The sequence below is a fragment of the Mustela erminea genome, chromosome 17, assembly GCF_009829155.1.
Source record: "Mustela erminea isolate mMusErm1 chromosome 17, mMusErm1.Pri, whole genome shotgun sequence".
NCBI classification, from domain to species: Eukaryota; Metazoa; Chordata; class Mammalia; order Carnivora; family Mustelidae; genus Mustela; species Mustela erminea.
Genome location: NC_045630.1, coordinates 52,043,291 through 52,115,379, shown reverse-complemented (window position 1 = coordinate 52,115,379; position 72,089 = coordinate 52,043,291). Strand labels below are relative to the sequence as shown.

Below are 72,089 nucleotides of genomic sequence, written 5' to 3'. Positions count from 1 at the left end.
GCTCAGGTCATGATCCCAGGGTCCTGGGATTGAGACCCACATTGGGCTCCCTGCTCAGCAGTGAGCCTGCTTCCTCCTCTCACTCTCTGCCTACTTGTGATCTCTGTTTGTCAAATAAATAAATACAATCTTAAAAAAAAAAAAAAAAACAGAATAGAGTGGCCATAGGATTTTGTGAAATGCTGGTATAGAAGAATGAATAGCAACCCAATCAGGCTTAAAATTGGTAATTGCAGTTCAGTGATATTTTACAAATCCCTTATCCTCTTAAAGCCTAATACTTTTATTACCTAAAAGTGAAAGCAATAAAAATATATCTCAAAAATTAAAATAAATAATAATTTTAGAATATACAGTATATAAGAGGTGCTAAATAAAAATTAGTTCAGTTACTTTTTTTTCACTTTACATAACACAACTTCTTTTATTATATCTTTTATTTCTCAAAACAAGAAACTAAGCGGTTCTGAAAAAGAAAGGTATTTGGTCCATATGGCTAAAAAAGCAAAAAAAGAAAAGGTGTTTGACCTATATGAAAAAAAAATACTGGTTTGGATTGCTCTGTGATAATTGGTTCATTACTCATTTCAAAAATATTGCTAATATTTGCACTATGATAAAAAAAATCATGCTATATATATTTCTAATAGAGCATTTCAAAGAAAAGTTGCTAAATTTAACCCTAAACTTCACACCCTACTTTTATATGCTTTTCTTCCTCAAAGATCCCCATCTGTTATTTTTAGCACAAATTGTTATCTCTTATGTATGAGTGATTGTATTACCAAAATTTTAATAGTTAAATTCATCTTTCACTCAGAGCAAACATAAGGAAAGCCATAAAGTAAAATGGCACACTTAAAAAGAAATTTTGAAATTTAAAGATAATCAGTTCCCCATACATCTGTTAAACAGATTGAACCCAAGTGTAGGCTGACTAGCTTTAGCCTTTTCTTTATGTAGCAAGATTCAGTATCATGCCCCTTGGAGAACACCTTCATCTTTATCATTTGGAGTATAAGGATTTCTGGGTCTGCTCCAAAGTGAATTTCTCTTATGTACTGGCCTTCAGAGTATTATTCATGGGTACAACTTGTACATCATCTTACCTTCTTGAAAGTCCAAAATAGCTGGCCTTATAGAATATGTGGAAAAGATTATTTCTCACTGACCTTAATCCTCAGAGTGGACAGGGTAATAAACATTTCTCTTAACCACCCCATCCCAAACTCATCAGTGCCCATTTCTTATTACCTTCAAATCCCCACTAACATAAAGCTATTATATGTGAAATTTTGTTTTAAATCTTTGAGCGAGATAGAGGAAGGTTACAATATATTTTATTGTAGGACCAAAATACTTACATTTGAATATTTTTACTGCTAGTTTTCTTGGCCATCTATGCCAAGAGATCCATTCTCATTAAATATTTCTGGAATTGCTTTTCTCTGTCAAGGTCCTTCTCTAAGTTTCAAGATCAGCTATACTTTCTTTCCCTAGATTTATACTAGGAAAATTTCTCATGGAGTGTTATGCTGAAGACACAAGCAATATCCTCTTGTTTGACTTCTTTGACTTATTGAACCAGTTCAGAGGGATTTAATCTTTATGATCAAAAGCTTATGAAGATGTTTTCCTAAGTGGCAGAAGATCAAATTCAATGTTACATGTGATAAAAGGCAAGTTATTTAAAATTTCAAAACCACAATTTCTCAGCTACATAATGGAAATAATTACTCATCTCAAGAGTGGTGCTGAGAATTAAGTGAACTGAAGCATGTAAAGCCCTTAGAATAGTCCATGTTGTACAATAAGTCTTTCATCTTAGTTATTGTTCTGTTATTGGTGCTCACTCTGCTATCCACTCATTTGACAAATATTTATTGAGTGCCAACTGTGTGCCAGGTTCTATTAGGGAAGTTGGAGAATAAGTGAGAAAAGATAGTGCCTGTTCTCCAAGAACAAGGTGGAAAGAAAGAAAACAAACAAACAAAAACATCATTTTATATAGTGATATGACTTTGAAAGAAGATGAAGCAGAAGCAGGGTCATTTTCATAGTCTGGGAGGGTACCTCAAAGAGGTCCCTTGGGTAGAGATCTGAATTATGAGACAAGATAAGACCGATGTAAAGATCAGTGTGAAAAATATTCCAGGCAAAAGGGACTGGAAGGGCAAACATTTGTAGCTAAAATGAGCTTGGTGTGGCTTAGGAACAAAAAAAGTGTTCAATTGCCTAGAACAGAATGAGCAGTAGATGATCATCACAAATGAGGTCATAGAGCAGCTGTCTGCTCGTCTAGGATCTTGAGTGCAATAGTAATAAATATGCAGTTTTTCACAGTCATGAGAATGACTAGAGGGCTTTGACTACAAAGTTATTGAACTCTTAGATTTTTGGAATACATCTGGTGGTCTGGGTGTAATAAAATTTAACACATACTAGCATCAAAGCAGCTGTGTAGATTAGGTCAATTCTACTTTCTAAAGAAAAAAAGATACTAGGTTGCCAGCTCAAAAGGAAAAGAAATATCTAAAGATTTAAGTAAAAAATAGAAGTTGTGAAATAATTACCTTAAAGATAACTGACAAGGGAAATATAGAAGTATTCTGGACATTTCTAAGTGCCTGATCAGCAGAGTTATGATGTTTTCTCTCAACTTAGGTTTAGGAACAAATTAGAAGCGGTAGAAGGTAAGGTTAAACCAGATTTGATGTTTTTCCAGTGAGAGAAGAAGACACAAATAAGGTAAGGCTAAATTCAACCTAGAAATATAATGTTAGGCTTTAGTAAGGAGAGAAGAGACCTCAGGAGAAAAAGAGTAATAATTTGATGAGGTCAGTGGATTAAAAAGTGTTGATAGAGTGAAAGAATTGTTGGAGAGGCATTACTAGATTATGTCTGTTTATGAAAAGTTTAGAGGTGGTGATCAATAGATAAAGTCCTGAAGTTGTGATTTTTTTTTAATATGACACAATGATTGGAAATAACTAGAATAAGGGAAGAAAAAATTAATGAAGGCTAACAGCGGAGTATTATTTGCCTAACTGCAGAACTTATTACTAACGTAACTGTTTTTGAATTTCGTCATTTGAAATTACATCTCCTGGGGTGCCTAGACAGCTCAGTCAGTTAAGTGTCTGCCTTTGACTCAGGTCATGATCCCAGGGCCTGGGATCGAGCCCCACATCAGGCTCCGAGCCTGCTTTTCCTTTTCCCTTTGGGCCCTGCCGTGCTCACTCTATCTCACTCTCTTTTTCACATAAATAAATAAAATCTTTAAATAAATAAATAAAATTATATCTCCTTTTTCTGTCTACCATTCTTTCAGATATATGGTTTATCTATAGACATTTAGAAAATAGATTTCTAGAGTGAAATGAGTCAGTAGATATCTCTATAGTGAGCCTTTCGTTATCACAGAGGGAATGAATTTAGAACCATACATTTGTTTGGGGTAACAATACCCACTGGAGAAAATAGATTTCCAACTGCCCTATTAATAAGTAGGAGAGCAGTGTGAGAGATTTCTAGCTTCTAAGATACAAGCAGAAATAGGTAAAGGGGAAATCTGTTGAAGACTATAGACCCACTAGGCATATGTCCTCTGGACTTTTTCATTTATTATTTTCTGGAATTCAAAATAAACATGTGATTTTGCAATGAAGAGGACTATATCCATATACTAAGGACATGAGAGCACTAAGATGGAAAGTGTCCAAATCCTGATGGGCTTTGTGGAGCAGCCCCATTAATGCTATCTCCAGACCTATTATTATGGTTGAAAAGTCCTGTAGCGCACATGTTAAATAACTCTTTCAGTATATCTTTCTCATCTTTTTTCTTACAGACTGGTCAGCTCTGTTGTCCATTAATCCATATTTTATAAGAGTCCATTAAAAAGAAAACTCACAAGCAATAATCAGCATACTACTTTCCAAGTTTTTTCCCCGTTTGCTCTGAGCCAGTGAGCAGCGATGCAACCCAAATGTTTGCTACAGCATAAAATTGTGTTCCATCTTTTCAACCTATAGTATCTGGGTGTCCTCTGCCCAAACCTCTTTCTTTATATAGTTCATTTATATTTTAGACTGTTAATTATAGCACACTACTAACCTCTAGTAAATTCATTACAAGGTCACAAAAGCTGCTTTCTGCAAAATCACTTAAATTGCTAAAACAAATAGATTAGTTTTCCACACATATCAAGAAAGCCTTGAGAGAAATTAGGTAAAAATAAAACTGATAGAGTTTACTCATTTATAATGAATAATAAGAATAATTACATGAGGAAATTACTCATGTCTGTTCGCAAAATAATAGTCTGATTCTTCAAAGCCAACAGAATAGCCTGTTCTGCCCTAGTCATTGTATATAACATAATGTAAGCTAAGAGTGACAACCCCATCACCTTTGCCAGATAACATAACTGAAACAAGGAGATGCCATTCCATCATCTTTATTCTTTTGGTCAGAAGCATGTTATTGGTTCTTCTGGCACTCAAGGATAAAGTATTATACAAAAGAATGACTCATTGCAGATTAGTTTATGGTGTGTCAGCCACACCATATACACTATTTTTAAAAATAGAGAAAGATGTTTGATTTCAATCATTGTCAGTAAGGCATGATCAAAAAACTATAGGATATGCATTTATTGCTTATATTTATAGATATTTAATTCTAAAGCAATTAAACTGATTTCTTTGCTAAAGTATGTGTAATTTATTACCTTTAGATATATTTACAAAACTTTAATTTTGTATTAGCTTACTTTTCTTAAAATATTTACATTCTAGTCATAAGAATAGAGCATATTAAAAAAATAGAGCATATTATATTTTTAATATTAGAAACATGAATTTTATGGGTTGACAGTGAAAGCAAAACATTTAGTACATGAGTCTACCTTGTTTTTCATAACAAATTACATGAAATGGCAGAAATAAGTTTTCAGAAAAAAACTTGTGATGATATCGGCTAAGCATTAAATGAGTCCCTCAAGATTGAAGAGCAGATTAATTTTCATTTACAGAGGACGAGAACAAATAAAACCAGTAGTTCCCTTAACCAAATCCACTCCTATTACTTACTAATCCACAGGATGACTCTACTAGGAATTTCAAAGGCCAACTTTTGAGAGGAAAAAATCAGAGCCTGAAGTAACAATAGGTCTCAACAAAAACAGCAGAGAAAACATAAATACATGTGCAAAGGAAAAGGAAACATTTTTGTATTTGAATACTAAGAATACAGGAGCTGGTTTAGGACACAAGAAACACTAGAAACTTCTCTGGGGGAAAAGAACTGATAACTTCCTTCCACAGCACAATTCATGGGACTGTACTTCCAGATTCTTGTATTCAGAATTTTCATTGTCTGTCAGACAAATGGACAATTATTATTTGGGTGGCTCATTTTACCCTTAGGGACTAGCACAACATCTGACTCATAAAAGTCTCAAAAATTGTTTTTAAAGATTTTATTAAGTAATCTCTACATCCAACATGGGCTTGAATTTACAACCCCAAGATCAAGAGTTGCACACTCTACCAACTGAAGCAGCCAGGTGTCCATGTCTCAAAAATATTTATCAAAATGCCAGTATTTGAGAAAAACTAGTACCGTATTTTTTAAATGCAAGGCCAGAATAATTTACCACTAATGAAACAATTAATAAAGAGTCAGAAGAATACTATTTTTAAAAATATAGCACATCTTTCATAAAAAATGATTTTATTTGAAGAATTGATATTTCAGATAGTAAGTCTTTAAGAAAAAAATTTAAAACTCGAAACCAAAATTTTTAGAGAATGCAGAGACATCTAAAATAGAATAAGTCTGAAAATATAAGCCAAAAATATATAACATGAAATCAATAACAAAAAAGAATAAAAGCTGGTAATAATAACAATAAAAATATAACATGAAAAACTAAATGAGTCCAAGATGTATATTATATTACAGTTAATACCAAGAATATAACAACTGTCCATAATGTATTCAAAACAGCTATGAAAATATTTAAGCCCAAACTTTCAGAAATATATGAATGAATTTTCACAAATTAACAGAATATTTAAAATATAAATAGGACTACAGAGAATTAGGACAACACATTATCATACCTAGGCTAATGGTTATATATAGATATAAATATTGACCAAAGGCAAGCTTAATATAATTCTTTTTCTAATTCTGGGAGCAATTTTATTTTTAATAATGACCAACTACTGAACTCAAATAAAAGTGTCTGGAATATAAGAGAATATTGATTCTCCTAACAATCTATCAAGTAGAATGTCATGACTTGGCTCCTTATATTACAGTATTTTTTTTTTAATTTTCATTACTATAAACATATGTCGCTTCATTATTTGTTAATTGATATTTACATTAAAATTTAGAAAATGAAACTCTTGGGAGTGTATGTGGAGGTAAAGCCTTCCCAGGAGGTTATTACTTTTGTCAACTAGATTGATTTCCATCGAGGCATAACAAGTATCATCTGGCTTTTATTAGGAGAATATTATTTAGATATACCTATTTAGCTCTGTTATGTTGGTAACAAGATATTTTTGAACTTCTCTTTAACAGAATTTGGTGCTAGTTAAATAGTTAATTACAAAAAAAACCTAATTGCTAAATTTCAACAATAATTTTACAATTGAGTTCATGATCTCTGAAGCAATATCATGATATAACATTAAGAACATTCCGAAAACTTTGGCTCCCATGTACAATGTTTGGTGCAGATCTATATTTGAACACAAAACTGTTTATCAGATCTTTTGGTAACTCCATGATTATCAATTTGGTTTAAAGAAACTCCTTTTAAATGTAGATTAAAAAGGACTCCAAATAAAAAAATGAACATAAATAGAAGCAGTTTCAGTAAACATCTAGATTTGCCTTGCAAAATCATTGGGCTCTGAGCATAGCAAAATAGTATTTCTTAGACATTGCTAGGTCGGAATTTTTTGGTTTGTTTCTTCTTTTCTTTTAAAAAAAATTATGAAATATTTAGTTTTTCAGAATGTTAAGTATATAAACACAATCAACCTCCTTCCATGAGAAAAATTTGAGCCTGTGGAATTGTGTAGACTCATCCTTTAAAGAAAAAGAGAATTCTAAACTCTCAGTGAAATAAAAATGCACCCACAAAGTTGGTAAAATGTTATGCTTAAAAAAAATTAACATTTGGAAAAGATCAGGAGTTGTTCTTATGTGATGTAAATATTAATTAAAAATAACTTTGTATCATCTTGTATGCTATATAAACTCTAGAAAGAATGATGTCCTAGAAATTAAAATAAAACTCCGAAAACATAGAATAAGCAAAAGATGTCTTTTCTTTATAAATGCCTTTTCTTTAAAAATAGGATGAAGTTTATGCTTAAATAAGAGTTTTATCATATTTCAGCTCAATAAAAAAATTGGAATGTAAATGAATTATAATAAAAGTTAATTAAGCAACTTTGTATGTTATTACTCTACCTTGTTTTGGGTATAACTCTTATAATAGCAATATTCTATCACTATAATTTATTTATAATTCTATCACCATAATATCATCATATTTACTTACACTTGTTTTTCAGTTTGTCTCCCTCATTCTATTGTGTACTCCTCAAAAGCCAGGCATATACTGAGTTCTGAAATCCTCAATTAAATGCATTTATTAATCACTAACAAACAATAACATATAATTTGTGGAGTACATTTTATCTGTTAAGTGCTGGAATATAGGATTTCTGTTAAGCTTCAAAAATACTCAAAAGTGGGGGCGCCTGGGTGGCTCAGTGGGTTAAGCTGCTGCCTTCGGCTCAGGTCATGATCTCAGAGTCCTGGGATCGAGTCCCACATCGGGCTCTCTGCTCAGCAGGGAGCCTGCTTCCCTCCTCTCTCTCTACCTGCCTCTCTACCTACCACATTATTATAAAATATGCTTTGTGTTAGATGATTTTGCCCAACTATAGGCTCATGTAAGGATTCTGAGCATGTTTAAGGTAGATTAGGCCAAGCTATGATGTTCAGCAGATGTATTAAAACATTTTTTACTTACTATATTGTCAAGTTACGGTGGATTTATTGGGATGTTACCTCATAAATTGAAGGACATCTCTATACATTCTAGCCAATTTGCTTTAGAGTCCATGTTTTAATTAATATTTAATTAACTTTACTGTTAATTCTATTTCTTCTATTACTATTAAACTTTCTACATAGGTCCAAAAATGTTTACTAGTATAAGGCAGGCCCAGTTAAAATATTTTCTGATTCAAGGCCTGCTTACTTGGCTACTATGAAAATGTTCTCTGTCATTTAACAAGAATATTTCTTCTCTTCTAGGTAGCAGTGTTAGCTGGTAGAACAGGTGAGACAATGTGATATGCAGACACTTGAGTTATATCCTAACAAATATAACATGGATTATAAGACACATCAGTTTCAAACATGTTTTTTATTTTTATTTATTTTTTAGTTTTTATAAACATATATTTTTATCCCCAGGGGTACAGGTCTGTGAATCGCCAGGTTTACACACTTCACAGCACTCACCAAAGCACATACCCTCCCCAAAGTCCATACCCACCCCCCTTCTCCCAACCCCCTTCCCCCCAGCAACCCTCAGTTTGTTTTGTGAGATTGAGTCACTTCTGGTTTGTCTCCCTCCCAATTCCATCTTGTTTCATTTATTATTGAAACATTTTTTTTAAAGTAGGGAAATGTATATCTAGAATTATTTAAATACAGTGTTATCTATATTCGCCTTCACTAAATTAAGTGAAAAGGTCTTTATGTTTCATATCAAGCACACTTGTGGGGAAGACCTTTTAAATTTTTTATATTCTTTCTCTCATAAAATTTTATTTATCTGGTGTACAAACCCTCATCCTTTTTCTCAGTAAAAAGATTCTGGTTAGGACACTATTACTTTGGGAACTTCGAAAGGACAGTAACTTAGAATATGATGATGGTGAAGACACAAAGAATGGAAATAGTTTGAAGTCCATTTACCAAGTGAGATTGATAGAAATGGGTTATGGATAAGATGTAGTTTTAATTATAATTAAAATTATAATTAATAATTTAATGATATCTTTAATTTAATTATTGATATTTTTAAATTATTGATATTTATCAATGATTATTGATAGACAAAAGAGATTATGCCTTTCTATGTTATCCTGACTGAGAGAAAAGCAGTAGCTAACTGTTTCCATGTATTTTATACAGAACCACACAAATGCTATTGATTTTCATTTGATAATTTATTCACCTCTGATGCCCAAATTAGGTTATAAACCTTAACTTTTGGAAGATCATTTATACTCATATTTTTCTTTGTCTTGCTTCATGTAAGTGTGTCAAATCGTGAAATGTATGCTGTAACTTCATCCATACTACCACCCTTCTTCTCCTTGGAGCTTAGTGAGATCTCTCCATTCCTAAACCAAATTGCAATTGTTAGTTCTTCTTGTTTTGCTTTTGTTTAATTAGTAAGAACCCCTGATAAATATGCATTTGATGTTTTCCATTCAGTTCTTTACAGTATATATTTATTATATTACTATATTATTATATAATGTATATATAATATAATATAATATTATATATATTTATTATATTACTGAAAAAATATATTTTTTCAGTAGTAGATTACCTACATTTTTAGAGGCTCAAAAAAAAGAAATACAGAAGAAATTTGAAACTATATTGTATAAAACAGTGTTATCATTTGTTAAAAAAATATATATACAGTAGTAAACAAAAGCCCCATCTAATGTGTAATTATAGGAAACTCAACAAATGATGTACTAAATATATAAAGAGAAAAACTAAAAGTAATAATATATGAGATTTTATTGTGTTCAACTTATCACTTTTTCTGCCTGTGTTAATCATTGCATTTCACTTACTATAGTTTGTTTTAAAGACTTATTTGTATCACATTTCTTGTTTTACATTTTAGAGAAAAAGCAGTGAATAACAACAAGATAAATAAAAGTTTTTTCAATGAACAATTCTTACATTAATATCTCAAAAATTTCAATTTTTAATATTTCTCATATATTTATTACTTAAACTGAATTGTATGTTTATATGTTAGTCTCCTCGAGACAGTATCTTCTTTGAAAAAAAACATATCCCAAGGCTATGAACCACATTTCCATAATTATACTAATGAAGTTGAGTTTCCTAATGCATTCAATCATAAAATCAGTTCCTGACTACTAGTTGCCTTCAAATGAGAAACTGCTTTTCATAGCTACAAGGCAATTCAGACAAAAATTTAAAAAAAATATTATAAGAACTGGCCAAAATTTAAATTGACTGTGAAACTTCCCAATTTATATATTTCCCACTGGTCTCTTGGAAGTCCCTTTTCACATACAATAATGAAAAAGCATAAAAGGAGAAGTTGGGGATTCTGTCCACTAGAACACGTTAGAAAAGGGGACTACTTTTTTCTTTTCCTATGTAGTTTGACAAATGTTAATTTTGCATTTCTATTCAGCATAGCTCTTTGACATGCTATTTTTTTTTCAACTATGCATGTTAAATCTAGGTCACATTGCAGGGGTAAGAAGCACAATATTAAAAAAGAAAAGAGAGAGAGAGAGATCAAGAAGAACAGGTATCGGGGACACCTGGGTGGCTCAGTGGGTTAAGCCGCTGCCTTCGGCTCAGGTCATGATCTCAGGGTCCTGGGATCGAGTCCCACATTGGGCTCTCTGCTCAGCAGGGAGCCTGCTTCCCTCTCTCTCTCTCTCTGCCTGCCTCTCTGCCTACTTGTGATCTCTCTCTGTCAAATAAATAAATAAAATTAAAAAAAAAAAAGAAGAAGAACAGGTATCAAATGTAACCAGGGCCTCATACTTAACATGCAGGCAGGAGAGTTCACAAGACAGTTCATCAATAATAAGCAGAAACAAGACTTCAACATGTATTCTTCTTTCAATGTTTATTGAGCACCTCACTCAAGCCTAGCACTGGCTCTATCAAGTGAATATAAATCAATTAACATGTTATCTCTGTCTCAAGGCTTTTCTGATCTACCAATAATTTGTTAATCCCCCAGATCTAGGAAAGCAAGAAGGCTCCAGGATTTTGAAAATAAGTAATGTAGCAAAGCAGCAGTAATGAAAAACAATTGTGACCTCTTACCTCAAGGCAAAAGTATTTTTGTCTCTGCATGTTTTCCTATCTGGCTTTAAGGCCTTCCTAGGAATCACAGAAGGTCCCTGAAACAAAGGAGATCAGAAGTCTGTAGTGAATTCTGAAGGTGACTGAAAATTCTGAGGCTGAAAAAGGAGCAAATATATTGGAGGTATCTCTGAAGTATAGGTATTGATCTATTAAAAAATTTGAGTGTCTCTATGAAATTAAGAAAAAAAGAAAAATATGTAATAATTTTAACAAACTTGAATGCCATCACATAATAACAGCATTCTATAGTATTTCATATTAGTGATACACACAAATTAATGGCTGTTATGAGAAGAATAAGGAGAAAGTATTCCAACACAGTGGAAATGTCGTTCATTCCCGCCCACCCTTTTTTTGCACAAGCTGAAACTTTATCTTGTAGGGTAGGAAACTGGATGTAATGGAGGAAGATGGATTTGAAATCAGAAGATTAAAGAGTTAAAATCTGGGACTGACCTTTGCTAAATGCTGGAATTTTTGCAAGAACTCTTGAACTTTAATTTCTTCATCATAGTATGTAAATAGTGATACATGACTCATTGGAATTGTTGTAAAAGTTTAGTGAGATAATGGGTGACAGTGATATCTTAACCATAGCCCTAATGTCTATAATTGCTAATAGAAGCTCCAGACCTAAAGAAATAGGATGGGAATTATGAAGCAAAACACAGTATTTCCAACAAGTCCTGGGTCTGTTTATACCACCTATACCACCTTTATAAGAAAAGTATTCCATTGTTGTAACAGTTACCAAAAACTTAGTAGGTGAAACAATACAAATCAATTATCTTATATTTTTTGAGGTCAGAAATTTAAAAATGAGTCACTAGACTAAAATGGATATGTGTTCTTTTCCAGGGACTCTAGGGAGGAACTGTTCTCCTTTTCATCCTCAGCTTCTAGAGATTGCCCACATTCTTGGCTCATAGCCACATTCCTCCATCTTCAAACCTAGCAGAATTGGGCTGAGTCGTCCTCACACTTCCGTCTCTCTAACTGTCCCTCTTCCACCTTCTCTTCCACTTGTAAGGACTCTTGTAATTTCATTGTGCCCACCCAGGTAATACAGAACAGTCTTCCTATCAGCAATCCTAACTCCACCTGCACACTTAATTCTCCCTTGCCATGTAATAAGACATATTTATAGGTTCCAGATTGTAGGATATGGACATTATTTGGAGGCCATTAATTTGCCTATCACACCACCAACTGGCTCAGTGATCAGACCTATGACATTCCTGGTAATAGAGCTGAAAAGAGTCTGAAGTTTCTTCTGAATTTGGACTGACAGACAGGTAGTTCAAAGTAGAAAGTCACAAGATGATAGACAATGAAGGATAGAGACCTGAAAATTCATTTGGATATGAGTCATATCTAAACAAATACAGTATGTGGTAGTTATAGAGACCAGAAGCTTCCAATTTCACTTAGTATAGTTTTTTTAGGGGATGTCCCCTTTTAACTTTGGTTCTTTCCTCATTCTCTTCCTAAAATGGAGTCTGTTTCCAAGAGGTCTTTCACTTTAAATCTCTATATTATTCTGGGGCTCTTTTGGTGTGATGGTAAGATGTTAAGAAGGGAAAGAATCCTATAACCCTATGATTAAATATCAATCTTTATGGGCCTGTTTCTTGGGGTTGTGTTTCTTTCCTTCCTCCAGGTACACAGGTTTATCTTTTATCCTTGCCACCTGGCTATAGTTTCCAACTCTATTACCTTGATTGAAGTCCTGTTCCATGAGGACCATGTTCTCCCTCTGAAGTTGGAAAAGAAAAATGAAGGTGACTGGAGTTGGAAGTAGTTTCATTTCTCCAAATGGAATTAGGTTTCAGAAGTGCACTCAGGCAGAGTCATTTTCCCTCAAGAGAAGGACTTTGTTATGAAAAGGCACTAGGGATATTTCACAATAGAGCAAGAGAAGACATGTTTGGAATCTAACTGTGAGAACCTCTGAAGCTCTTTGTATAAAACCCCAGTAGGTGTCTAGGCCCCTAAAACTGATGCCTTCAAGAATTTTGTATTCTCATGCTAGTCTACACTCAGTCTCCAGCAATTTGTCAAAATCGTTATTTAATAATTCCTACCAGATTATGGCTCTTGGTAAGAGATTTTGAGTCTAACTTTCCCCATAGTTTGGAATGAAGCATACCCTACTCCTCTATTGTAGCTCTCTAATGGATCCAAGAAAAGTCACTGATTTTCAATTTGTCAGAAATTTCCTTGGGGAAGATGGAAGTCATGATATTCAAGCTCTTTTTATGTTAGAGTTGAAAACAAAAATACCTTCATTTTTCTTTTTATCTTCATCAAGCACATGGCAGAGCTGATTTTAACATCCTAGAAATGTCTATCTAAAATGTTGTATTAGTGTATCAGAGACTGATATTGAAGACAAATTATACTTATGATTTGAAAGAGAAACCTAACTTCTTCAGAAAATTAAACATGAAATCTATATTACTGGAAGTTAAATTAAAAAATAAAAGAATTAAGGATATTTCAGTGTAAGTCACTTTCTTAAATGTTTATTTCAAAGATGGTCATTTATTATCTGCCTGGAAATACACACTTCTACCCTGAAAGAAATGGATATGTTGACATATGAGAGAACTATTATCTCTTGAAAGGCTATAGATATTATGATAATCTATCCTCCGTGGTAGTTGTCATATTGCTTTAGTACTATGTAGATGTTAAAGAAATTTTATTATTTCTATACATAAATTTAGATGTCAATTAAAGTTCTGCAAACTTAAGCTTTCATATAACTTAAATATAATTTCATATAACTTTTAAATATAATTTTCTCAAGTAAACTTTTCTCAAAGATACTACAGTTGTAGCAACTGTTTCCTAATACAAAGATCATTGATTCTCACTTAACTATTTCTTGATAACTGTAATTATTCTCAATATCAATCTGTCTATAATATTTTGGTTTTTCAGGGTATATTAACATATATCACTATTTGTCCAAGCATTGATACTTTCAGATTGTTGATTTTTGGTATTTCCTCTGATTTTACTTTCTACTTCACCATTATTTGTCAAGAAGTGCTTATTAGATACTTGCCTACACTTAATATATTTCAAGTGATTTATATTGGGTACTGGAAAGAAAAATGTAAATTAAATGTGTCTTCTGTTTTTATATAGCTTTATCTGTCTATTATCTATTTTATTATCTATCAATCATCTCTCTATCATATATATTGAGCCTGAGCTCTACTTTCCTAATTAAAATATTGTGAATATTTAGGGCATGAGTATTAGGGCAATAGTTTTTGTTATCTATTATTTATTATATTCAATCAGAGGCAGTTTTTCTTCACCTTATGCTCTTGATTCCTCCCTACTCTAGTTAGTAGAACAAAATTTTGATTTAAATAGTGAAATGCTACTATATAACAGAAAGTGAGTGAATCTGTGCAAGTTACTGGGTGGCACATTGATAAGATACAATGTTATTTGAGGCAATATAATAATTGCCATGTTTTTAGTAACACAAATATTTAATTAAATTACAATTTATTTTAAAATAGAAAATATGAGAAATGTCATCAGATAATCATGTTATAAGTCAATGCACAGAAATCAGTTGCTTTCTTACACACTAACAATGAAAATATAGAAAAGGAAATTAGAGAATCAATTCCATTTATTATAGCACCAAGAACCATAAGATACCTGGGAATAAACCTACTAAAGAAGTAAAGGATCTGTACTCAAGGAACTACAGAACACTCATGAAAGAAACTGAAGAAGACACAAAAAGAGGGAAAAACATTCCACGCTCATGGATTAGAAGAATAAACATTGTTAAAATGTCTATACTGCCTAGAGCAATCTATACTTTAAATCCCATATTGATTGAAATTTCACCAGCATTTTTCAAAGAGCTGGAACAGACAATCCTAAAATTTGTATGGAACCAAAGAGACCCCAAATTGCTAAGAAAATTTTGAAAAAGAAAAATAAAACTAAGGGCATCACGTTGCCTAATTTCAAGCTTTATTACAAAGCTGTGATCACCAAGACAGCATGGTACTGGCACAAAAACAGACACATAGACCAGTGGAACAGAGTAGAGAGCCCAGATATGGACCCTCAACTCTATGGTCAAATAATCTTCGGCAAAGCACACACACACACACACACACACACACACACACACACACACAATACTACAGTGGAAAAAAGACAGTCTCTTCAATAAATGGTGCTGGGAAACTTGGACAGCTATGTGTAGAAGAATGAAACTTACCTTTCTCTTATACCATACACAAAGATAAACTCAAAATGGATAAAAGGCCTCAACGTGAGGCAGGAAGCTATCAAAATCCTAGAGAGGAACATAGGCAGTAACCTCTTAGACATCAGCCACAGCAACTTCTTTCAAGACATGTCTCCAAAGACAAAGGAAACCAAAGCAAAAATGAACTTTTGGGACTTCATCAAGATCAAAAGCTTCTGCACAGCAAAGGAAACAGTCAACAAAACAAAGAGGCAATCCACGGAATGGGAGAAGATATTCTCAAACAACACCACAGACAAAGGGCTGGTATCCAAGATCTATAACAAAGTCCTCAAACTCAACACCCAAAAACAAATAATCACATCAAAAAATGGGCAGAAGACATGAACAGATATTTCCCCAAAGGAGACATACAAATGGCTAACAGACACATGAAAAAATGTTCATCATTAGCCATCAGGGAAATTAAAATCAAAACCACATCGAGATACCACCTTACACCAGTTAGAATGGCCAAAATTAACACGACAGTAAACAACAACTGTTGGAGAGGATGTGGAGAAAGGGGAACCTTCTTACACTGTTGGTGGGAATGCAAGTTGGTGCAGCCACTTTGGAAAACAGTGTGGAGACTCCTTAAGAAATTAAAAATAGATCTATCTTATGACCCTGCAACTGCACTACTGTGCATTTATCCCAAAGATACAAATGTAGTGCAAAGAAGTGCCATCTGTACACCAATGTTCATAGCAGCAATGGCCACAGTTGCCAAACTGTGGAAAGAACCAAGATGTCCTTCAACAGATGAATGGAGAAAAAAGATATGGTCCATATATATATACAACGGAGTATGATGCCTCCATCAGAAAGGATGAATACCCAACTTTTGTATCAACATGGATGGGACTGGAAGAGATTATGCTGAGTGAAATAAGTCAAGCAGAGGGAGTCAATTATCATAGGTTTCACTTACTTGTGGAGCATAAGGAATAACATGGAAGACATTGGGAGATGGAGAGGAGAAGTGAGTTGGGGGAAATCAGAGGGGGAGACAAACCGTGAGAGACTGTGGACTCTGAGAAACAAACTGAGGGTTTTGGAGGGGAAGGGGGTAGGGGGTTGGGTGAGCCTGGTGGTGGGTATTATGGAGGGCACATATTGCATGGAGCACTGGGTGTTGTGCATAAACAATGAATGCTTGAACACTGAAAAAAAAATGACATAAAAAAAGAATCAAGTCTACAGGTACTTGATAATAAAATAAACATGTATGTATGAAACAGCTCACCATGTACCTTCAGATTGCACTAAGATTTTCTGTGCTCCCAACAGAGGGAATACAGTCAATGATATTGTAATAGTGTTGTGTGGTGACAGATAATAGCTACACTGTGGTGAGCATAGGATAATGTATAAGAATGTTGAATAACTATATTGTATACTTAAAACTAATATAACATTGTGTGTTAGCTATACTTGTAAAAAAATAAAAAAACAAAAAACAAAATTTAAAAATATATTTAAAAAATAAAGCAAAAAAAAAAAAAATACCAAACCAAAACAAAACCCAAACCCAAAAAAAAAAAAAAAAGTTTCCATAACTTATCTCATTGTATTATTAATAATCCCGTGATTTGGGGACTTTCATTAACTACATTTTATAGATAAGGAATGATGTAAGGCTTAATGATATAATTAACTTGCCCAAAGTCATAAAGCAAATAAATGGTTGAGCCATGATTCATACTCAAGAACTACAATTCAAGAATCTACATTTTAACCATTGCTTGCTATTGCCTCCCAATACCTCTCTTACAATGTCCCCTCAGAAACATATATAAGAGTGACTTACAGCATGATATTGTGCTGGTCAGTTTTAAGCCAAAATTTGTGCTATGTTTTAGTTCTGTGACACTCTCAGGAGCTATTAAGTCTTCTAAGACCATTTGCCACAATATTTAATGGCCTCCATCCTCTTTAGAATATGATGCTAATCCCTGGTCTGTATTTTTCTGAACATTGGCTTATAACAATGCTAGTCTTCTAAAGCCCACACAGCTCTGGGTGCATAAAGCTTCTGAAAAAAGTGTTAGTTTTTGCTAACAAATTGACAAAATAATGAAACATATAGGATTTGGTATACTCTCCTGTTCATTCCTTTTTTTTTTTCAAGAGAGAGAGAAAGATGAGTGGGGCTTGGAGCGGAGGAGGAGAGGTAGAGAGAGAGAGAGAGAGAGAATCTTAAGTAGGCTCCATGCCCAGCACAGAGTCCATGATCTCAGGACCCACCCCATGATCATGACTTGAGAGGAAGTCAAGAGTTAGGCATTTAACCAAGTGAGCTCCCTAGGTAACCCTTCCCTGCCCATTTTTGAACTCAAGTTAGAATATCAAAATAAGTTTGGCATATGAATCCCCCAAAATATCTTGTCACCAACTGCATTGGAAATATTTCTTATTGCTATATCTCATGTATTTATATCAGACTACTCTAGATAGAAAAAATAAGCACATTTATATGATATAGTAGCTTGAACTGAATTCCCTAGGGTACTTGCAACAGTGATGGTCCAAATCAAGGCAATGTCTTGTGATGATTGAGATTCAATTAACTTTAATTTAAATAGAAAAAAGTTTGTTAAAACAGTATTTAGAGTCAAAACACTTTTTCTATGAAAACCGTGAGTATATCTAGGTAAGGTAGAAATATTTCTAGGTTAACAAAACCAGACCTGACTTTGGACTTTATTCTTTAAGTAATAAAGAAGGGAGGGGGAAAAATAAGTTATTTATAGAAACTGTCTATGTATGTACTCAGAGGTATGAATTGGTGACAGAAAAGACTTAAGAACCTGTTAGCATCTCAAAAGCAGTTCTCAGAAAGCTTAATTTTATTTTCTTGGATTTTAAGAATGCCTAAGATCCTTCATCCTCCATTTTGGGAGCCAAGTAGTGCCTTAAATGTCTCATATCAGCAATTTTCTACTACAAGGGGTACATCTGCAGACACACTGTTACTGGCAGGAGAGAGGAGATTAGCTTTAGTAAATTTCAGGTAACTCAGAGCAGAAGTTAGTGGAACTGGCTCATTCATCTCAATGGCAACTGGTTTCTCCTTTTTACCTACATTACTTGTTCACGACAACTTAATATTTCTATTTTCTAGTTCTCCATTGGTGTAAAATTTCCCTCTGTCTTCCTGCACAGGAAAATAAACAGCATCTCCAGTATGACTGAGATGTCAGCATATACCTGCAAATTCATTGGAAGGCATCTTTACTACACAGCTATACTCTTGTTCTGAAATTCCAGGTTGTTCAACATCTAAATCCACAACCTTAATTTCATAGTCTGAAAACTTCTCTTGATTTGTTGCTTCAAATACTACAGCCATGATGTCCGCATTATCTTTGGCCCTTAGTATAATGATGTCTTCACTGACTGCACTGTATTTTGGACATGATGATGAGATTCCAACCCACAAGGGCGCCTGAGTGGCTCAGTTGTTAAGCGTCTGCCTTCAGCTCTGGTCATGATCCGAGGGTGCTGGAATCAAGCTCTGCACGAAGCTCCCTGCTCAGCTGGAAGCCTGCTTCTCCCTCTCCCACTCCCCCTGCTTGTGTTTCCTCTCTCACTGTGTCTGTCTGTGTCAAATAAATAAATAAAATCTCTAGGCCGCCTGGGTGGCTCAGTGGGTTAAGCCTCTGCCTTCAGCTCAGGTCATGGTCTCAGGGTCCTGGGATAGAGGCCCAAATCAGGCTCTCTGCTCAGCAGGGAGCCTGCTTCCCTTCCTCTCTCTCTGCCTGCTTCTCTGCCTACTTGTGATCTCTCTCTCTCTCTCTCTCTGTCAAATAAATAAATAAAATCTTTAAAAAAAAATTAAGTAAATAAAATCTATTAAAAAAAAAAATTCCAACCCACAGCCAGGTTGTGGTACTAGCGGTTCATGTAGAACGAAACCCTCAGAGCTCAGGGTGAGCTGCAATAGGGTACAGTGGGAGGGGTCCATGCTCTACAGGTTTATGCTGCTGGAGCTTATGTCCCACCAGCAATCCTCATTGTTGAGATCCTTAAGGGCTTCTAGCAGCTTTTTCAGGATGGAACCCTGGACCAGATGTGCCTGGAGCACAGTGGCAGAGTCTCAAGGATGAGGCTACAGGTGGAGGTAAGGAGAAAGTAGGTAGAGGTAAGGACGAAATCATAGCCATCTTGGTGTCTTAGGATAAGAGTGAGCCAGATAACACAGGATTGAAATTCTGAGAACTAGGAAGATCACCAAAAATGGTAATTTCTTCATTTGTTTGATTAATGCCTCTAGTGGCTAGCATTTTAAAAACTATTCATTGGTGGCATTATGTCAACTTAAGTGTCTTATTTTCATGTTGTTGTGATTCAGCTAACTCAGCATGAACACTAAGGCTCCTTCACCCAAAGTTAGATACTTCTCGTTTTTCCCAATCAGAAACTAATAAAGAAAAAAACAAAGTGTTAGGCTGGAAGCATAACTTTAATTCAAAACATAGTTTAGACATAAAAATAGAGTTTTCTATGCAAATATAGTTACATGCATTTTTTAGAAGTTTTAGAGCTTAGTAAAAATGTTTTAATTTTCTGGGCACCTGGGTGGCTGAGTAGGTTAAGCATCTGCTTTCAGCTCAGGTCATGGTCCCAGAGTCCTGAGCTCCTGGACTCTGCTCAGCAGGGAGCCTGCTTTTCCCTCTCTAAATGTTTTAATTTTCTACATGGAAGTTATTTTTTCCATGAAAAAGATTATTTTAAGGTTTAGTGCTCTGAACACTAACATCTTTAATTCTATTAATAATCTGTGCTAAATCCAGAGTTTAAATTTACAGATTTCTCAGAAAAGTACATTTCATTTAAAAGACCATAAAGAGGGGCACCTGGGTGGCTCAGTTGGTTAAGCATCTGCCTTAAGCTTAGGGTCCTGGGATCTAGCCTAGAGTAGGGCTTCTTGCTTAGTGGGGAATCTGCTTCTCCCTCTCTCTCTGACACCTCCCCACCCCCATGCTCTTTCTCTTGCTTTCTCTGTCTTTCAAATAAACAGATAAAAATCTTTAAAAAAAATAAATAAAAGACCATAAAGATCATAGCACTGCAGCTGGTAGGATCTGAATAGTTCTTAGGTTATTTTTCTACTGAAAATTCTAGAAATGAGTTATATGATGTAGAGTATAGTTACAAAATTAATTTTCATTTTAAGGTTGGCAACCTTAAATTAAAATAAAGTTTCTTGCCTATTTTTAATAAATAGTTGTTATGAGGAACCAGATAAACACTGAAAAAAATTAATTTACATTCTTAACAAGAGGTATGTAAATATTCTACTTTCCAATTAACTTCTAACTCTTTTGGATGAATTTTCTCCCTCTCTCTCTCTCCCTCTTTTTCAGCTTTCCTGACATATATTTGACAAATAACATGTAAATTTAAAGTACAATGTGGTGTTTTGGTATATAGAAGTATTGTGAACTGATCACCAGGATAAGCTAAGTTCACATAGCCATCAGCTCACCTAGTTACTGTGTGTGTGTGTGTGTGTGTGTGTGTGTGTGTGTGTGTGTGTTTGTGTGTGTGTGTGTGTGTGTGGTTAGAACATTTAAGATCTACTCTTTTAGCAAATTTCTAATAAGTATTCTCTCTTTTTATTGAGAAGCATGACTTGACTTAAAACAAGAACTTCTCAAAATGGGCTTCATAACTTATTCCTATCAGAATTATCTTTTGTATTCACCAAAAATATTTGTTTCTTGGCCTAATCTAAGTTTTTCCAAGCAAGACAAACCAGGGCTTAACTGTTGGAAATTGCATATTCAATAAGCTTTCTATAACATTACAGTGCACATAAAATTCACCTGGAAAACACTAAGTATTTCAACCTGATATATATTTCAAACCCTCGTGATCTTAGCTGCAAATTCCAGGCTATTCCTTTTGGAAAAATAAATGGTAAAATGTCTTTTCCACATAAAAAACATAAGACATAATTTTGAGTGTTAATTAGTTATGCCTAAAATAATTTTAGATTATTTAATTTCAAACCTATGTTTAAGATTCAGCAATTTGTCATAATCCACTTGCTTCACTAAAAAATTATTTGAAACTTATATTCAAATTTTTTGTCAAAATTATTTTTTCCTATTATCCCATTCATCCAATGTGATTTTTTTATGTGCGTATATTTTAGAAACACCTGTAAATGCTTTAAATAGCATAGATCCTAAACTCAATAAATTTTGACACAAAAATTTGCCTTGCTTCTTAGTTATAAAACCCAGAGAATTCTTTCTTGCTCTTTATGGTATAGTCACTATGGTATAGTCAATTTTTTAAAATATTGTCTAGTGTTAATAAATAGAAAAGAATATTTATGATAGAAATGTAACCAAAAACTTTTGTTATTTATTTCATTAATTTTAGAGTTCCACACTTATCCCTTCCCTGATTTAACTACACTTTTCCACTCTCAAATAAAGCCATTATGCAGAATTTTGTACTTAGGATTCTCTTGCTTATTTAAAATATGTTTACCAAATATAGCTGTATAGCAGTATCATTATATATATATTACATATATATGCATATTATGCAGTTTTTAATGTTTTCTGTCTTTAACATCTAACAAGAATTAAATTTTCTGCATATTCTGTAATTTTCTTTATTATTTCCACAAAATGTTTCTGAGAACTTAAATGTTGCAGCCACTAACTGTTTTTTGTTCATCTTCACTTGTATATTACAAGGGACACGTAGTGTATGGCATGTAAAACACAGTTCGGATATATTACACTATATTCTTCTACCCTGATTTTTATATTTATTTGTGTTACTAGTACTGGAAAAGCTACTAGGAATTCTTACATATGTTTTCCAGTGATATGTACAGGAGTTTTGATGTTGTTTTATACCCAGGTGTGGGATTTCTGCTTCGTGTATATACAGCTTTTTACGGGGTAATGGCAATTATTTTTCTGGTAGTATAGAGATGTGGATTTTTCTGTACCTTTTTGTTATTTTATATGTTTTTAACAATTTGGAGAGTATATGAAATTGTATTGCATTTTCTCTAGATACTTCATGTTTTGATGTCTCTTTAGGACTATGCCTCATGAATTTCATTTTTCTCTTTATATTTCATCTTCTTATTTGCCTGTTGCTGATGTAAGTTAAAGTGATTGGTTTTGAATGCTGACTTAAAATCCAGAATATTTGAAAAACCTAATAATTCCAAAAATTTTTCTAGATATTTATATAATTTGTAAATAATAATGTTTTCTATTTTTCTATCCTTAAATATTACTTATTTAAACTGGGTAGGATCCCCATTACAATGTTAAAAAGAACTGGTGATATTAGATCCTCATTTGTACTTTGAACATAAAAATGCTTTTATATTTTAACAACTAAATATAGTATTTGCTGTTTAACTTTGAAGGTACATGTGATCAATTTAAGGATGTTTCTTTCATTTCCAATTTGTTAAGCAGCTTATAGCAAATGATTGCTGCTATATTCAACTTTTTATATTGCTCCTATTAAATTTGTGATCATTTTTTCTTTAACTTGTTAATGTGAAATTTTTATTAATTCATTTGTAAATTTGCATCTTTTTAAAAATTGTATATAACCTTACTCTTTTTAAAATACGTGGTTAGATTTGGTTTGCTACCAGTTTGTTTAAGGAATTATCCATTCTAAATATAAATATTGTTTTCTTATACTTATCTGGATAGACTCTGTATCCAGCTTATATTAGTTCTATCAGGTAAGTTTGGGAGGTGTTCTGTTTTCTCAACTCTGTAATTGTTAGGCCTTTAAAGATATTCAGGCCCTAATTCCTGCAAATTGTGAATGTTACATCTTGTGACAAAGGGGATTTAACAGATATGATAAAATTAAAATTAAGGATCTTGAAGAAGAGATTATCCTGGATTACCTAGGTGAATCCTAAATGTAATAAAAGTTTTCCTCATTAAAGGGAGGCTGGAGGCTATTTCACTGCAGAAGAGAAGAAATTAGGACCAGGATAATGTGGTTCACAAACCAAGGACTGCTAGCAGCAAGTAGGAGCTGGAAAGACAAGGAATGTGTTCTCCCCTGAAACCTCAAGAAGAAACTAGCCCTGTTGACTTTGATTTTAACTCTGTAGGACTCCCTTTAAATCTGTGGGCTCCAGGCCATTAGGAGAACAAATTTCTGTTGCTTTAATCTGTAAGATTGTTGTCATTTACAGCGACAACAATAGAAAACACATGCGCACATATTCTGTGTGTGTGTGCACATGTGAGTGTACCTGTGTATGGATGTGTATATGATTTGTGAAAAGGCTTTAGAGTTTTGTTTCTGAAGGCTTTTTGTCTCCACAGTCAACTTTAAATGATTAAAAACAATATTTAGCTATATTTGAAAATGTGTCCAGTGTTTATGAATGTTATATTTGGACTTTAAAATAAAGTATATTCCACAGTTTTTTTATTATAGTTTTCCACCTATAATCATTAGGTTAAGATTTTTTGGCAAGTTGTTAAAATGTGCTCTATGAATAGTGATTTTTGTTTACAGTGTTGTGTTCCCACTGTAATTAGAGACCCGTAAATTCCTGATTCTGTTTTTGTCTATTTTTGCATCATATATTTTGAGATTATTGTGTTAAGAGCATAAAAATTGTGAGTTATATATCTTCTGCAGGAGTAGGACATTATTATCGCTATTAAGGGTGTCAGACTACTAAATGGTCCCAAATTGATGTCCTCTTCCCTCAGGGCATAAAGTTAAATTACATTAACAGCCATTCTTGAGGTTAGACATTGTCATGCGGCAGAGTTCCTGCAGTTAAATGTAAGCAGGAGTTGGTGGGTATCACATCCATCCTGGCCCATAAACCTACTAACTTAATACATCCCTTGCTTTTCTTGTATGACAGCTAGACATCAAGTCTCAGGATGACATTGACCACCGAATTGTTAAGATGGAAAAGCCTGTGTAAACCAAGGTTCCTGAAGGCCTGCGTGAAGCAAAACATCCTGACTTCTTAAATTACCACCAACTAGCAAATGCTACTCTGAACTATTGTGTGAACAAGAAGTGTTTCATTTTTTATTGGGTTAAACCATTGATATAAATGAGCTTGTCAAAAATGTACATTATGTTAATTTTTATGTCCCTCCTTAATTTCTTCCAATATGTTTCTCGTGAAAGTTTATTCCATCTTTATGCATTTAAATAAGTTAAATATTATTTTTATAGTTTGTAGTTTTGAATTCCATTTGAGAAATTTTGTTATGATTCTGGTACCTACTGTGTTTACTACCTCTGATTCACATGCAGTATCTTCTTGTGTAATTTGTATTTATGAATATAACTTCAAGTTTTGGAGGAAATTATTAGATAGGAACTATTTGAGTCCTGAGATGAAGACAGGTTCATTCTGAAAGAATTTCCTTTCATGTCTATAAAACATCTTAGGCAATTATTATTGGGAAACAATGTTCCATAAATATTTCTGTGTTTCTTCATAGTCATGAGTTTCTGAGCAAAAATTACTGGTAACTTGGTTTAAAATATATTATAATGGCAAACAACCCTTAGAAATAAAATGGTGACTTTAGGAGAGATTTAGAAACATCTTTTCTGGAACCATTTCTCTACATTCTAAAGGGCAACTTAATTGACTTTGGGAGTTTTCATCCCCCCCTTCCCCAAACCAATCGCAAAGGATTGGTTTACATTAGGAAGATAACAACTTTCCTGTCCTAGGGAGGGAAGGATGAGGAACTATATAAGTTCCTAGGTTTCATAGGGATGACTGGGTGGCTTGGTTGCTTCAGTGGCTGATTTTGGCTCAGGTCATGATCCTGGAGTCCCAGGATCAAGTCCCTCATTGGATCTTGGCTCACCTGTTTCTCCCTCCGAAACGCCTCCTTCTCTCGTGCTCCCTTTCTCAAATAAATAAATAAAATCTTAAAAAGAAAAGAAAAAAGAAAAGGAAAGAAAAGAGAAAAGAAAAAAAAAAAGGAAAGGAAAAGAAAAGAAAAGTAAAGTAAAGTAAAGAAAAGAAAAGAAAAATCTCCTAGATTCATAATACAACATCACCCTTCTCAGGTAAGGGACCCTCTGTTATGTTCAGGCTACATTTGACTGCCATCGCGTTAAGCAATGAGTGATTAATGTTTGCCCATCCAATTTAAGAGGTGGTATGAATAATCCATCTCTGATTCAAAAACCTTATGTTTTTTCAGGAAAAAATATAGATATGAAAATTTAAGTGGACTATTTTTAACTAAATCCTTTGCTTGGAGTAGTGTGAATTCATTCAGTACATTCATGTGAAGTCTAGCCTTTGGTTGTTAATTTTCAGGGGTATTTGTTTTCTACTCCACTAGGTGCCAAATTAGGCAATTTTCCCAGAGATCTGGAACACACGCTTATTCCTACTTCACCTTTACACTGAATATTTAGAAATCTAAATCCCATTTTAGCAAGTATTCCCTCTTATATTATACAACTTTAATGGAATTCTTCCTTGTATGCCATCCATGCTGTCCCTAAAACCTATGAAAATTAAAATGTGTTTCACTTCTGTTGGCAAATGTCCTCATTGCTAAATCCTTTTGTTCATGCTCTACTGAATTTTCTGAAATTCAGGAAAGAGTTTTTCTTTCCATTAAATTTCTATCCTTTCTTGCCAACTCTTTAGTTCCTTTAAGTTTTATTTTCCAGAAATCAAGGTTATTTTCCATTGAACAATTGTCATAACTGCTGGTCTATCATATTGACTGAAATAGATAATGTCCCTGGAGTCCTCCTATTTCTTAACAAAAAAAAAAAGTTGGTTAATTATTGTTTTGATTTTTTTAAAATGTATTTATAAGAGAGAAGGAATAGGTGGTACACAGAGGATTTTAAGAAGAGTGAAATTCCATATACTATAATGGTAGGTATATGTCATTACACATGTCAAAATCCATAGAATGTACAACACAAAAAGTAAACATTAATTTTAACTAATAAATTTAGCTAGTAAAAACATAGTAATATTGGTTCATAAACTATAACAAATTTACCACACCAATGCAAGAATATTAATAATAGGGGAAGCTGGGGGAGAGATTATAGGGTATATGAAATCTCTGTACTTGCTCCTCAATATTTTTGTAATCGTAAAACAGCTCAAAATAAAGTTACTGGTTAAAATTCTTTAAAAATATATTAACTTTTCAACACTGAAAATTCTTCATAAAGCACTCCTGAACCTTGTGGACTATGATTCCACTACAGTTTTATAAAAAGCAAAGAACTTATGGATTACTTTTTACTACTTTCATTGTCTATTTCATTAAATCCATTTTTAGAATATAAAAATTTGATTCTAAAGTTGTTAGTCATTGAAAAAGATTTCACAATTTATAAATGCAGTTATTTTCTTGGTATCAGTTAATCACCACCCATTGAGATTGTAAGCAGCAGGTATGTATTTTGGCCCTTGACAAATTTAAACAAAATGCTTTGCTTTGCCTCATTATCAAATAAAATCTCTGAATTAAGAAACCAAAAAAATAAACTTAAAAATAGAATGATACTTTTGAGAGAACAATTATTCATTTATATAAATCAACTTCTTTTAGAATATATAATAAAGTCAATTTAAAATATTGAAACTATGAAATAACTAAGAAATAAAAATAAAAATATTCATATTTTAATTTAAGTTCCTATTAATATGAATTTCATAAGTATAGACTGTATAAAATATTATCTTTTGAATGTAATTTTTGAATATGCAAATTTGTATCCAATGTTTTTAATTTTAATGTAACATGTAATCAAAGAGATAATCAAATATGCTTACCAAAAATGCTAAAATTCATTAATATAAACAACTTCTATTACACCTTCATCAGTTTATGTGATTGACAGTAAAATAACAGATAATTCAACTTTTATTCATCTATTTGAAGCTTCAAAAACATTAGTAATATAACTTCCTAAAATTCAATGTTTGAGACTAAGAGAATAATTCCTTAAGTATATTTTGAATAAAGACACAGATAATAACGATTTTATACAAACTAGAATCATACAGATAATTTTTTTTTTAATTGACAAAAGAAAATCTTTTCTAGTATGGTCGATTTTATAAACTAAAGTTGGAAAAGATTGGGTAATTTAATGGATTTCCTTCATTGCAGTTCATTCTTTAAAGCAATAAAGGCCAAAGTTAGATCAATTTCATTGAGCAAAGTACTAATTTAAAAAATTACCTTCAATTGTCTACATTTAAGAAAATGGTGATATTCCAAAGATAGTGATAAATGAGGCTGGACTGATATAAAATTTAATTACCCTTTGATAAATTGCAAATTTCTTTAATATGCCTTAGTTACAAGTTGTCTTTTTGTATAACGGTTTCAAAGCTGAATGAGACCTAATTGACTGAAGATTGCTTCAACATAACTTGTTTTTCAAACGTGAGCAGGCCATAATATTTTATTGTTCTTGATTCAAACTACATTGAATGCTAAAACCTTGTCACAATGTTTTCAAATGAAAGATTTTAATTTTTGTAACTTTAGGGGTTTTTCTCCATAAATTTACATTTATTTGCATATGAACAAGCTTAAGAACTGTGTAATTTATGTCCACAGTTTTATTTATTCATATGTGGAATATTTAATATTGCCAGAGAAAACAGACGGTTATAATTCAGTCTGTATTTTATACTGACTTCATAAACTATAGGAACACAGTAAAATACATGATGGTAATTAAAATTCACAGAAACAATTTTGCAAACTACTGTCCAGTATCTGATTTACAGAGAAAAAGGATTCCTAGTAATTTTGGATAATCAATTAGGAGTACCTGAATAACAACTTTTTATGAGCCTATTCTTTCTGTTTTTAATTATTTTATGGAATGTATTATTAGTTTATTGCATATTAAAGATTTCCATAATAGGCAGATCTTTCAATACAATGTTTTTAAAACATGTAAACTTGAGGAAGCTGGATGGCTCAGTCCTTGAGTCTCTGCCTTCAACTCAGGTCATGATCTCAGGGTCCTGGGATCCAGTCCCTCACTGGGCTCCTTGCTCAGTGGGAAGCCTGCTTTTCCCTCTACCACTTCCCCTGCTTGTGTTCCCTCTCTCACTCTCTCTCTGTGTCAAATAAATAAATAAATAGATAGAATCTTTAAAAAATAAATGAATAGGGCGCCTGGGTGGATCAGTGTGTTAAAACCTCTGCCTTGGGCTTGGGTCATGATCCCAGGGTTCTGGGATCAAGCCCCACACTGGGCTCTCTGCTCAGCAGGGAACCTGCTTCCCTTCCTCTTTCTGCCTGCCTTTCTGCCTACTTGTGATCTCTCTGTGCCAAATAAATAAATAAAATCTTTTAAAAAATAAAAAAATAAATGAATAAATGAATAAAATAAAAAATGTAAACTTGATAAGATTTTGTATAAATTGTTAACTCCCATCTTTTTTTATAAAGCACAAATCACATAACAAATTCATCATAGAGTCAACTCTTTTGTCATTGATCTATCTAGGGTTTATTGATCTATACTCTAATATATATTTTGTGTCTTTGATTGTATAGGTCAACTCGCTTTTTTTTTTTTAAGATTTTATTTATTTATTTATTTATTTATTTATTTGAGAGAGAGACAGTGAGAGAGAGCATGAGCGAGGAGAAGGTCAGAGGGAGAAGCAGACTCCCCATGGAGCTGGGAGCCTGATGCAGGACTCAATCCCAGGACTCCGGGATCATGACCTGAGCCGAAGGCAGTTGTCCAACCAACTGAGCCACCCAGGCGTCCCTAAGTCAACTTGTTTTACACAGACATTATTTCTTTTAAAATCCCAAAAAGATATTTGTTTGAATTCCTCTCACTAACTTGAAATAGTTTTTAACCTCTTATAAAACACAGTTATTTTGTAGGGTTAAATACAACTGCAACAGAATACTAACACTGTAATATTACTATTTTTGTATATATTATTAATAATAATGTTGATTTTTAAGGTATGATGATATCAGTGCCTATAAGAGGCATTGTAAGATGTTATTTTAATATTATGAATTAATATTGAACATATTCTCAGCGTTTGTAAGATGTTATGTCAAGCAGGTACTATTATAAACATTTTGTAAGTGAGAAAACTATACCCTGGAGATCTTAGGTAACCAACCATGTAGGTCAGACTCACCAGCCCATCCTTTTAAACACATCACTATACTACAACTTTAAAAAATGGTGAAAGATGATACTTCTGAATTGAATATTTTATGATGCCAAACTCTTGTTATAGTTTTATCTTCTCACCATTTCTTGGAGAGAATTCTGTGCTAAATTTCTTACAAAAGAATCCTTATCATTTTATTTAACATTTTAAAACCCACTGAGCCACGCATGCGCCCCAATTTTTACAGTCTTTATTTTGAATCCAAACTCAAAAGAAAAAAAAATCCCCACATGTGATTGGCTAATATCTTGTGACTCTCTTCATCTACAGATTCCCGCTCCATCTTTCTCTGCTTTGTTTTCTAGTTAATTTACTTTATAAGAACCTGGGTTGATTTTACTGTAGAATTTCCTGTTTGCATCTGCAGACTGCAGTATCACAGATGGAGTGCTATAAAAATTTTGAAAATGGTTCATTTTATTTAATGTATTAAATTCAGGCTCAGAGATGGTGGAACGTTCTTTCTTCAGGTGACCGTAACATGTCCATGCCTCTTTTTCTGATGTTCAATACCTAGATTCACCAATTTTTTAAGAACTGCAAAACTGTGATATATAATTCCATTATGCTTTTTAATTTAGCACCTAAAATTCTTTAACTGAATAATTACCTTCATTAAATTTTGAGTTATACTGGTACTTAGCTTATTTTGGAAATCCAGAATAAATGTTTAATTCTTTTTCTTAACTTTACAATTTTTTAAATAATGTTAATTCATTAGATACTTCAAAAATAAATTGTGTGTGTGTGTGTGTGTGTGTGTGCACACCTGTGTCTTAGTCTGTTCAGGTTACTGTAACAAAATTACTCTAGATTGTGTGGCTTAAATAACAAACATTTATTTTTGTTTGGAGACTGAAAAGTCCAAGATGAGGTCATGGTACATTGGCATCTGGTAAGGCTATCCTTCACGGATTACAGATAACAATCTCACTGTGTTCTCACATGTCAGTAGGGGCAAGGAAGTCTTTGAGGTCTCTTTTATAAGGACCAAAATCTCTTCAATTTGCAGTCTCTTATGGCCATTTACCCCAAATACTCTACATATTATTATTATCACATTGGTGGGTTAACATTTCAACATAAGAACTTTATGGAGATATAAACATTTGGCCTATAGCAGCGTGTGTGTGTGTGTGTCCGTGTGTGTGTGTACATACACGCACATATATTTACATACACACATACACACACACAATTTAATCATACACTACATTTTTTTGGTCTCAATCTATTGCTTTTATTATATTTTTATCCTTAATGGAGTTCAAATTATCCCATCCTTTGCCCAGTGGAATTCATCCCAAAGGGAGGGGGTGAGCCTTTAGACTGGCGTAACAAGATGTTTCAGGCTCCGGCTCCTCCTATTTTACTCTTGCCCAGACTTGAAATTAGCCATTTCTCCAATGAATATTTTAATAGAAAACAGTATTTAGAGGCCAGTATTTTGACACTGGAAGTACTCATGACTTTGAAGCAGTCATTCTTTCTAGTTCCTTTCTTTCACTATTCAAATGGACCAAAACATAATATGTGTTTGCTTTGTTGTCACTTTGTTGTTGTTTTTTTTTTTTAGTTTTAAGATAAAGCATAATATGAGTTAATACTGTTCAAATTCATAATTAGTCTTTTGCTCAAATCTATCTTATATCTTTAAGTTCTCCAGAGAAAAAACAAATATAATCCATAAAGCAACAAAGATATTAATTACATCTGACTTCTCATCAGAAATTATATATGACATCCAACAAACCCTGTCTTTTGGAATCCATGCCTTTATATATTTCCTTTCCTTCATTGAGATTTTAACTTGCTTATAATTAATAGAATATGGCAAAAATAATAGGTTGTCATTTCTATGATTATTTTATATTATGTACAACTCCACTTTGCTAACAAACACACTGTAGATTTCCTCCTTTGCTGGCTTTCAATAATAACCTCCTACAAATCTTTTTTTTTTTTTTTCTATTTTTTTTAACCTACTACAAATCTTAAAGCAGAATGGAAATGACATGAAACCAACAACAGGAAAGAACTTGAAACCAGATATTTTCCCAGTTAAGCCTTCAGATGAAAACCCAGCTCTGACTTATACCTTAATTTTAGCTTTGTTGAACTTAAGCAGGGGACTCAGTTAAGCTTTGCCCAGACTTCCAATCACAGGAAACATATATGATTTTAAGTCACTAAATATGTGCTAATTTTGAAGCAATAGAAAACAAACATTATGTAAGCCGGAAGACAATGGGGCAACTCTAAATTCTTTAAATAATTATCAACTTAGAATATTCTACTAAGTAAAAAGAAAAAAAAAATCTTTCAAATTAAAAGGGAAATAATAACTTTTTCAGACAAATAGAAGACAAATTTACTGTCAGTAGATAAGCAATACAAGGAATGTAAAAGGAGTTCATAACTAAAAGAAACATATCAGTTGGACATTGGTTTTTACCCAAATAAATGAAAAATATTAGAAATTTGGGAAAAAAATGAGACATAAGGGACTTTTCTTATTTTTAATTTCTCCAAAAGAGTATTTAATTTCTTAATTAAAGAAGCATTTAATTTAGAATTTTTGAATTTAGAATATTTAATTTAATTTACGAGAATTTAATTTCTTTCAAAAGTGTATTATTGGGTTTTAATATATGGCAATATATGAAATGAAACATATGACAAGAAGAATTCAAAGTGGCACCTGGGTGGCTTAGTGGGTTAAAGCCTCTGCCTTCAGCTCTGGTCATGATCCCAGGGTCCTGGGATTGAGCCCCGCATCAGGCTCTCTGCTCAGCAGGGAACCTGCTTCCTCCTCCTCCTCTCTCTCTCTCTCTCTGCCTGCCTCTCTGCCTACTTGTGATCTCTATCTGTCAAATAAATAAATAATGTCTTTAAAAAAAAAAAAAGAATTCAAAAAATAAGAAATGGGAAATAGAAATATATTAGTATGAGTTTTTAAAGCCCATGTGAAGTAGTATTATATTTGATTGTGGACTATGATTGCTAAAGATGTGCATTACTGGGGTATTTGGGTGGCTCAGTCAGTTAAGCATCTGCCTTTGGCTCAGGTCTGGTATCATGATCCTGGGATCGAGCTCTACATCAGGCTTTCTGATTGGCAAGGAGTCTGCTTCTCCCACTGTGTGCTCTCATTCTCTCTCTCATTGTCTTTCTCAAATAAATAAAATCTTGGGAAAAAAAAAAAAGATGTGCATTGCAAAATAGAAGTAACCATGCAGAATATAAAAATGGCTATTACTGGTAAACCAATATTTGAAATAAAACTGAATCATTACAAATATGTAATCTAAAGGACAGGAAAGAGAAAAAAAAAACAAAAAGTAAGGATGTGTCTAATAAAAAACAACTAGCAGGATGTTAGAGTTGATTGTGGCCATATTGAAACTATATTAAATGTAAACGGTCTTGGGTTGCCTGGGTGGCTCCATGGGTTAAAGCCTCTGCCTTGGGCTCTGGTCATGATCCCAGAGTCCTGGGATCAGGCCCTGCATTGGGCTCGCTGCTCAGCAGGGAGCCTGCTTCCCTTCCTTTCTATCCCTGCTTGCCTCTCTGCCTACTTGTGATCTCTGTCTGTCAAATAAATAAATACAATCTTAAAAAAAAATGTAAATGGTCTTGAAATCACAATACAATGTGAGAGGTTTCAGATTTCATTAAAAAGGTCACGATCCTAGAGTCCCAGGATCTGATCCCACATCAGGCTCCCTCTTGGCAGGGGATCTGCTTCTCTCCCTCTGACCTCCCCCTCTCATTCTATCTCTCAAATAAATAAATAAAATCTAAAGAAAAAAAAAGAAAAGAACAAAAAAAAAAACAAGAAATGTCAATACTCAACTGTAAACTGCCTCAAGAAACCCACTTTAAATATGAAGATGTGGATAGTCGCAAGACAGGAAGAAGAAGAAGAAGAAAAAAAGAAGAAGAAGAAGAAGAAAGAAACAGATATACCTTATGAACATTAATCAAAAGAAAGCTGTACTGACTATATTAATAGCAGACAACAAAAATTTTTAGAGCATTTCCAGTGATACAGAAGGACATGTCTGATGATAAATAAAAGGAGCTTTCAGCAAAAGTCTTCCTTGTTCTTTTTCTCTTTGTTTCCTCCAAAGAAAGGGTAATAATAATAATTGATCAGACTCCTGGTCTGATTCCCTTTTTTTTTTTCCCTTTTTTTTTGGCTTGAAAAATAAGGCTTTTATTCCCAGATCCAACAGAATAAGGGAGGCAGTTCCTTTGAAAGTCTGACTTGGAAGCTGGACAAATCCAACAGGAGTCATATGAGGTCAACAGGATCTCTGAAAAAAGGTAAACCATCCCTGTCGGCCACAGAAAGACCCCAGCTGAGTCCCCCTGGCCAAAGCTGAGTCATACCCATGCAGTAACTGGTAAGAAGAGAATGAAGTTCACCAGTGCAGCTAGAAAAGCTGAAAACAGATTTTTTTTTTTTCTTAAAGATTTATTTATTTGAAAGACAGTGGGGAGGGGTAGAGGAAGGTGCAAAGAGAGTATCTTAAGCAGACTCTCTGCTGGGCAGGAAATCCTATAGTAGTGATACTGTGACCCTGAGCTCATGACCTGAGCTGAAATCCAGTTGGACACTCAGCCAACTGACCCACCCAGGTGTCCCTCTTTTTACTTTTATCTTTCTTCAGTTTTGCTTTGTTTCACTTTTTAAAAATATTTTCCTTTTTTTTTTGGTATGACTAATCTCCAATGCAACAACTTCATAGGCAAATAGCTTTTCCCTGACTTCCCACTCCCCCCAAAAGAAGTTGCCCCTTGTGCTAGATTTTGTTGGTATAATAATATGTGTGTTATTGGTTCTGGTACAGTTTTGAAAGGTCAAGCTGTATCTGTTTAAGATGTTCCTATGCTCACTTAGACACCTGGGTGTAATCCTCACTGCTGATACTGAATAGAATAAAAATATGAAATAGAAGGTCTGGTTTGGGGGATAAAAAGTGGCGTTTAGTTTCTTGGACAATTATCTCAAAAATAAAAGCTCTATTTCATTGCAAGACTATGGATTTTTGTGTCAACCCAACCCAGATTCATTTCTCAACTTTCTCTGAATGGATAGAATAAATGGCCTTGGGCCAATTATTCATGCAGTATTTAAACTTAATTATATTTATTTGTAAAATATAGTGATAGTTCATACCTTAGAAAAATAAGGTAGAGATTAAAAAATAAATTAGGAATTCATATAATGCAGACGTCACAATTTGGGAAATGTTTATATTCCCAACACTATTTAATGTGATCTCTGCTGCCAGGCGAAGAGACAATAAATGAAGATTTTAGAAACTACCAAATTTCAAATCTTAGATCTATAATTGACTAGCTATGTGACTTTAGAAAATTATATTCTTGGTCCTCAGTTTCTTCATCTGCAAAACTGAAAGAATAATAGTATTATTTAAAAGGGCTGTTGTGGGGCGTCTGGGTGGCTCAGTGGGTTAAAGCCTCTGCCTTCGGCTCAGGTCATGATCCCAGGGTCCTGGGATCGAGCCCCACATCGGGCTCTCTGCTCAGCAGAGACCCTGCTTCCTCCTATCTCTCTCTCTCTGCCTGCCTTTCTGCCTACTTGTGATCTCTGTCTGTCAAATAAATAAATAAAATCTTTAAAAATATATATATATTTAAAAAAATAAATAAAAGGGCTGTTGTGTGTATTAAGTGAGTTAATGCATATAAAGTACCACATAGAAAGGCATTAAGTTGTGGTGCCACATAAAAACCTAATAAGTGTTAGCTATTGTTTGCATTGTTAACACCGGTTAACTCACCTGGAAAAATAGCTTGAAAAAACTTGAGTAGGAAATCGAATGGAGATGAACTTAAGGCTAGTATTAAAAAGAAAAGAGTCGTCAGGTTAATTTAATTTTTTTCTTTCCATTTCAGAGGGCCAAATTGATACAATGTGGTATTATTTCTTGAATTGTTTGTTTGTAGTAAGATAAATTAAAATAGTAATAAATTTCTGATGAGTATTTTGATTGAAAATCGGAGTTGAGATTCCTGCTAGCTTCTCCAACAAGCTGTACAAACATAAGTTTGAACAAGAAGTCTTTAATTTTAAACACAATAGTTTCTTCAAAATATTTTACATGAAAAATGAGGTCCTCTGTGGGAGGAAGGGAGTGTTTGTGGGTTTGTGAAGGGTTGTTAGTCTCCCACTTCCATCCATAGAAGTTTCCTTTCTCTTCTCTTTCCTCCTATATGTAGAGTTGGAAAATATTTATCTTCTAAACATAGAACCTATTTCTCAGAAATCAGGATGGCCAAAAAGACAAAACAATCATTATTTACAGAAACTAAAGTTGTTAAAATAGAGAACTTCAAAAATAAATGAAAGCAGACCATAAATTAGTTTAATTAAAAGACACAATGGAGGGGCACTGGAGTGACTCAGATGGTTAAGGATCCAAATCTTGGTTTCAGCTCACATCATGATCTCAGGGTCCTGGGATCCAGCCTCTAGTACAGCTCTGTAGTCAGAGGAAAGCCTGCTTGAAGATTCTTTCCCTCTGGCCCTCCCCTTTCTTTGTAAATAAATAAATCTTAAAAAAAAAAAAAAAGACAAAACGGAAGTTAAGTAAATTTAAAAGCAGAGCATTGGTTTCCCATGCATCAATAAAGTCCAAGAAAAAATAGAGTGGAAAATACCCCATCCACCATAGGAATAAAATATAGACTATAGAGTTCTAAAACAAAACAACACTGCATAGCAAAAGAAAAATAAAACAAGCTTTCAAAACACAAAAACCCATTTTGGAAGATTTGAACAATTGGAAAGATGTATCTTTTAGTTAAAGAAGAGAAAGGAGGAGGAGGAAATGAGGAAAGAAAATGAGAAAGAGAAGGGGACAAGAGATTTTATCAGTCAGCATCTAGAAAGAAGCTGAAAAACAAAGTAATTTGAAGAAAAAAGGTTTTAATATAAAGAAATATTAACAATTTCTAAAATATTAGCTACTAAACAAAAAAAGTACATAAGACTAAGGAAATATACTGAAAAAAAGAAGATAGTTGTGGGGGTTCTCTTCCCTACAACTGTAATTCACACATATTAGAGGGCGTGTTACTAAAGCCCAAGATGTGGAAACTTGGAAACTTTGGGCAGGAACTGGGAAGCTAGAAGCTTCTTATCAGTGTGCCATTGGGTTGAGGCTGGACAGTAGGGAATGCTGGCTGGGTCTTCCAATCAGAAAATCTTCCACTGGGATGTCATCTAACTAAAGGACAAGGAAGAATGCGTTCCTGCCAAGCATTAAAGTCTCACTAAAACTCTCTGAAGGATGCTGGCAGGCCAAGACTGGCTGTCAAAAACCCTCCATCAGGTCACTATAGGAAGACCAAGATTGATGTGTAGAGAAACAAAGGCCAGGACTTACAAGAAAGGAACCATCTATTGGGTATCAATGGACCAAAACTGACAGGAGGGCATCTGCAAGCCTAGAACCCCCTCAAGGAAGCTGGTTGAAAGGGGCTGATGGGGCAGGAGACTCAGGAGTAAATAACAAGCTGGAAGCTAAGCACTACTGGTATCAAGTCAAGAAAGGTACACAAGAAACAAGAAGAAAAAATGCTATTTCCCTCCCTCTTCCAACAAATGACAGCTAGCAAGGGAGACATGCTGTAGTATCACAGAGAAGACAATGACTAGTTAGTTTGGATCAAAGATGCAGTAAGTTGGTAACAGGCAAAATTATAATTATCAGTTATGTTCAAATTAATTTACAGATTTAATGCAACTTCAAGTAACATAAAAATTTACTGTTGGGAGAATTCATTAATATATATATATATATATGAAAGGTATTCCAGAGTGGCAGATTTAAACATGAGTCTAAGGAACCCCGAAATTCTGCAGATGGGATGTAGTGCAATCCTCGTGGTCAGGGCTCCAAGCTTGTGCAACCAAAGCAGCTCAGCTTTCATCTGCTTTACACTCTTGCCTGCTGCAGGAGCTGTTTTACAAAAGGGGCACTGTTATCAAAAGGAAATTTTGAGAAATATACTCTGCAAAGTATAAACAGTTGAGAATAGGAAGGTGGGAAAAAAGAAAGAAAAAGTAAAATTTAGACCTGGCAATCATCTTCTTTTCAACATTTATTTATTTATTTATTTATTTATTTATTTTGTGTGTGTGAGAGAAAGAGAGAGAGAGAGCAAACAGGGGGAGAGTGAGGGGAGGGATAGAAAGAGAATCTTTTTTTTTTTTTTTTAAGAAAGCACACTTTTTTAAAAAAATTATTTTTTTTATTAATTTTTTATTTTTTATAAACATATGTTTTTATCCCCAGGGGTACAGGTCTGTGAATCACCAGGTTTACACACTTCACAGCACTCACCAAAGCACATACACTCCCCAATGTCCATAATCCCACCCCCTTCTCCCAAACCCCCTCCCCCCAGCAACCCTCAGTTTGTTTTGTGAGATTAAGAGTCACTTATGGTTTGTCTCCTTCCCAATCCCATCTTGTTTCATTGATTCTTCTCCTACCCACTTAAGCCCCCATGTTGCATCGCCACTTCCTCATATCAGGGAGATCATATGATAGTTGTCTTTCTCTGCTTGACTTATTTCGCTAAGCATGATACACCCTAGTTCCATCCATGTTGTCGCAAATGGCAAGATTTCATTTCTTTTGATGGCTGCATAGTAAGAGAATCTTAAGCAGGCTCCACACCCAGTGCAGAGCCCCATGTGGGCTCCATTCATGTCACAACCCTGAGATCATGACCTGCCAAAATCAAGGGACAGACACTTGAGGGACTGAGCTACCCAGGCGTCCCTAGACCTGGCAACCATTAAAACATTCACAATTACTTTAAGTTTAACAGTGAGATATTTATTCAAGGATAAATTGATCACTGTAAAAAATTGGTTGCTTATATATAGTCTCAATTATAAAGCAGCTGATGTATGTTACTTGGGACAACTCAAAGAAAAACATGTTTATTATTCAATAAAATTGTTGGTATGATTGAGAAAGCTCTTCTTTAAAAAAAAGGTGTCAATTTATATTCTTACAGCTCTTTTACTGTATTTATTTATGTACTAAAATATATTCCAGATGGACTAAAAAGTAAACATTGCAAAAATGTTTAAAAGTTTTAAAAAGTGGATATATTTAAAAACTGGAGATAGGGCAGAATTTTCAACCTTAGAAAACATAGATGTACTCAAGGTAAAATGGACATATTCATTTTCAAATATTAAACTCTTTTCAATATCAGAAGGTAGGCAAATATAATTTATAAGCAAACAACTTTTTACATTTCTAAGAGGGAAAAGGTCCATGTCTTAAATAACATGAGTTCCTATAAAAGGAAAGGAGGGAATCACATACAACTCTAAAGCTTCAGTAAATAAATGGGCATTACCAGACTACTCTAAAGGAAAGCAATAAGTGACTAGTGCAGATGCTAATAAAACTTTGTAATGGTAATCAAAATAATTATAATTAAACCAACATTTCTAAATATACCAAGTAACCTAGAAAATAGAAAATTTTATAGTCAAAAATAGTTAAGTTGAGTGTAGTAATTGATTTCTGTCAAACTGCAGCTGAGATGAATAAACAAACATGTAACTAATAAAAAATTAGTTTTTAAAATATGTGATTAAATGACAAGTGCCTCTCTACAAAGATAAAAACACAGTACTCTTAACATTATCAAATATAGAAGAGTTTGCTATATTTCTTTAAAGAGTTTCAGGAGCATGAAAGATTTATAGATCAAATAACAAGAAAATTTTCACTGAGAGTTTTAGTGGAGCTGAGCCCAGAGTAAAAGATGATTTTTTTTTAAAGTAGTGGAGGAGAAACAAAGATATTCTAGGAGGAATGAATAACACTAGCCAAGGATGTAAGACGGAAGAGTTACAGATATTATCAGGATATGGTAATAAGAAGAGAGAAAATGTGAGCTTGGAAGCACATTACAGAGGCTTATAAAGTCAGTCTAGAGTATGCAAATTTTACTTCAATTGACAGGACCTAGTGATTCCGTATAAGACTGTGACATGCACAAAATCGCAATGTTAGTAAACCTAACGCAATGTCAGTATGTCAGATAGATTTTAAGGGGAAGAGACTAGAAATAGGACACCAATCAGAAGCTTAATATAGTTTAAACAAGATGTAACGTATCCCTATAACTCATTGCCATGTGTGTTGAGAAATCAGAGCTGGTGTATTGAATTAACAACATGCAAATTACGACCTGCTGAATGAGGGGGCAAAAGCCATCCACCTAGGGGCGCAGGGGGCTCCCTCAGTATCTGAGCTCCCAGTTTGGAGAAGTGAAACCCAAGGAGTCCTTTTGATTGAAGGCACAGCCACACAAAGCAGTCACAAGGTTTTTTTACTAACAGAACCCCAGAAGCCAGGGGGTGCAATTGAGCAGGGAGGGAGTGGGGGAGGGGGAGGGCAGTCCCTCTCACATCAAGGAAGAAGCCAGAGACAGCCTGCTAGAAAGCAATTCTACTTCTAAGGTGGTTGGGGGGGAAGGTCACCAACTTTTCTAACAAAAGTACAGCAAGAACTTATGGCAGGTCTCCTAAACTCGAGTTTTTATGTAAATGTCCAGATTCTGGTGTGAGCAGGGTTATCAAACTGTAAAATGCATAGACAGCAATTTCTCAAAAGTTGTTTTTCTCTTCATATGTTACATATAAAAAAATTCATGAGCAAAATATTAAAAACCTATTGCCAAACCTTTTCTAATTGACTAGAACAGAAGGTAAAGGAAGAACAGATGTTAAAGAAAAATTCCAATCACTTTTCAATCTTTTGGAGCAGAATAAAAAAAAAAAAATTAGAGGATCATTAACTTGGACCAGGAAGCCTAAAGGGGGGGGGGGTGATATTAATGATAAAAAGAGAGCTTGATTTTAGACTAAACTAATAATAATATGAAGGAACACAGTAATTAAGGGAAGCTAAGAGTAGTCTAACTAAGGACTCAGAAGGAAGCTTAAGGATATGATATAGAGTTCCATACTCAGGGATTAACATTTTGTTATTCACTTGCAATCTATTACTATCTATTCATCTTCCTATAAACAAGCATTTCAAAAAAATAATAATTTCATTATAATGTCCATGTAAGTTTCTACAACAGGTCATGAAAATATATAACTTGACAATATCATGATTACTCTACTTGGTGGAAGAAGCTGACATGGAATTCATCAGTTTACATTCCCACACAATGTACATGATTCCCTTTTCTCCACATCTTTGCCAACATTTTGTTATCTCTTGCGTTTTTGATAAAAAACTATTCCAGCAGTTGGAAGGTGATATTTCATTGTGGTTTTGATTTGAATTTCCCTGCTGATTAGAAATGAGCTTCTTCTTTCTCAGGATGGTTTTGGTTATTCATAAAATATGACATATGTTCTTTTGTGGTCCCAAACATATTTTAAAATATTTTTTCTATTTCTGTGAAAAATGGTATTGAAAGTTTGAACTAATAATGGATTCAGTAAAGTTGCAGAGTATAAAATCATCATAGAGAAGTCAGTGGCATTTCTATATGCTAACAACAAATTATCTGAAAGAGAAATCAGAAAGGTAATCTCACTTATAATACCATCAAAAACAAGAAAAAAATTAGAAATAAATTTAACCAAAAAGGTGAAAGACCTGTACATTGAAAACTATAAGACATGATAAAAGAGATTAAAGAAGGCAGAAATAAATGGAAAGATACCTGTGTTTCTGTATTGGAATAATTAACATTGTGAAAATTCCCGTACTACTCAAAATGTGCTGCAGATCCATGCTAATTGCTTTATTTTATAATGTGGAATTTTGACAATTCTTTATGTAGTTTAGATACTAATCCGCTGTCAGATATATGGTTTAAAAATATTTTTGCACATTTTTGTAGCTTTTCTTTTCAGATTTTTTTGCAAAGAAAATAGTTTGAATTTTGATGAAGTTGAATTTATCAAATTCTCCTTCTATAGATTATATTTTAGTGTCAAGTCTAAGAACTTTTTGCAAAGAATATACTCTGTATAATTTCAGTTCTTTAAATTTGTCAAGGTTTGTTTTACGGTTCAGGATAAAGTCTATCTTAATGAAGGTTTTACGGATACTTGAAAGAAAAGTATGTTCTGCTCTTGTCAGGTACAGTGGTATAAATATGTTGATTATATACCATTTTGTTATGTTTTTCAGGTCTTCTATATTATGTTAGGAGACTTCGGTTTCTATCTACATTGTTTACTTTTACAGACAATTATCCTGTTTTATTTATCACCTGGTCTATTTTTGTGGGCTAATGTTTCAAATACAACTGAATTCTCTGCTTAGTTTATTTAGTGAAAGCTAGTAATGCTCCCTGCATCTTCTGCCCATGTAGAGAAAAAGATTTGCCCAGGAGGACCACCCTGATGCTTTGATGTGGGGCAAGGGACTCAGGTCTACAGGATGACAAAGCTTTCTGATCTGACATACTTGCTGTGAACTCTTGTCCCTTTGCTGTCCATCTTGTCAGTGCCACTTGGCAATCTGATGACACTAGATGAAGGAAGGCAGTCCTAAGTGCCTAAGGATGAAGACGTCTCCTGATTGTTATGATGGGATCCCTGTTGCCAGTGCTGCCAATCTATTTACTACCACCAGACTATCTCTTGGTGGGGCTAGGGTATAGAGCCTAAGGCCCCACAGGCAAGGAGCATGTTTCTTCTGTCTTTTCCTGTCTATAGAGTTCCCTTTGTCTTGTGTTATCAATGGAACTCCCATTTGATTCCAGGGGGAACTGAGCATACCTGAGTCATTTTGTGTTAATACTAGGGATCAGGAAATATCAAGCTGGAATTATCTTCTTCATCTGTTGGGTTGGGTATGGAAGATACTTTGCCACTCTGTTATTCTTCCAATTCTGGGGTCCCAAACCAGTTTGTTTTCCCATTCTACCTTTCAGAGTTTTCCTTTGATTGCATTATTTCTTTGGTTGATAGTTGTAATTTGAAAGAAGGAATATTGTGTAATAAGTCTATACATTCTTCCCTATACCAGAAATTCAGTATCTGTTTTATTTGTTTGTTTGCTTTTTAGTTTGCCTCCTGAGCTTTATTTATTGTCATTATAATTCTAAAATACTTTGAATTTAAAAATACATCTCATCTCAGAAATATGGCATTCTCAATTTTATGAAAGAAAACCATATTAAAAGTGAAATTATCTTATAATGTGACATTGTGGTACTTCTAGAGATAATACTTTTTGGATAGGATCCAAGGTAATTTTGCATATTACCAAATTTCATTATATTTAGGATATTCTTTCAGTAGAGTTCTGCTGTAAACAGTTTTGAGTATCATTAATGATCTTTACCACTGGAATTATGGTCTGAAAGTAGTAAGCAGACCTTTGGGTGTTATGAACTGTATGAACCATGAAAATGACCGTAGGGGATGTATTGTCACTTTTAAAATTAAGAGCCCTTGCTGGATAAAGGTCATAGGAAGCAAGAATAGGGTATATGAAATGACTACTTCAAGAACTAAGAGAAATCTCAAACTAGTATAGTCTTGAAGGAACTGGAAAATACAAGAAAAATAAACTCATAACTTCAAAAACAGTCTTGGGCCAAGCATCATTGGATGGAATGCCTCATGTTTACATGGCTTGGCAAGTAGGATAGATACAGCTATTATACATATACTTTGAATTATGGAACAAGAACCAAAGTCTGTAATTACATGACATAAACATGGATTGTACATTATTTTGATGATATAGTCAGAAAACTAGTTCCATATTTGTTTGCAGACATTTTTTTATTCAGGGCTTTAGTACCTATAAAAACTACATTATTCAATGCTGAAATAATTGTCTGAATTTTTGTCAATTTTTTTCATTTTAGGATTTATTGATATTAAAGTAGTCATTTACTTTACTTGTTTGTTAGTCAAGTTGAACATCAAAATAGATATTATATTTAAAAATACATGGGTTTGTTACAAAATGTTTTTACTATAGTATATGGTACCATTGGTTTCAGAATTATGGAAAAATTTTATTAAAATATAATTACATTTGGATTAAATATGAGGAAACATAGTTAAAATATGCAATATTTTTAAATTGAATTGAAACTTGAAAAGTTGACTGTGAGTGCTTACTGAGGAATTACTAGAAATATTGATATATTTATATGACTGAAGTAGTGAAACATAATATGCCTACCTAAGTTCATGGAAAAAAATAAGACATAATCATAAGACAATAAAAAATGAACAATTTAAGTAACATAATTTTATACATACATTTGTGCTTTTGCATGTAACTGCATATGAATATGTCTGATACCAATGTTGATAGTACTGATACACTATCTGTGTGTATATAGATTGTATGGAAGTACAATCTAAAATAAAAGGAAAAGAAGTGTAATCTCACAAAAAGAGTACACATTTATAATTAGAGAAACTAGTAGTTGAACTTATAATACTAGTGTTATTAAAATTTTAGGATAAAAAATGTAAAATATGTAATACATTATCTTTTATATAGTAAGTGCTCATAAATACACCATGTCTGCTTAGAAATATGTAACCTTATCAATCACCAAACTAATAAAATAAAATATAAAATGCTCAGTAATGTAATGGGCTAAAGAATATACAAAGCTGGCCATTCTGTAGAGCTATTTAGAATACTCATACCCTTGTACTGAATAATTCTATTCTATAAGACATTTTTCTAAGGAAATAAAAAACAAGTTTTATACCAGATATATATGAAAAATGTGTATTATAACATAATGATATGAATAAAAATGAAAATAGCCAAAACGCAGAAGAGTAGATGCTTAAATGTGTTATTGTACTTTTATATCCTGCTTTATTACACAATCATTAAAATTAAATTTATAAAGAACTTTTAAATGGATAAAACACTCATGTGTATGTGTGTGTGTGTGTGTGTGTATATATATGTATAGATAGATCGATCCATATCTATCTTATATATCTTATTTTAGCTCTACCAAAAATATTCTTAAAAAATAACTAGGAGTGGGGTACCTGGGTGGCTCAGTGGGTTAAAGCCTCTGCCTTCTGCTCAGGTCATGATCCCAGGGTTCTGGGATCAAGCCCCACATTAGACTCTGCTCAATGGGGAGCCTGCTTCCTCCTCTCTCTCTGTCTGACTCTCAGCCTACTTGTGATCTCTGTCTGTCAAATAAATAAATAAAACCTTTAAAAAAAAAAACTAGAAGTGATCACTTTATTATCCACAGTCACAAAAATCAAACTCCGTGTGATGATGCTTTAGTCATTAAAGAAAAATTACACTAACTCAGTAGAATTATTTAGTTTCGTCTTTTTTTTGGTTCACAATTCCCCTAATTTTTTTTTAAGATTTTATTTATTTATTTGGCAGTCAGAGATCACAAGCAGGCAGAAAGGAGAAAGCAGTCTCCCCGCAGAGCAGAGAGCACAATGTGGAGCTCAATCCCAGGACCCCAAGATCATGACCTGAGCTGAAGGCAGAGGCTTTAACCCACTGAGCCACCCAGGTGCCCCACAATTCCCCTAAATTTTACTTTGTTAGTGTTATGATAAGAAATAAGGTATTAACAACTCACTAAGTTCTTTTCTTGAAAATATTTGCATGTTCAAAGTATATATAAACATACACAAGAAAAATATAAGCCCCTCTAAAGAAGGAATTTCAGGCACCTGGAAAAAAGATGGAAGGGACATTGTACGGAAGTCACTCTTTAATTCAGTCTTTTAAAGCCTGACCTTAATTACAGAAAACACAAACAAAACAAAGTGCTTAAGTATACTTAAGATATGGGTGGTATGAAAATTAGAACATAGAATCCCCTGTCCATCTGCCTCTTCTATTTCCAAAAAACAGATATACTTTGTTTTTATTGGTCTATACTATTTTTTTTTTAATTTTTCCTATTTGGATAAAAGGGAGAGTTTGCTAGTGAAGCAGAGAAAGAGCTAAAGAAGATGGAATAATTGATTCTAATACCTGTCGAATAAACGTAGGGCTATTGATGCATTATTGATTAAAAAGCAAATGTAAAATTGGGGAACTCACTTTTATAAAGGTGAAGTCTTATGGAAAGTGAAAATCTTGTGGTGCCTGGGTGGCCCAGTCATCAAGCATCTGCCTTCAGCCCAGGTCATGATCCTGGGGTCTTAGGATCAAGCCCCACATGGGGCTCCTGGCTCAGCAGGAAGCCTGCTTCTTCCTCTGCCTGCCTCTCCCCCTGCTTGTGTTCCCTCTCTGTGTCTCTCTCTGTCAAATAAATAAATAAAATCTATTAAAAAAAAAAAGAATGAAAGTGAAAGTCTTAAGTGCTTACCAAGCAAAGAATTAATTCATAATTCTCTCCTGGAGAAAATTAATTAGCAGTTGCTGTATATCAAATGCAGCTAAAATGTGGGTCGATGATGATAATCAAATAGCAAACCATCTTTTGTTCATGATGTTTAAACTCTTTTGAAAGATAAACATTTAAACGACTAGCTACGAATATATCATTTGATATATTTGAACACATTTGAATGTAGAATCCTTAAAAAATACATAGAACAACTAGTTCATTTTCTTTCTGGATGAAGAACATTTTTGGTTTTTTTTTTTTGGTGCATGACTGCTGGTAATGGAGTTTCCTAGTTTCAGTTTGTTTTCTTTTTTTCCCTGAAAATATCCTTATTCTTCCTATACTTTTCCTTCTAACAGGTGACTAGAGACAGTGACAATTCTAAATCACCTGAATCCAAGATTGGTTTGAGTCCCTACATGATGTAAGTTATATCTGATTTATATTTATCTTAGGGTGGAACACTCAAAATCTGGGTTTTAGCAGGGTTCAGTTCTTCTCCTTTTGGTTTACTCCTTCCCTTGTATCTTGGCCTAAAAAACAAACCAAAACAAAACAAAAAAACAAAAAACTTCTCTCCCTTTACCTCCATGATGGTGTCAAAGGGAATCTTTTAAATATGTCCAGTTTTTCCAGCTATTTTCAGTGGAAAAATTGAATCAAATTAGATGGTGTACCCATATGGGTTAAGTCATAAAATTGTTATGAACCTAACAGAAAACAAAATTCCTAAGTCTACCCAGGACATATACCAAATAACTCTCCTCTAGATGTGGCACATGTGTTGAGGTGTTCTTTCAGTACAGCCTGCAGCTTAATAAACACAGCAGGTACAGTAGCAAAGACATAATAATGCTTTGACGAGGCCATAATTTTGAGATCCATTTATTCCTGGCTAATAGATTTTCAGAGAAAATTAAGGCAAGGTAATTAGTGTTTTATTCCACAGGATAGTATTCTGTTTTTCTTTATCATCCCTTCTAATTTTTTATTCACTGGATTCTGAAATTTCCATTAAGTTGAATAATATTTATTACCACACTTCTCTGATTGATTGGTTGATTTTGATCACTGCTATTTTATAGATTGTAACACTACCAACACTTTTTTCCCAGACCTCCAGACCTCAGGATTATAGAACACTTGACTGGATTACTCAACTGTTACTACTCCAACCAACTGAAACAAGGCAATAATTTTATTATCTTGGTTTGAAGAAAGCTTTTCTAACTATGTCTTAAAATCTAGAAGCCATAGAATGAAATATTGGTATCTTTGGCTACACAATCAATAAAATATACTTGGTTACAGACAGTGCCATATTTAAGTGTATAAGGAATTTAAAAACTTGAGGAAAAATATTTACCAATTACATGAGAGAAGAAAAAACTATTAATCCCAATGAATAAAGCATTGTTAAAAATAAAAACATACAATAATCCATAATAGAAACAAAAACAAAACAACTCTAAAATAAAACTAAATGTGATGTCTCATGGTTAAATATAGGTTTCTCAAAAGCAAGAATATGGATGTACTTAGAAGCTGAATAACACATAATTAAAGGCCAATAATTTTCATTGATTAAAAATAATCACTCTAAGGGGCATCTAAGAAAATATACTAAAGAAAGAGGAACAGAAACTAAATGACCATAGGCCAATATTAAGTGGTCTAACATCAGTAAAATTCATATCCCAGTGAGACAAGGATAAAGAATGTATTAGGTATTTATTTAAGGAAACGCTAGTTGACAATTTCTCAAATTTGGTGAAAAACATTAAGATCAGTAAACTCCAAAAAAGGATTTCCCAAAAAAAAAAGAAGAAGAAGAAGAAGAAGAAAATAGAAAATGCAATGGCATATTTTAATTGTTGAGAAAAAGGTCAACTCTGAAATTACCCTTTAAAGTAAAGACAAGGGGCACCTAGGTGGCACAGTCAGTTAAGCCTCTGACTATTGGTTTTGGTCATGGTCTCAGTGTCAAGATATCAAGCCTCACATCAGGCTCTATATTGAGTGAGAAGTCTGCTTCAGATTTTCCCTCTCTCTCTCTCTCTGTCTGTGTCTCCTCCCTGTGCTCTCTCTTTTTCTCTCTCTAAAATAAAGAAATCTTTAAAAAAATAAATAAAAAACAAAATGAAAGAATTTTGAATAGAGTGAATGTAAAGTGAACTTCTTCAGAAGCTACATTACATGTGATATTGTAACAGACTAAATGTGGAAGCAGAGATAATAATTCAGCTATCCTTTTTTCAGTAGACTCTAAAGAGAGCTTAAAAAATGTAAAATGTGCTTTTTCACTATTTTTTTTGAAAACAGCTATTTCAATAAAAAGTCCTTACTCATGTCAACTTGTCATGGATTCATCTTTGCTATTTTTGTGATTTAGTAAGTATTTAAAATTTATCTATTTTTATTTTTATTTATTTATTTTGGAGAGAGGGAGGGAGCATAGGAGGGAAGGCCAAAAGGAGAATAAGAGAGAAACTTAAGCAATCTCTGCACTGACCACAGAGCCCAACATGGTACTTAATCCCAGAACCTTGAGATCATGACCTGAGCCAAAACCAAGAGTCAGACACCTTAACCAGCCAAAATTTATCCATGCTTTGAAAAAATCTCAAACAAGTAAGGAATGGTGACTCAAATTACCATTTGATTTAAAATGATAACTTATATTAATTGCTTTAAGAAGCAATTGACTCCATTAAAATATATATATTTTTTATTTCGTGACTTGTGGCACACACAAGTGTTATAACAAGGTTTTTATTATAAAAACAAAATAATAGGACAGAGGAAGGAAAAATATTTTCCTGCCTTAATGCCATATTTTATATTAAGCTCTCTAATATTTATTCTAAATAGACTGTGATAAACTGAAGAAATATAGTAATACAAATTGGTACAAAAAACCAGTAAAGAAAATAATATCAGGCGCCTGGGTGGCTCAGTGGGTTGGGCCGCTGCCTTCGGCTCAGGTCATGATCTCAGGGTCCTGGGATCGAGTCCCGCATCGGGCTCTCTGCTCAGCAGGGAGCCTGCTTCCCTCTCTCTCTCTCTCTCTGCCTGCCTCTCCGTCTACTTGTGATTTCTCTCTGTCAAATAAATAAATAAATAAAATCTTAAAAAAAAAAAAAGAAAAGAAAATAATATCAAGCTCTGTAAACTCCAAGTATTAACAAAATAACAATTAAAATAATAATGCAAATGTTTAATAAAATAACAAACCAAGATAAGTCTACAAAAAAAGTAAATGAAGAAAAGAAGTAGGTTTATATAAAATATATAAAAATTATATTAAATTTAAATGGTCTATTGCCAACAAGAGACACATTTTAATATAGATAGCTAGATTGAAAATATAAAGGGGGGAGTGTATGGGTGGATCAGTCTGTTAGAATGCAACTCTTGATTCCAGCTCAAGTAATGATCTCAGGGTTGTGAGATTAAGCCCTGCATTGGGCTCTGTACTGAGCATGGAGCCTGCCTAAGATTCTCTCCCACTCTCTGCCCCTTCCTCTGCTCATGCACTCTCTTTCTCAAAAACAAACAAACAAACTTTAAAAAAAAAAAAAAGTCCTCTTTAAAAGAAAATAAAAAGAGGGTAAATGATAGGACATAGAAATATTAAGCATAAGAGAGCTTCTATGATTTTATTATTAGATAAAATTGATTTTAGGACAAGAAGTACAAAAGAGGTAAAGAGGAATATTTTATAAAGATAAAAAGGGTAAGACTACACTATGTAACAATTCTAAACATATATATACATAGCAGATTCTAGTGTAGCATCTAACAAATCTAAAGGATAAATAAGACTAATCCACATTTACAGTTGGAGGTTTTTGACATACTATGTTCCTTAATTGATAAAATAAGTAGACACAAATTCAGTAGGTATATAAACCAGCAGTATCAGCCAGTGTTTGACCTAATTGATATTTACAGAACACTATGTGAAAAACTAAGGAATTACCATTTGCTGAATACATGGAAAATTCACTAATTTAGTCCATATTTGGATCTTATAAAATAAGCCTCGATAATTTAAACAAGTACCAAATGAAGCATATCTTGCAGAGTATGTTCTCTGAATATATTCAATTGAATTAGAAATTAATAACATTAAGATGCCTAGTAAACCCTGAAGATTTTGGAAATTAAGGAACATGGTTTTCAATAATTAATAGAATAAAGAGGGAATCTCAAGAAAATTTAAATTCATTTTGAACTGAATGATAATCAAATCACAACAAATAAAAAATATATGAGATATAAAGCATTAGTTATAAAAATATTTATATTTTAAATGCTTGTTTAGAAAAGAAAAATGGCTTCATGTCAGTGATCCATGTTTCTTTCTTAAGATACTAAGATATACTTTGAAAAATTAAATGTACAAATTCATTGAGAAACATAATTCATCAGACACAAAAGGAAATAAAAAATGAAAATTGTGTTATATCTGTTTAAATAAATACATTTGTAATATTTCCCACATAAACAAACAAAACCTCCAGGGTTTCTATCAAATAAAGAAATTCATATTAGTAAGTAAATATAGCAATGACATTGTCTAAACATTTAAACAAAACCAATTTAAAGAAGAAATAATATGAATCTAATAAAAGTTTCCCAAAGATAGAGCAGGAGGGAATAATTTCTAATCATTTTATAAATGTGTTTAATCTTAATATCAAAATCTTTGAAGAACGTTATATGAAAAAATACTACCGAATATTATGTCTCCAGAATTTAGATTCAGAAATCCTTAACAAAACATTAGCAAATATATTTCAGCAATACATAAACAAGTTGATACATCATTTCCAAATTATATTTATACAAACAATTCGCTGAAAATCAATCCATGTAATTCATCAGAGTAGCAGAAAGAATAAACCCATACACCTTATATACTTGAAAGAAAGAATGTTGTGTTAAATGTTGCCAAATTTAACACATATTCACATTAACAACTAACCAAATTAATAATGGAAGGGAATTTACTAAGTATGATAAAGAAGTGGAGACATATTGAATGCATCCCCACTGTCAATGGAGAATAAAACAAAATTATGTGCCCACCTACTACTGTTTAATATCGTGCTGCAGAAAAATGACAATGCAACAAAGAAAGGCAGAGAGAGAGAAAGATTGCAAATAAGCCAATAAAGCTATTTATCTGCAGAAGGCATGGTTATATACATAGAAAATTATGAGAAATCCAAAAATTTTTTAAAAATAAAATCCTAGAAGTAAATGTATTTAATAGGAAAATGGCATCAATACAGAGAAATCAATTATATTTTCATATGTTAACAAGTGATTGGCAAATAAGGATGAAAATATATACTCCATATTTTAAATACACAGAAATACATTTTTTGAACAAAAGATATAAAACACTTGGGCAAAATAAAGCACAAAATATTACTAAGAGAAATAAATGATGAAATATATAAATAGATATTCTCATTAGGACATTCAGCCTTTACCACAAGATCATAAAGATAATTTTTCTTTTATTTGTTCTGAGATCTAATTATTATTTAGAGCTACAAAAATCTTATGCTGATATTTGTTGATAGTATGATCAATAGTTAATTTTAAAAATATGTATAACCAATCGACACAGAGACATTTATTATAAAACACATTTTCTTTTCTGTTGGACAGGGTTATCTTTTTCATAAATCAGTTGTTCATACAAGCATGAATCTTTTTTTAGTCTCTATATTCTGTCCCATTGGTTTGACTGTCTCTCTTTGTTTCCATGTCATATTGCATTAATCTCTCTACATACATTGATAATGAGTACTGATTATTTGCTGGCGCAATCTTCCATATTTGGTTTTCTTCAAAACTTTTGACTATTCTTGGTTCCTTTCATTTTCCTGAAATTTTAGAATTAGTTTGTATAGTTTTGACCAAAACAAGCAAAAAAAAAAAAAAAAACTATGTGAATATTTGTTTTTATCTTGAATCTAGATATCAATTACACATAACTAATATTTTTATAATATCATGTTTTCCAAACTGTTAACGTGACATACACTCTATTATTTTGGATTTCTATAATTTCTGTTAAGTATTTACTTTAGTTTTCTAAGTAGAGACCTGTCACATATTTTACTTGATTTATCTTCAGGTATTAGATTTTTTTGATACTCATTTTTCTAAATAGTTTGTGTATATAGATAATTTTTGTATATCATGTTTATCAAGTGGTATTGCTGTATTTACTTATTAATTTAAATTGCTTAACCATAGATTTTAAAATTTTCTACCTACTTTTGACTAATTTTTTTGTGGCCACCAGCAACCTATTGAATAAAAGCAAGAGTAATTAATATTCTCACCTGAGCTTTGATTTTGGAATTATATGCTGTTTCATTATTAAGCAAAAAATGTATTTTTTACTAGAGCAAAGATAATCCCATTTTATACCTAGTATTCTGAGATATTTATCGTAAACAGGTATTCAATTTTATAAAATTATTTTTCTATGACTATTGGGATAATCAAGTGAATTTTTCCTTTTTCAGGTAATATGTTAAGAGTACCTAAATTGATTTGTTAAAGTTACACCAATCTTATGTTGCTAAAATAAATGCAGCATGAATATGTTGTTTTCTGTTGTATTATCATTTTATTTTTCATTGGATATAATTTGTTAATATTTGGCTTTTTTTTTCACTTATGATAAGAGAGAAATTATTCCCTGATATTATTTTCTGGTAATGCCCTGGCCAACTTTGTTATCAAGACTTTATAAGACCTTTTCCTGAGGAAGTGAGAGAGGATAAAGCTGGATAACTATGAGATGGGGTGAGGTGGGGAGGGGAAAAGGGAGAGGGACAGGGAGCAAATTTTTCACTATGGACCTTTAATGTTTTCTGAATCATTTGGAGACCATTTGAAGATATTATCTAAATAGTTTAAAGTGAAGAGAAAAGTTGCAACACTTTAAAAAATGCGGGTGGCGGGGAGGACTCCATAGGACCTACATAACAATATGTGATCCAATTGTCTGAAAAATTTAATGAGATTTGGGTGTTATTTTAAAATTCTGGAATAGTTTACGTATGTTTGGAATAGACTGTACCATAAAAATTTGGAAAAATTTCTTACAGAAACTCATTCATTAGTTTTATTTGTGAAACATTAATATTTAATTATTAATAATTTAGATAGATGTAATATTCAATTTTCTTTTTATCATATCAGTTTAAGTTATATTTGAAATGTAAACCTGTTCATTTCATCTAAATTTTCATGTACATTAACATAAAAATATTCATGGTAATGTGTTAATATTTATTATATTTGAAAAGTGTGAGCATCTGAAGTGATGTCTTTGTTGTTCTTTTAAACATGATTTTTCTTCCTTTGTTTCTTGATTCAGTTTTTCTAGAGATTTATATATTTTCTTAGACTTTTTAAAAATCAAATTTTGTTTTTATTGGTCCATAATCATAATTTTTAATATTTTCCCAAATGAGTTGAAAAATTATGTCCATACAAAAAAAGCTGCATGAATATATTTGTATCAACTTCATTCAGAATTATCAAAACTTCAAAGCAACCAGAATGTCCTTTACCAGGTAAATATAGAAATAAATCGTAGTACTTTCAGACAATGGCATATTATTCAATGGAAAAGAAAGAAAGAAAGAAAGAAAGAAAGAAAGAAAGAAAGAAAGAAAGAAAGAAAGAAAGAAAGAACAGAGCTATTAAGACTTGAAAAGACATGGAGGAAGTTTAAATGCATGTAACTAAGTGAAAGAAGTCAACCTGAAAAGGCTACATATTGTATGATATCAAATATATGACCTTCTAAAATTCTAAAGGCAAAACCATTGAGACAATAAAAGGATCAGTGGCTGCCAAAAGTTAGGTTGAATGAAAAGAGCACAGATCTTTAGGGCAGTGAAGCTATTCTGTATGATACATCAATCATAGCTACTGTCATTACACAGCTGTTAAAACTCAGAAAATACCCAGAGTAAACTCTTATGTAAACTTTGAACTTCGGTAAAAATATATTTAGTTTTGTAAGACACTGTCAGACTGTCTTCCAAAGTGACCAAGTATTTTGGACTCTTGTCATTCTAATATGTGTGTAGTACTATCATGTTGTTTTAAATTAAATTTATATTTAAATAAGCCTTCGTACAAACATTAATTTGTACAAACATTTCTTTTAATAGACAGATTTTTACCGTTTTAGTCCAACTGATTTTATAATGAAATATTTAAAGACATTTATTTATTTAGAGTCTAGTTTACATACAATGTCACATTAGTTTCAGGTATACAACATAGTGATGTAACATCTTTATACTTTTAATATTGCAATATTTCTTTCAGATTAATATTTAAAAGAAAATTTTCATAACTTTAAAATTGGGTAAATATCTTATTCCAAGATTTCTTTCAGGTGAAAATTCAATCATTACTATAATTTGGTTTTGATTTTAGACAATATAAAGCTGTTGAATTAAATTAGATGAATTTGTTAAATATCTATTCTGAAATATCCAAAATATATTTTAATTTGGATATATAATATAAAACATATCCAATATTGTTATGAGATTTTCCAAAGGATAAATAAGTAGACCAAAAATGAATATATCCTAATGTATGTATATCCTAATGAATGAATGTTTCATTACGGTATTGAACAAAAATCAATTTGTACTTTTTATACCTTAGAAGCAGTACAAAGTAACCAAGATTATAATAATGAGAACTTAATAGTGGATGTAGTATCTCTAAATAGATAATGATGTTTACATCATTGAAAAAACACTAAAGGATTTAAAAATTTTTTAAATCACAATTTTAAGTTTATGTTATTCTTTTTTTTTTTTTTTTGGTCTTTTCAATTCGGGTGTTTTATATATTTCTAGTTAATGTGATGTTTATTTGCCCATTTGATTTCTACTGGCTTGATTTCCTTTTGTTAATCACTTATGAATACATATTCTCCTAAAATGTTGCCTTTAATGGTGTGCAAGCATCTACTTCTGAAAATTATTTTTTAAAACTATTAAAAAATATCTTCTAAAGAACATCTGCATTCCCATGACTCAGTTTCAATACTAACTCCTTTTTTTTTTTTTTTTTTAAGATTTTTATTTACCTGACAGAGAGCACAGGCACAAACAGGGGGAGTGGCAGGCAAAGGGAGAAGCAGGCTCTCTGCTGACCAAGAAGCCCAATATGGGACTGATCCCAGGACTCTGGGATCATGACCTTAGCTGAAGACAGACGCTCAACCAATTGAGCCACCCAGGTACCCCTCAATACTAATTCTAACTTACTTCCTTGATTACATAAAATCTCTTCCTTATCTGGACTACTTCACTGTGCATACCTTTTAGTGGTTTCAGGTATGTAAGTACTTTACAACATCATTTCTTGGTCTTTTCATTTGATGGTAAACTCTTTGGTGGCACAAATCAGTTTTAGAATTGAGCTCAATGTTTATTAGAATATTTTGTACATATTAAGTCAAAAATATTTATTTGGATCAAAATATTTATTGGATAATCATTCTTACAAGGTAGCCTATAGATAATTTGTATATATAAAATGGTAAGGTCTTTCATTTAAAGGTTTTATCGTTAAATAATTTCTTAGATAATAAAACTAAGCAAAAACAGTGTCAGGAAAAGGTCATGTGGAGTGGAAATAATATACATAATTTTTCACAAATTTCTGGAAAAAATACTTGCATTTTGGCCAACTTTATGATTTTCTCTAACTTATTTGATCTGTTTGATTTATGAGTATCACAATTTGTGATGTCCTATTTTAATCATAGACCAGTTTTTCCCTTCAAAATGAATTTTCCTCTGTAGATAGTGCCTTTTGATGCACAATTTTTTTATTTTCATGGAGTCCAATTTGCTTTTTTTTCTTTTGTTGCCTGTGTATTTAGTGTTATATCCAAGAAATCATTGCCAAATCCAGTGTTGTGAAGCTTTTGTTCTGTTTTCTTCTAAAAGTTAAAGCTCTTATTTTGGGTCTTATATTTAGATCATTGATTCATTTTGAATTAGCTGTGTACATAGTGTTAGGTAGGAGTCTAATTGCTTTCTTCTATAGGTTGATATTCAGTTTTCCCAATATCATTTGTTGAAAAGTCTGTCCTTTCTCCACTGAATGGTCTTGGCACCCTTGCCAAAATTATTCAATCATATATACCAGGGCTTAGAGAAATGCAGATCAAAACTTTTAGAAGTGAAGGGGCTGGGGGTGCGTGAGCCTGGTGATGGGTATTAAAGAGGGCACAGATTTCATGAGTACTGGGTGTTATACGCAAACAATGAATCATGGAAAACTACATCAAAAATAATATATGGTGACCAACATAATAAAAAAAACTACAATGAATTAATATTTCACACCCATTTGGATAGTTATGAGGAAGGAAGGAAGGTAGTTTTGGCAATGAGGTGTAAAGAATTTGGAATGCTTGAGCGCTATTGGTGCGACTATAATATGGTATGGCTGCTGTGGAAAACAGTATGGGAGTTCTTCAAAAAATTCTAAAAAGGAACTACCATATGACCCAGAAAGTTCAGTCTTCGGTATATACCCCAAAATACCAAAAGCAAGGTTCCAAAGAGGTATTTGTATACCTGTGTTCACAGCAATATTATTCATGAACCCTAAAACATGGATGCAAACCAAGTGTCCATCGATTAATGAATAAAAAAGCAAAAGTAGTATATACATAAATAGAATATTATTCAGCCTTTTTTTTTTTTTTAAGTTAGGGTCCATGCCCAATATGGAGCCCAATGTGGGGCTTGAACTCACAGCCCTGAGATCAAGACCTGAGCTGATATCAAGAGTTTGGCACACCAGCTGAGCTACCTAGGCACCCCATTCAGCCTTAATATGAAAGAAATTCTTCAATATACTGCAGCATAGATGAATCTCGAGGACATTATGCTAAGTGAAATGAGCCTGTCACAAAAAGACAAATGCTGTATGAATTCCACTTATACTTAGTCAGAATCATAAAGACAGTAGTATAATGTTGGTTGCCAGGGCTGAACGAGGAAAAACTGGGAAGTTGTTTTTTGTTTTTTTTTTTATAAATTTTTTTGGTAAATATTTTATTTCTTTATCTGACAGAGAGAGAGAAATCACGAGTAGGCAGAGAGACAGACAGAGGTGGGGAGTGGGTGGGAAGCAGGCTCCCTGCCGAGCAGAGATGACTCGATCCCAGGACCCTGAGATCATGACCTGAGCTGAAGGCAGAGGCTTAATCCACTGAGCCACCCAGGTGCCCCTGGGAAGTTATTTTTTAATAGACCTAGAGTTTCAGATGTAAAAGGCAAAAAGTTAGGGAATGGATGTTGGTGATGTGAGTGTATTGTTCATACCATTGAACTGTACACTTAAAAATGGTTAAGATAGGGGCACCTGGGTGGCTCAGTGGGTTGAGCCTCTGTGTTAGGCTCAGGTCATGACCTCAGGGTCCTGGGATCAAGCCCCGCATCGGGCTCTCTGCTCAGCAGGGAGCCTGCTTTCACTTCTATCTCTGCCTGCCTCTCTGCCTACTTGTGATCTCTCTTTCTGTGTCAAATAAATAAATAAAACCTTTAAAAAAAAATTGGTTAAAATGGTGGCACCTAGGTGGCTCAGTGGGTTAAGTGCCTGCCTTTGGTTGGCTCAGGTCATGATCTCATGGTCTTGGAACAAAGACCCAAGTTAGGCTCCCTGCTAAGCAGGGAGTCTGCTTCTCCCTCTTCCTCTACCCCTGCGCCCACTGATGCTCGCTCTCTCTCTCCCTCCCTCACTCTCTCTCAAATAAATAAAATCTTTAAAAATGAATAAATAAAATAGAATGGTTAAGATGGTAAATTTTATGTATAGTTCAATACATTAATAATAAATAAATAAATAAATAAATTTACATCAAAGGGACCTATTCTTGCTTTTAAAAATTAAAAATTTCTGTCTTTCATGAAAATACACTGAACAAATTGAATTTTTGATGTTTGCAGTTCTCAGAAGGTAAACTGTTTCTGCTACCATTAGCAATCTTCCAACAAATCCAATATTCAGAGGGAGTGCCCACATTATGTATGCAAATAACTTATTTGCATACTTTAAAAGATACTTCTACATGAAAAGGGATAATTGCAAATCTAAATACTCATTGGCATGTGAAAATATGTCATTTGCATATGCAGTTTAAATATCTGTTTTTGAAAATCCTGATGCTAATGTGCAATTATTTGTGGCTTTGTTGACATGTGTTTTTCAGGGTTGTTTTTTTTTTTTGTATTTGTTTTAACAGGCTTGTTTTTAAGCTGTGGTGTTATTCTCTAGCATTTTTGCTGACTCATACTATTTTTTATTATGTCAACCATGCTTTTAATCACATCAGCATACATTGTGCTATAGGTGTAAGTGCAGAATTAACACATTTAAGTGAGTCACTGCCCAAATCCTGTTAATGAAACCATACGTGGTCTTCCCTCTTAAAATTTATGTTTCCCCGACCACCTGAAAAATATTTTGCCTGCTAACTGGAAAAATATTCCATATAGAGGAACATGATTTAATTAATTTACCCTCTCACCCCTGCAATGCTCTTTTGGAATACTCATTCTTCTGCTACTTCTCCAGAAGACAAAACATAGCATAGCCACTTCATAGCTCCATGTATCCAGCCTTCTTTGAACTCCAAAACAAGACATGTTTCATCATTCTCTGATAAGTTCCAGATTTCTATTGGTCTGATCAAAGCCATTATTTTCCATCTTGATTTCAATTATGTATTCAACAAATACTTTTTTTTCTTAAGATTTTATTTATTTATTTAACAGACGGAAATCACAAGTAGGCAGAGAGGCAGGCAGAGAGAGAGGAGGAAGCAGGATCCCCGTTGAGCAGAGAGCCTGATCCGGGGCTTGATCCCAGGACCCTGAGATCATGACCTGAGCCAAAGGCAGAGGCTTTAACCCACTGAGCCACCCAGGTGCCCAACAAATACTTTTTGAGCACTTACTCTGTGACAATCTTCTAAGTGCTTACGTTGCATCTGTGAACAAAACAAAGATTCCTGCTACCTTGACTAGCAGAGAAGACAGACAATGGAGTAGACATCATAAATAAATTGTGTATTATATTAGAAAGTACTGAGTGCTAGGAAAAAGAAAAATGAAGCAGGTTGAGCATGGAAGGAGAGAGATGGAATTTTAAAAGAATGGACAGGGAATGACAAACCTGGAAGATATTTGAGCAAATTTGAGGGAAGTTAAGCCAGAGGCTATATGGAATAAAACATTCCGAGCAGACTAAAGAACCAACAGTAGGGAGAATGACCTGCATGCCTGAGAAACAGCAGAAGACCAGTGTGACCAAGGGTGGACGGACGAATGAGGGAAGAGTCACGGGTATGAGATCAATGAGATAAGCTACTGCCTCCTTTTTCTTGTTCATTTTGGTGTCAGAATTCTTTGAAAGAGTTGCATCATTATGCTCACTAAGTCCTATTCCTTTTCCTCTAGTTTTCCCCTAAAATTATTCCAGTCGGGTCATCCCAGCTACTCCACAGAAACTGCCCTTGTCAATAACCTCCATTTTGAGAAAGCCAAATGCTGGTTCTGATTCAGTTCTCATCGCATGTAAGGTATCATGTGCATTTGTCCATGTTGTTCCCATTTTCCTCTTTGAATCCCTTTCTCACTTGGCTAGTTTCCTCCTACCTGTCTCCTCAGAGATACTGTAGTACCTGTTTAGAATGGAATCCTGGTCCGATCAGTGGGTCTGGGGGTGGGAATTGGCTGGAAAGGGCACAAGGGAATCTTTTGGGTGTGATGAAAGTGTTGCTTTTTTTTTTTTTTTTAAATCTCGGTTATGGTAGTGATTTCATGTTTATATATTTGTGATAATCATCAGAACTTACACATGAAAAGGGGGGATTTTACTGCCTTGACATTCTATATCCATAAAGGGGATTCTTAGTCAACACTCAAGAATTATTAAAAAGCCATGGAAAGAAATCCACATTTGTATACCATAGTCAGTTTATGAGAATTATACCTGCAAAGCAGTAGAGAAAAAAACATTATTATATAAAGTGTGTAAATATATAAATTATATATAAAGGCATTATATAACTCTGGTTATGTATAGATGATTACTACATCTAGAATATAGAAAGACAGCCTACTAATTTACAGATAAATGAATAAGCATTCAGCTTTATTAGTTTTCAATAAAATAATACAAGTTAAAATTTTCAATTAGAGGGGCGGCTGGGTGTTCAGTGGGTTAAGCCTCTGCCTTTCAGCCCAGGTCATGATCTCAGGGTCCTGGGATCGAGCCCCGCATCGGGCTCTCTGCTCAGCAAGGAGCCTGCTTCCCCCTCTCTCTCTGTCTGCCTCTCTGCCTACTTGTGATCTCAGTCTGTCAAATAGATAAATAAAATCTTTAAAATTTTTTTAAACAAATAAAATAAAATAAAATAAAATAAAACTTTCAATTAGATACCCAATGGAATGGCTAAATTTGCAAAAATAACAAAACAACACTTGATAATAGCAAGTGTTGACAAAGATATGGAGGACAGGACTTCTCAGACATTATTGGTGGGAACATTATTACTTCCTTGGATTTGAAAAAAGAAAGGTAGTGTCCATGGTGTTAAACCAAGGATACTTTGAGGGAATAACGACTGGATAGTTATATTAACTTACTTTTTACTTTTCATTGGTTAGACAGATGTGTTCAAGCTATACAGTCAGAATTTGTATGTTTTTTTTCTAGTTACTACTTTACTAAAAAAATATGGTAGAATCAAGGTTAACAACAACAAATAAGTCTGATACATATTGTTAAACTGTTTTCTAAAAAGAAATAAAGATATATGAGTTCCAATTAGCAATATAAATGATCATATTATGTCACTGCACAGGATACTATGATTTTTTTTTTTTAAAGATTTTATTTATCTGACAGACAGAGATCACAAGAAGGCAGAGAGGCAGGCAAAGAGAGGAGGAAGCAGGCTCCCTGCTGAGCAGAGAGCCCTATACGGGGCTCGATCCGAGGACCCTGAGATCATGACCTGTGACAAAGGCAGAGGCTTAACCCCCTGAGCCACCCAGGTGCCCCCAGAATATTATGATTTTAAAAAGTTAACCAATTATAAAATCAGAAAGTAACATTTTAAACATTTTAAATGTTTCAATGTCTGATTAATGCAGACATTGAAAACGATTCTCTATGCCGTTTTCTATTCAGGATTCTATGCAACATTTTAGTCTCTGCTAAATTTAAATGGAAGTTTCACATATAAATCTTCCCTTTTTGGTGGTTATAAAATATCCATTATTTATTTCCTTTGAGCTGGCCATATTTGTTATCTAAGATATCCACGTACATTTATTTGTTTCTGATGAAAATAGTCTTCAATTGTTGTATTTAAGTGCATGTAGTTTGTTTCTTTTGCTCAGATAGATACAATTTGTTTCCAATTATTTACAGCATTTTGTATACCACTGCAGGAAAACGATTAAGGGAATGTTTCAAGCATTGTTTGCCGCTACTTCTCTGACACCTTCAATGTGATTAGATAAGAGAGTCAGGTTTTAAATGTAATAACATAAATAACATGAGATATTGTGCTGCTATGGAGGCCTTTTTTAAATAAATACCATTGTCCTTTCATTTGGGCTATGCTTCTTTTTTTTGTTTGTTTTTGTATTAAACATAAAAATAATTGAAATTGATATAAGAAAAATATCAAGACAATATATTTTGTTGAGAAACAGAATTTTCCATTTAAAGTGGACATTTTGTGTTTCCTTGTTCTCTAAAAGGCTAGGAAAAAAGCAATTGTTTTATTACAACCATTATTTGACTTATCATTAAAAGGCTAATTTAGATTACAAAAATAACTTTTGTCATCAATACTTCAGTCTTTTTTAAAGTACATATTTTAAAAACAAATATTATTTTAAATGGAAATGGAAATAAACACCTGAACTAAACTAGGTACAGGAGAGATATGCATTGACAGGTTAATAATAGAAAGGTCCAATGCATTCTCCTTTGAAGGTCACAGTTTTCTTGAGATATGTAAGTGGAAAACAACTGTAGCATAATTTTCCTCACTATCTCTAATAATTTTCAGAAATACAATTTAATTATTTAGTATATAATATGATTGCATGAATTTTGAAGTTTTATTGAAATATTTTCTGTGGCAATTTATAATCTCATCATTTTATTGATGAAAACAGTGAAATAGATATTTAGCATATCTATATGTATATATATTTAGATATACATATCTAGATATGTATAGATATAAATAGATATAAATAGATATTAAGCATATCTATATGTATATAGATATACATATCTACATGAGTACATATGCTTTCATTGTTAATTAATTATAACTTAAAATTCAGCAAGTATTAGGAACTACTATCATTAGGAGCACAGGTATGTAATTAATAGTTTATACCCAAATGTCCTCTGCCTTACTGAAATATTGAGGTCAATCTATGTGCTACAGATCAGATTGAGTAGAAGTGGTTATAATTTCATCTGTGCATCTCATTAGGAATATAATCTCACAAAACATAATGATGCTTTCTATTTATACTTCCCAACATGTGAGATAGTCACAATCAAATGACAAAACTAAAACAATTTAGTAACAACTTTGCTGTCCTTTATTCAAGGGAACACAATCCATAGGATGCAGGAGTATAGCACCTCGCAGTCAGTGGAGCACTCCCCAACCAAGGATTTGGGGCAAGAGGAAGTTACACAGAATGTCAAGAAGATAATGCAGAAACAGGGTATGATTGGATAGGAAGTTGGGGTTTTCCTTCATAAAACTGGCAGCTCCAGTTGTCTAACTAAAGCTAAGTAGGAGGATTATGATTGGGTTCAAGTTTCCTTGACAATGAGGTGTTTCCTGTATGTGTAGACTGATTTAGTTGGCTTATAGAGTCTTAGCTCCATTAACTTCCTATGGATTTGATAGGTCTAGTTAATATTTAGGACTGACTTGGCTCTTGGCAACTTTTGGTCATGAAACCAGAAACCAGTTCAGGGCTGTATTTCACAATTCATCATACACTTTCTTTGGAGATGGGAAATAAACTTCTCCAAGGTTTTTACCTAACATTACCTAAACGTTTTAAACTATCTTTAGATGCACTTATTACAATGTGTAAAATTTAGTAGCTGAGCTAAAAACTCTATTTATTACTAATTTGAAAAAATCCTCTACAGTCCCAATTGACAACATTGATCTAATTTATGTTATTGCATTGGCTTAGAAATAGCCAATTGGTATCTTGCTCTAAAAGTTCCATAAATCAGGGGCACCCGGGTGGCTTAGTGGATTAAAGCCTCTGCCTTCAGCTCAGGTCATGATCTCAGGGTCCTGGGATTGAACCCCACATCAGGCTCTCTGCTCAGCAGGGAGCCTGCTTCCCTTCCTCTCTCTCTGCCTGCCTTTCTGTCAACTAGTGATCTCTCTCTGTCAAATAAATAAATAAAATCTTAAAAAAAATTTAAATTTAAATGTTCCATAAGTCAAATTTTCATGGTTTCTTTCTTTCTTTCTTTCTTTTTTTTTAACTCAGTTCATCTTCATAGATTTACAGATAAATCTGTAAAAGACATTTCCATTTTTAGGATTCACAAGAAGTTTTGGAATATAGTGTTAAGAGTAGACCACTTTATATTATCTTGTATAATCAAACAGATTCAAAGCATTTTCAATCTTAAAACTCACATATATTTTGTGGTAAAAAATGTTTTTAATTTCAAAAGAAGAAAAAAGGTAGAAAAAAAAAGAAATTTAAAAAATCATAGACTGAATAATGTAGTGACCACTTTTGAATATGTATATAAATACTTGGGTCTACCAAAAGTATTTCTTTTGTAGCCCCAATATAAAGTTTTGATATTTCATTTTTGGTTTATATATAAATTTTATTGTTAAGTGTTTGATTATCTGTTTTTCATTGGCTTGGTTAATGTATGTGTGACATAATATTGCTCAACCATGAGCAGGGAAATTTTTCTATGAGTTAACTGAATTCAACAACCCCAAAGTATAAAGATTAGTGAATCCAGATGTAATGGGCATGATTAAATAGTATTAAAAATGACCACAACTGGGCTGCCTGGGTAGCTCATTCGGGTAAGTGTCTGCCTTTGGTTCAGGTCATGATCCTGGGGTCCTAGGACCAAGGCCCAGATCAGGTTCTCTGCTCAGTGGAGTCTGCTTCCCCTGCCTCTCTACCGCCTGCTCATGGCCTCTTTCTTTCTCTCTCTTTCTCTCGTGCTTTCCTTCCTCTCATGTTCCCTCTCAAACAAATAAATAAAATCTTAAAAAAAAAAAAAACCCTACAATTTACACATGCAAAAGGGTTTGTTGTTTGATCCCTTGAAAAGATTTACCTTGACGCATGGTTTTCAAACTTTTTGATTTTGACTCAAAATAAGAAAAATATATGACATGTGCACACACACACAACTGAACAAAAAACTTACCAACCAATTTTAATCCAAGTTAAGATGAGCCGTTCTCTAGACAATGAGAATGGTTTCTTTGCATAGCTCATACTTTGGCTATGAAGGGAAGTCAAAGAAAAAAATTAAAATGTGGTCTAAAAATGGGGCTCCTTTATGTGACTTTCTTCCCTCCCTATTTCCTTCCTTCCTTCCTTCCTTCCTTTCTTCTTCTATTCTTAGCAGATTGTATTATTTACTCTCAGCTCTAAATTCCACCTTTGTTGCTACACTGCAAAAAATGGATCTGGGTCCTTAAATATCTTTCCTTTGTCAGCTGGCATGGTGTTAAATTTTGTCTATAGAGCATAAGCTAGAGACAGCACAAGGAGAAAGGGCCACTTTCTGATTCCAGTGTGCTCCCGGGCAGGCGCCTGCAGCATGCACAGGTTGTCTGGCCTCCTGCTCTGCAGACACTGGTCCATCCCAATGCTGAGCTCCTTCAGCTTTCTCCAGATCCGGTTCATGCCATATGGGTAGTTCTTCCAAAGTCTGGACCCTGAAGATGCACAGTGGGCAGAAGTAGCCTGTGGCCGCAGCTTTCTCTGGCACTTGCTTCTGTGCTGTTGCAGAATGCCACAGGTGAGGCACCTCTAGGACACCCTAGAGGGCAGATTTCAGGAAGTTGCAGGGCATCTTTCTCAAAACTTCTGCCATTGTGACACCACAGTGACTTCTCTGCTATTCTGTGATCCAAGACTGTGCCTTCTCCAGGAAGATTTGGATCACTGCCTGGACACGGCCTTTTTTTTTCAGTGTTTTATCTCAGCCCTAGTATCTATTTCTACAGCCTTTAGATTTTCTTTCTTACTATTCAGTTTCTCGTTACTCAAATCCCCTGTTACAATAGTAATTCTTCATATTAAACCTTTTTTTGTTAAAATTACTGTGTGGTTTCTCTCTTCTAATTGGACTAAAACAGATATATTTATTTCTTTCCTTCCTTCCTTCATTTACTTACACATATTCTGTCCTCTGAAGATAATTTAAGAATTAACTATTTCTACAAGATGCCTTACTTTACATAATCTATATGTATATGCCTAATATAAATATGTGTTATATATAAAATTATATAACTATATAAAGAAATAATTGTGTATATATATAAATTCATACATACTAATTTATTTATAGCCTCTTACTAAGAAAGATACTAGTAAGCAATCTAATATTCAAATTAGTCCAAACTGAATATTTGGAAGGGGTTCAGAAGGGTGGAAGAGTAGGGGAAAACTAGAAATGAAGTAGCATATCCTGAGAGTTGAAAATAAGAAGGTAAGTGAAAAGAGTAGTTACTAACAGGAGGAGGAGAACATACTTAAAATTCTGTAGTTATGAAACAGAGTAGGGGAATACCAAGTAATTAAATATAAATGAAACAAAGAGCTCAATAAAAAGTAAAAATAACCCATAATTGAACTCCATATTAATAATTTTTGACATTCCTCTTTATGAGACATGAAATATTTTACAAATATTATTTTCTTCTCTCAATGAAAATTCACGGAAACTTCCCAAATCACTGGAAATAAAGTAAGGAAAGCTTTCCTACAATTACACAATACAGAAAGAATCAATGTTAATATTTTAGAGTATTTATAACTAGGGTGTTTCCAAGGCATGAAATATATATACTTACTGAATAGATCAATGAATAGGTTGACACATTGAGAGATATACTAACAAAATTAAGAACATATGTATATTGTTTTTGTAAATTTGTTCTGAGACACATATTATACTGGCTGCTAAATATTTATGTTTTAAATAAATTTTTCAGATACATGGCTTACTTACAGCAAATTGCACAAGTTAAGAGTTTACAGATTAGTAAATGCACCAAAGGAAACACACACCCAAATATACATCACAGAAAAAGACAAAACAAACAACTGAATACTACCAGCACCCCAGAAATCCGACCCATGTTCATTTATGCTCTACCCCCAACAATGCCGCTGAACACAACCTCTGTGAAGTTGAGCAAATCTCTAAGCCCTGTCTTTCCACTTATCACTCCCTCTTCCATGCTATTTTCTTGGAAAAACTGAAAGGTAGGTGGAAACTGCTGGATCTAGTATCATTCTTGTGTTTCTCATTCTCCTGTCATTCAGGGCCTGGCCCATTTCTTCTCATCTTCCCAGAATCTCTCTGCTTAATCAGATCTTCTTATACACAGATTAGACATCTGCCCTCAGGAAAGGAGGGTGTTACACTCCCCACTCACCTCACGATGGCTCAGTTCTCTGTGGAATTTAGTTCATCAGGTCTTTCTTGTTGTCGCTGTATTAGTTTGCTAGAATACCATAATAAAATACCAGAGACTGAGTGACTAAACAACAGACCATTATTTTCTCACAATTCTGGAAATAAGATGCTAGCAAAGCTGACTTCTTTTGAAGTCTCTCTCCTTGATTTACAGAGATGGCCCTCTTCTCTTTGTGTCTTCATATGGTTATTCCCATGTGTATGTGTCTGTCCTAATCTACTCTTCTTATACGAAAATCGGTCATAATGGATTTTTATGTTTTCTCCATTTTTTTCTAGTTGTTCTCAGGAGATAGAATATAAACTATTCTGCCATACCCACACCTCGATTCTCTAGGAATATAATTATTTAAAAAATCATTTGTAAATAGATGCTAAATGAGCTCTATGTTTAGAAATGAACAATTGACAATATCCTGGATATTCTAAACCTAATTAAAATTGCATAAATTTTTACAATAAAAATATGAAAAGCCAGACACAAAAAGTGTTAAGTATAACACTTTAAGTGTTCAGTATTTATAAAAAATACTAAAATGCTTATAAATTAAGTGATAATATTACATCTTTGGATACATAATATGCTCATAGTTGAACAAAAATAATTTTTAAACTATTTTGAATATACTGGTATATATACAAGTCTATAGTTCAAGTGACTAGGTGTCTATGCAATTAACAACTGAAACTTGCTTCATTTTAAATTTTTGGTTTAAGAAACAGACTTTATTTCCATGTCTCTGAAAATTGTTGCCATATTGTATGTTAATAAAATTTTATAAGTATAATATTAATATAAAACAACACAATGGTAGCCTTGTTTTGTAGTTCCTCATTTTGGCAGGTATGCGATAAAGTTCTCAAAAGCTTCTCACTGTGGGGCACCTGGGTGGCTCAGTGGGTTGAAGCCTCTGCCTTCAACTCAGGTCATGATCCCAGGGTCCTGGGATCAAGCCCCACATCGGACTCTCTGCTCGGCGGGGAACCTGCTTCCTCCTCTGTCTCTCTGTCTCTGCCTGCCTCTCTGTCTACTTGTGATCTCTGTCAAATAAATAAATGAAATCTTAAAAAAAAAAAAAAAGCTTCTCACCGTGTGAGTATACACACATAAACAGTTCTCACACATACCATGACAAAACGTCTTCAGTGTAATAAGCATCCTTATATAATTAGATGACATTTATGCTTTTCTGTCCTTTTTTCATTTATAATGGAAGATGACACATATAATTTAGATTTTTTAGACATATCATCATATAGGTTCTTAGCCGTATCTTTGCAAACTAAGTAAAATTATTTCCAGCCCGATTCTTTCTGAAAATGTTTGGTTTGGTTCAGAACATTTATTTTATATTTTACTCAAAAGACTTATTTTTAAATCCATCATCAGTAAAATGATGGGCTCCAAGCAATTTTAATACTTTATATATCACTATATTTCATAATGTTATGTTTTCATTAATTAACATTTAAAACACTCCTAGATGTTATGTTTATTTTCAGTTTATTATACTTTCTACCATTTCTTGTTTTCATAAACTTGTTATGGTTCTTATAAAGGTATTACAATATTGCACATAGGTTAACTTATTTGGGGAAGAAACCCACACACAAAAGAGGATATAAGTTTCCTATTTAATAAAGAATATGAAAGGAAAGTCAATTGAGGAGAAATGTAAACAGAGAAGGAATAGGTGCTGCATAGCACCTCTAAGACTCCCTGAGCCTCACAAGCCACTCAGTGGGGGATACCTTCAGGAAAATGTGCCAGCAAATATTATGCACGGCGATCTTGCCAGATACAAGCAACTGTATTTTATACTGGAGTTTGGGGCTTACACACATAACAGGAGAAACTTAAACCCACAATTTGCTTTTAGTTCTTCCATAAAAAAAAAAAAAGGGAAATATGGCTTCTCTATTTATTGAGCCAAAATCAGTGGCAACAAAGCCACAATATCAATATGGGGAGGTGGGGGCAGGAAGCAGAATCAGAATCAAACGGCAGGCATCCCTGCCATTCCCCTGCCTCCACCTTAACAGTGCTAAAAAAAAAAAAAAAAAAAAAAATCACATTTCCCTACAGGTTTGAGTCCTATTGAAATCCCAGGCACATGCCTTTTTTTTTCCTTTTTTCTTTCTTGCCACAGTTACATATTTTTCTTATTAAACACATGGGAATACATTGCCTTTCCACAGGAAAATATACCCTTACGTTTTTCTTGAAAAAGTCAAGTCCCTGTCTCAATTTCATGTTCTCACTTTTGATAAAGACATGGGTATAGTGAAATATTTGTCTAATATCAAGGAAAACAAGAGCAAGCCCCATGATAGATGGAAGCCATACCAGTCAAACTCTAATCACTGGAGAGAAACCACACAGTAATTTGAAAAGGGGAAGTTTAATAAAAGGGGTTATTAACTATAGCATGGGATTGGAGGAACACAGGGTTGGCTCGTAAGGAAGGAAGGCTGTCAGCATTCCTATATAACAGCAACAGAATCCTATGTCAACAGCCGTCGTGCAGGGCAGAGCTATAGGACCCCAGCAGGGGCTGTTGGAGAGGGCAAGGCAGTGGAGTGCTGGAAGGCAGAGAACCTCATGGAAATCTGCCTTCTCAAGTGCTGGGCGGTGTCTCACTGCAGGCACTTAGTGACGTAACAGCCAGAGACACATTGAGGAGGAGGTGGTACCAAGGGAACTTCTTGGTCAGTGGGTTCTCCCAGCCAGGATGAGCTACACAGCATCAGCCAGGTGCTGAGAAGGCAGGTGCAGGTGTTTTTACCGGCAGGTGCTAGCGTGGGGAACACACCGGGACCTGGAAACCAAACCTCTTCCTCCTTCAATGTCTCTCCAGTGCCCTCTACTGACAAACCTTCAGTGCCAGCTGGCAAAAGGGGAAAAAAAAAAATTAAAAGGCCCCAGGTCCATTTTTACCCAGCAATCAAAAAGGGTGAACTTGGAACTGAAAGGCAATAAATTGAAACTCAGCACAGAAACTGACACTTTGACTCAGGATCAGGGAGCCAATAAAAAATGATTAAAATAGTGAGTATGCAAGAGCGTGGGCCTAGTAAGGCCAATGCTTTACATTTTTCCTGAGAAAATTGAAAGCTGGACTTTTTTGTGGACAACCTCCCATATTTTAAGTATTGAGTAAATTAAAAATCATATCCAAATAATGTGTTTGATAACAAACAAACAGGCCCAAACAGATTGGGGCCAAATCTGGCTTATTCTGAAAAGTCCAGTTAGAATATTGCTATAATAGTTTGACAGCTTATCTTCCCTCTATTCTCAGCACAGATCGGATTCTGACTTCAGGCTACTGCATTGGTTTAAACGGTATTCCAAGTGTGGTTTAGCCACAACTTAAGATGTGAGTGACATATTATTGGTCACAGAATTTTTTCCTTCTATGCTTCCCTTATAAGCACTCTAACTCTCCTTTAAAAGGACTTACTCTTTGCAAAGACCCCACCAGTCTTTTTTGAAGACACAGTTTAAGATACCGAATTTAATTAATAATGTTCTGGAGGGACGCCTGGGTGGCTCAGTCGGTTAAGTGGCTGCCTTTGCCTCAGGTCGTGATCCCGGGGTCCTGGGATCGAGTCCTACATTGGGCTCCTTGCTCAGCGGGGATCCTGTTTCTCTCTGCCTCTACCTGTCTCTCTGCCTACTTCTGCTCTCTCTGACAAAAAGAAAATAAGTAAAATCTTTAAAAAATTAAAAAATAAAAATAATAATTAAAAAAAAATAGTGTTCTGGGGCTGCAGGTTTGTTTGTGGTTTAAACATTTGACCAGCATGTATCAACTGTATTTTCTAAAATAACTACAATATAATGGCAGTAATAGCTATAGTTTAAATACCATTACAATCACTTTCTTACACATTTTGAAATTTTGTTCTCGTTTTATGTATACACATCTATCTGCTTTGCTTTTTCACATTTTTTCAATGTTTTAATTGTTCAAGGTATTAATATCTGAGTTGCATTTTTACATATACAATGCAAAAAATAATGACTGAGATTGTAAAAAAAGGGAAACAGAAAATAATTTAATTAATATACATATGTTAATACTATTTAGTTTGTCACATAGGACAAGTTTTTATGACTGATTAAGATACCCCTATCCTGCCCTCTCCTAGAACCCAGTGTATTTCACTGTCTTAAAATTTTACACCCCACACTGTATTTTTTGTCTTATTTCTCTTATGTGAGCAAGATGGTAAACTTCTAATAAGCAAGAAAAGCAGTTTTATTTTTACTTTCAAATATCTGGCCATTGTAGATAAATATTGAACAATTCACAATTAATGATTGAATGATGGATAAATTCCTTTCAACTTGTGTTTTTCCATACCCACTTTTAATAATCATTTTTAATGAAAACAAGAAGAAAAATAAAAGCCAAGATAGTGAAAGGAATTTAAATAATTATAGTTTTAATGCCATTCGAACTCCGTATCTAAGAGCCCATCTTCATTATTTTTAAAATATTTCTAATTTATGTTTTTTCACCAAGTAATGGCTTAATTTTGCAAAAAGTAAAATCAGGAAGTCTGAAAAACTATTTCAAAACAAAATTTGAAATACACTTTTGAATGATAGATCTTGCCCTTGTGGGGGAGAAGAAGCTAGAGAAAACAAAACAAAACAAAAAACCTTGCCTATATTGAAAATTATTAATTTTGCCAATGTAATTTAGACTGGACATTTAAGCATAAATTAGTAACTAAGCATTGTGTTTTAAACAATTCTTCCTAGGTCTGCCAATCCTGGTCGCGCATTCTCAATCCCGGACATACCCACTTTCAACAATTTTGCTCTGTTTATTCATACATTTATTTCCATGTTTGTAGTTTTTTTTTTTTTTTTTTTTATAACTTTTAACAAATATGTGCCAATTTCCTATAATTAACTTTGGGGTTTTTTTTGTTTTTTTTGTTTTTTTTTTTTTTTTTAAAGATTTCATTTATTTGTCCGAGACAGAGGGAGAGAGAGCGAGCAAGCACAGGCAGACAGAGAGGCAGGCAGAAGCAGAGGGAGAAGCAGGCTCCCTGCCGAGCAAGGAGCCCAATGTGGGA

At 33.5% G+C, this 72,089-nt stretch overlaps 1 pseudogene; it reads right to left on the bottom strand.

The window, feature by feature from the left end:
- Window positions 1–18,385: 18,385 nt before the first annotated feature.
- Window positions 18,386–64,623, bottom strand: LOC116575939 (annotated as a pseudogene).
- Between the last annotated feature and the right edge of the window lie 7,466 nt (window positions 64,624–72,089).